General features: G+C 42.5%; 2 protein-coding genes and 1 long non-coding RNA gene across 6 annotated transcripts; 2 read left to right on the forward strand and 1 right to left on the reverse strand.

Annotated features, from left to right (window-relative positions):
- Positions 1–13,917: 13,917 nt before the first annotated feature.
- On the reverse strand, positions 13,918–17,469 carry LOC117592945. 3 transcript variants are annotated; one of them, XR_004574686.1, is made up of 5 exons: positions 17,246–17,469; positions 17,000–17,152; positions 15,715–15,790; positions 15,338–15,565; positions 13,918–15,132 (listed from the first exon to the last, which is right to left on the reverse strand). It is a non-coding gene; the product is annotated as an uncharacterized LOC117592945 (long non-coding RNA). The 3 variants fall into 3 exon arrangements; XR_004574685.1 differs by having other exon boundaries at positions 17,000–17,469; XR_004574687.1 differs by lacking the exon at positions 15,715–15,790 and having other exon boundaries at positions 17,000–17,469.
- A 6,227-nt stretch (positions 17,470–23,696) lies between these two features.
- tmf1 (TATA element modulatory factor 1) lies at positions 23,697–37,880 on the forward strand. Its single transcript, XM_010881805.3, has 15 exons — positions 23,697–24,440; positions 24,686–26,109; positions 30,136–30,239; positions 30,606–30,732; positions 31,046–31,294; positions 31,557–31,723; positions 32,596–32,845; positions 32,924–33,080; positions 33,679–33,871; positions 34,014–34,083; positions 34,744–34,836; positions 34,940–35,059; positions 36,392–36,544; positions 36,695–36,820; positions 37,078–37,880. Exons 1-15 carry the CDS (start codon positions 24,308–24,310, stop codon positions 37,216–37,218), a joined length of 3,507 nt encoding a protein of 1,168 aa, XP_010880107.2. The 5' UTR covers positions 23,697–24,307; the 3' UTR covers positions 37,219–37,880.
- A 779-nt stretch (positions 37,881–38,659) lies between these two features.
- On the forward strand, positions 38,660–49,291 carry eogt (EGF domain-specific O-linked N-acetylglucosamine (GlcNAc) transferase). Of its 2 annotated transcripts, none has more exons than XM_013138292.3 (16): positions 38,660–38,730; positions 39,845–40,102; positions 42,259–42,359; positions 42,510–42,618; positions 42,711–42,805; positions 43,049–43,153; positions 43,325–43,431; positions 43,533–43,636; positions 44,288–44,380; positions 45,091–45,162; positions 45,739–45,825; positions 46,735–46,803; positions 47,015–47,076; positions 47,945–48,064; positions 48,401–48,503; positions 48,670–49,291. In XM_013138292.3, exons 2-16 carry the CDS (start codon positions 39,908–39,910, stop codon positions 48,814–48,816), a joined length of 1,569 nt encoding a protein of 522 aa, XP_012993746.2. In that variant the 5' UTR covers positions 38,660–38,730; positions 39,845–39,907; the 3' UTR covers positions 48,817–49,291. The 2 variants fall into 2 exon arrangements, with proteins under 2 accessions (XP_012993746.2, XP_019911047.2); XM_020055488.2 differs by lacking the exon at positions 38,660–38,730 and adding an exon at positions 39,152–39,748.
- Positions 49,292–60,948: the final 11,657 nt, after the last annotated feature.

Here is a 60,948-nt window from a genome sequence, read left to right on the forward strand (position 1 = left end):
TGTGTCATGCAAATATTTAGGCTGTCTTTCTTAATTTATCATGCACATTATTTGGCAATCATTCCCAACTTAATAAGTACATGTTTAGGTAATCATTCACAATTTATTAGGCTATCATTCATATTTTTAGGCCAATATAAGGCCAACATTCCAATTGTTTTGGTCAATTTGTAGACCATCATTACAATGTTTTCAGTCAATTGTTTACAATTTTTTAGGTAAATTATTAGGCCATCATAGCCAAAAATATAAAATATATGGTAGTCATAAGATCGTTATATAGACAATATGGTTACAGGTAAAATAAACATGAGGGGTTACTTCAGTGTTAAAATTAACATGAGGGGTTACTTCAGTGTTAAAATTAACATGAGGGGTTACTTCAGTGTTAAAATTAACATGAGGGGTTACTTCAGTGTTAAAATAAACATGAGGGGTTACTTCAGTGTTAAAATTAACATGAGGGGTTACTTCAGTGTTAAAATAAACATGAGGGGTTACTTCAGTGTTAAAATTAGCATGAGGGGTTACTTCAGTGTTAAAATAAACATGAGGGGGTACTTCAGTGTTAAAATTAACATGAGGGGTTACTTCAGTGTTAAAATAAACATGAGGGGTTACTTCAGTGTTAAAATTAACATGAGGGGTTACTTCAGTGTTAAAATAAACATGAGGGGTTACTTCAGTGTTAAAATTAACATGAGGGGTTACTTCAGTGTTAAAATAAACATGAGGGGGTACTTCAGTGTTAAAATAAACATGAGGGGGTACTTCAGTGTTAAAATTAACATGAGGGGTTACTTCAGTGTTAAAATTAACATGAGGGGTTACTTCAGTGTTAAAATTAACATGAGGGGTTACTTCAGTGTTAAAATTAACATGAGGGGTTACTTCAGTGAGCAAAAGGTAGTTGTTGGTACACTAACAGAAAAGGAACCACTGCCAAGCAATTGGGAGAGTGGAAGACTGCAAGGGATTGTGGGTCAGCAACCCTCTCTGCTGCAAACCACCTTTAGACCTTTTTGGTTTTGGTTAATTATACAGACCTGTTTCATCAAAGTTCCCCCTTTCCCTGCATTGGTGTGGTCATGATACTGTTGTTATGACAATGTTATTAACAAATAAGTTCTATCCAAATCCAAATAAATCATTTAAATTGTCTGCATTTTTGCACTCAGCATAAGTCAATCTGTAGGTCTGTTGATAGGACTGATGTTCATATCTCTTCCAGGGCATGGCTTTCAGCATGGTAAGCTGGAGCAGTTTGAGAAACACAAGGAATGGTAAGACAGGAAATATACAGAGGAGGACAGGAAATAAGAAGCCCAAGCAGGGATGAATGGGGTTGAAATAGCCAGGGAGGAAATTTCCACTCCTCTGTCTGAATACTTTCTTGTAGTATATTCCTGTGCAGGGACTGAAAGGATGATCACATTTAAAAAGCCAATACAGTAATACAAATCAGCACAGACACACCAAACCAATTCTTGCTGTCTAGAGGCACATAGGGACAGAAATACTCAGACCGGCCAGTCTGGCACCAACAACCATGCCACGCTCAAAATTGCTTAAATCACCTTTCTTACCCATTCTGACATTCAGTTTGGTGTTCAGGAGATTGTCTTGACCAGGACCACACCCCTAAATGCAACTGCCATGTGATTGGTTGATTAGATAATTGCATTAATGAGAAATTGAACAGGTGTTCCTAATAATCCTTTAGGTGAGTGTATATTAGCAGCATTACAGGTTCCTAAAAATATCATTGTAATATGCTTGGTGACTGCCCTACTGTAGGAGGTCTGTAGCCAGCATTACCATAATTGAAAGAATAAATAAATGTCTTGGGCTAATAAATTCAGCCACAATCTCTTTTTGTAAACACTGGGATCAATGTAAATTCTATAGACCTGTCTCTTACTTCAGACCGAGCCCACACCTCCAAGGCCAGGCCTCTCCACCATCTTAGAAAAGCTCCAGGGGACAACAGCGGGAACAAAACATGCAAAGCAAGGTCAGTACAAGCCCTCCACCCCTCCCAGCAGGAAGCACTGAGCACTGTAGGGCCCTGCCCATTAGAAACAGGAAGTGCAAAGTGCAACCCGGTAACGACGTCTCACCCACCCATCAGACCAGGAAGACAACAGAATCCAGAAGATGGACGACTGAACTCCCTGGCTGGTTTTTAAAGGCTGATTAAATGAAATCAAGGAAACTTTGTGCAGCCGGGGAAGATAGAGAGCTGAAAACCCTTTCAATCCATTGATTTGTAGCCAAATGTTTTGAAAGTGTATCCGGTGTCTATACTAATGTAACATTTAATAATCAGTTTTAAGATTAAATCCATGTACCTTATCGTTCTTGTCTGGGTACTCACACATTTGCTGCTATCTTGCTTCTCATACTCTGTCAACCGACTGACATGAAGACAAACCAAAGCTCACAGACAAGAAACGCACAAAATGCATTGTAAAAACAGATAACAAATATTTACAGAGGCTTCTGAGACAATGACGAAACACTTTGGGCAATTTCAGCTTTAAAGTAAACACATCCATCACATTTTAAATCATTTAATAAGAGAATAACACTCAACAGGGGATGCTTCCCACTTTAATATAAAATTGTTGATGGGGGGAGTACATTTCCTTGGTAATTTATTCTGATACACTTGGCAAGACGTGGGGATTTATATTGTAGCGATGTGAGCTATACACACACATGCACACACAAGTTGGGCTAGACTGTTTTATACAGGGACAGTATAATAATGTTCTGAATAGTGCAGATAAATCACAGGAGCCTTAATCAACCCAGTGAGGCGGAGAGAGTAATCAATCACTCACAGCACAATAACTTTCTGGCTTGGGTCCCTCCATCCTCTCCTCTCACAAAAAGCTCTCCTCAGTGCCCTCCATGGAAGACCTTGGAGACACGTCATCATTACTACCAGCCCCACCACTGTGGGCCATAATCTCAATGTACAGTATGACAGAGAGACTCGTGTAAGAAGAGACTTCCCCTTCGAAAACATTGGCAGCACTTTGCGATAACGGTGCATGAATAAGCAATACAAAAATGCAACGGTTAACATGAACTAACAAAGACATAAATAATGATTTCCATTACTTTATTCATATTTTACAAATGAGCAGACAAGACGTTTGTAAGGTCATTTTGTTCTTGTTGATTCATGACACGAACTCATATGGTTGTTTGTGAACAAACAGTGTTCACGCTTGTTGGTTTATTTTGATTCAGGACATCAACTCATATATCTACGTGTCGTTGTTTGCATGAATAATAGAAATTATGAGACAATGATTACAGTGGGTTAACCATTATTATTAACGTAAGCTAATTTGTGAATTTATATGTACTAATTACAGGTTTAGCTCGGGTTACTGTATCATCAAGTAGGCCAAAACCATGATTGTCTGTGTATGCGACAGTTAAATCCTTGTACCTAACCTGCCTGTTTCCACAACCCCTGAAAAGACACCACCTCATCATCATCCTTCATCCTCCAACACGAGAAGATGCCCATGTGTCCAGTGGTAGTGTTACGTATTCTTCTTGTATACTGTTGGTTAATTGTTTCATTCTTGGAGGATTATGTGCTTTCATTAGTAATCAAAATAATTATAAATCCACAACATCAAATGATCAAACTCCTTGAAGACCCACCTAGCAACGAATGAGCTGTCAGTATGAAGTATCAATCACTGATACATCACCATTAGTCAATCATTTGTTTCCCTCTTGGTACATTGTTTGTTATCCTAACCTAGAAATGGGAAATAAACCACTGAAAAAATGTATTGCAAAATTCACCACTAATGATGCTGCCATGCTGCTTATAGTACTCAATTTGACCTTAAGCTTTGGGCTAGATTACATTTTTCCTATGTGTAGTAATATTTTTACCTGATGTGAATGATGCGATTCCATAAAACCTTGTGAAGTAATGATTATCTATGTGAAAAACATGTTTTATCAAATCATTTTATTGGGGTAGACAGCAATGTAACCAGGTTATTAGTTAGTTATTGGTGAGGTACAATCATTAATCAATTTACTTGGGTGGACGCAAAAATTTACAAATGGAGAGGTATCAGTTATTAATGCTTTACAGCTATCAATCAATCAATCAAAATTATTTATAAAGCCCTTTTTATAACAGCAGTTGTCACAAAGTGCTTTACAGAGACACCCGGCCTTACCAAGGGGTCAGTAGTTATTCATTGGTGAAGTAGAAGAATTCTCCAATTAGTGGGACACAAATAACTGCAAGGAATTAACTGTCACGTACAAAAACAATCACGGTCAATCATGATGAAACAGTAAAACCTGCTATACCAATAATCAGGTATAGCAACATCAAAATCCAAGTTGAGTTTCTGTCCAGTATCAAAATGAACAAAAAACTACAAATTGTTTGTTCTTGTATTTTTTTAAACAAATAATAAAGTAATGGTAATCATTATAAATGGTTTGTTTATAACTTTGTTTGTCATTATCACATGTAAACCATTGCATTCGTTAATACAAATGAATGTGCCCTTACCGGAATGTGTTACCAAAAAATCTAATGCTAAGATTTACTTTGACTCATTTAAAAACAAATCAACATGGATGGATGGAATGGATGGAGATGTTGTTAACATTTGATAGGTTACACTGCGGGTCCCCACAGACCACAGACTGACAACCAAGATGATTGAGCGCCTGGCTTGGATTCCTCTGGTCACTACAGTCTCTATCTGGTTTCTGCAACAACTGTCCTATGATAGATGACAGAAGGCTTGACTCATTTAAAGGCAAACCTGTGACATTCAGAATGTTCTTGAAGAAAATGAGTGATAGATGACATGGTCTTCTCACATACTCACATACATGAACTATCCTCAGGAGGAATCTCAAAGCAAACGGCAGGTGTGGGTACTGGAGGGATTCTTGTCAATGTACTATCCAGTAGACTACCATGTGTCATCTTACTATACTATAATACAACACCTTTATCTTATGAAGGCATCTGCAAATCTTTCCAATTTAGCGACAAATCCCAGAATTGTGCCTCAGTTTAACTGACCATCAGCACTTCACTGTTAAAATCCTGGATGTTAGTGCACTTTGGAACACCACCCACAGACGTTAGACAACTGCAACCGATAAGAAATGTCAAAGGTCAATTAAAAAATCCACCAATGACATCGCAATAACAAAAACATAGTCCGCACGGAACTTCTAATGTTTTCAAATGAGATCCTTTCACGGTGATTAAGCTCTTTTGATCGAATTCTGATTGGATTCCTCCATTGTCTCCCTTGTTGACATAATTGATCATAGTCAGAGAGAAAGAGAGAGCTTGTAACCAGTCAGCTTTGAAGGACATCGGTGGGTTAACATGATTATTAGTCATCAGATTTCATAGGCTGTCACATGGAACAAAAATCTAATTATAAAACTTGAATTCTCTCTTCATATACTACCCCAACAGCAATTCAGGGCACGAATGCACGTGCTCTGCATAAACAAGCAGATGCCGACTCACACACCAATGCATCCACATATGCTGATGTCTAAATAAAGGAACTCACTGGATTATATCTTCATCAAACTGCAGGTAGCTGATGATGTATTTGCATACATTAGGCAGATTTGGTGACCTCTGAAGAGAGTAATGGTTGCAGATTGGCTTTAATGTGGGTGAGTGGACAGATGGATTAATGACACGGATGTGCCTTCGGGCTTGTCCCTTAAAATGCACCGAGGCACATCTAAGGTTTATTAATCATCCTGTGATGAGTCGAACCTCCCAGTGTCATTAGTGTAATTTGGGTAGAGTTGTCCCCTCAGACTGGCCTACTAGTGAGAATCTGAGGAGTGGAGAGTGATATCCATACCCAGTGGAGGGATACAACACTTTAGCAGTAGGAGACATACCAGGCACAATATAGGCATCTCATTTGCTTACTTTACATAAACATTCACTTTGCTTTGTTTTGTCTCTAACCCTTTCACCAACATCCCAATTAATTAATACAGAAAAGCTGACATTTGTAGATTATTTCTTGACTAGTTGGAAGGGAAGAAATCAAAGAGGACAAGGACATACTACAGTTGAATGCAGAAAATATTTTGTGATAAACAACACATGCAATGCAATAAAATAAACAAAATATGTATGTGACTACAAAAAAATGATTGAAGAACCCACCCCAGCCAAAGCAGCAGATTATAACACAGAACAACACAAACCCAAGACAGTTATCTTGTAGTATAAAGGCATATTATAACACAGAACAACACAAACCCAAGACAGTCATCTTGTAGTATAAAGGCATATTATAACACAGAACAACACAAACCCAAGACAGTCATCTTGTAGTATAAAGGCAGACAAAATGCTGCCATCTTTCACTTACACTTGAAATCCACTTTCATGATTACTTGCCAAATGTTATATCCATGAAAAAAGTACACAAACATATTGCTTGCATAAGTAGTCAATGCTAATAATATTTTGTGCAGCCACCTTTTGCTGCAATAACCTCTAAGTCTTCTGCTAAGAATGTATGAGCTTTGCACAGCGCCAGTGATTCTGTCCCATTCTGCCTGGCAGATTTGGTCTCTGTTGTTCTGGTTGGTTGGGCGACCATGGGAATGATGGTTAGCCCTGGGTCACTCGAGGACATTCACCTTTTTGTTCTTAAGCCAGCCACTGAACTGTGCAGCTCTTTCATTTTTGGACACTATGATTTCTCACATGAGTCTACTTCTTGTTTGACTTTTGTCTTTTTCTTGTCATTGTCATGGGTGGTGGGATACAGCGTTCACTTCCTGATTATTGATCCAGTTGTGCTCACTGTGACATCAACATACTTGGATATCATTCACATTGTACCCTTCTCCCAATCTATGCATTTGTATTACTTTATTTCTAAATCTATAGAGTTGACTTTGGTCTGCATTTTCATTATGATTCAAACCCTGACCAATTTACTTTTTTTCTGGGTGACAGCAACTTTACAGGTGGAGGCCAATGTTAATGAGTCCTCATTAAGGTATTTTATCTCTGTGAACCGGAAGTCTCAAAGTACATGAGTTGACTATTTCATGCAATACGTCCGTATTTTTATAAGTATTTCTCGACTGAATAGTCAGTGTACTATTTGTATTCCAGTAGAATTAAAGAATTGGTGAAAGATTTTAATAGTTTATAATTCAATAGCACAACAGATTTCAGCCAACAGGATTTACATTTCTATGAAGCTTGCACATGAAAGTAACTGTTCAGGAAATGCAACTACAAAATTGTAATAGTATACCTAGTATTACACCTAAATGTTTCCTAAAAGAGAATTACATGACCATTTCTTTTCCGGGATTTCTTTTTTCTACAACAATGTATTAACTTTTAGTTTTTGAAGTTGTGAATATTTAGTTAAACACATAAAAACAAAAGAACAAAAGTGATGTAAATGCATGTCTCACCACCCCTGAATAATTGATTATGGCACATTACATCCAGGCTAATAGGGATGACTAAGATGAACTGCCATTCTCAAGGACCTTCTTACACTAACCGGTTTTATAGGAAATTGCACGTTTTAAAGAGACTTTCCTTTACCAGTCTAATTATCAAGTAATTACCAAGGAGTCACATTCACCCTTTTTGCCATTATTAAACCGCCATCGTCCAACACATGGAATCTAATAAAAACGACATAGGTCCTTTAACTTGCTTAACTGTGTATTTTCACATACCACAGATAATGGGTCTTCCAAGAATCTGGGACATTTCATAATATATATACTGCCCCCTACTGGTATTATCATGAACAAACACTTTAGAAGAACTGGAGTAGCAGGTTTAGAATAATTATATTAGCAGGATGTGAGAGTTAACGTAGTAGGCTATTAGAATTAGATTTCTTTTAGGGAAAAGGTTTGGGTGCCAGATCCAACTTGGATCCTTGTGCTGGATCCACCTAGGTGGAGGGAAACAGTGAATGTCAAATCAGCACTTCTTGCAAGTGTTGCTGTTGAAATTCCGAGGGTGATTTCCAGAGAGGATCAATAAATCTATTAACTTTGGGACACACGACTTCACGAGTGATGCCATTCATGTACCACTTTAAAATAATAAAAATAGTATTCATTTTTTATTTACTTTAGATATAAAACTCAGTGACTAGTAAATGTTTCATTTAGAAGGGATCATACAAGTAAAATTAGACAATGCAAGTGTCCTATTATTTGGAAGATGGAAAAGTCCTCTGTGTTGCAGTTAATGTCTAGTCTTCTAGGGTTTGTTTTTACCTTTGGAGTCAGCTATTGATGACAGTTAACATGAGGTCCAAACACAAGTCAATACAAGGATGATAAACAAAGGAATACAATGGTGAGCTCAGTATTTTCAAACAACTTGGAAGAATAAGAAAGATATCTAATGTGGATGACAAAAAATAAATAATAATAATAAACTATCCGAACGATCAGGAACCAACAGGTAGGCGTGGATGTGACAGCCATTACCACCAAGAGCAGCCATCATCGGTCGAATTACATAAACTACTCTTTACAGAAAAAACCCTAGTAATCCTCAAAAACAGAATGTGAAATAAATTTTCCAAACACCAGGTAAAATATTTTTAAATACCTAATTTGATATGAATGAAAACACCTCAAACTACAGCTATATTCATTGTATTACACTGAGCCAATGAACAAAAAGTGTCAGATACTTTTGGAGTTCCATGTACATTTGTATATCTGAATATCCTTTATCTTTGGATATCCGTAATAAATTAAACAGACATTTCAAGAAAATACAAGACTTAGATTAAATGTTTTACAGACATAAGAACTGGGACTTTTCAGTACACATTTTGGGACATCAAATTAGCTTTGTTTTGCTTGGTTTTATATTATCTCCATCACCAAGAATTCCACATAGTCGTTTGTGGACTCGACTCCATAATCACCAGGAGGTGGATGAATGGCATGCTGGTAATTAACACAAATTGTACTCTGAACTAAACGTAGATCAAGTAAAAAGCTTTTTAGTCCTATATCCTGCAGAGATCACTGTTTTTAAGAAACTGTTCATTAGATATAAAAACAGATCTCTCTGGTCTGCCACGTTCACCCTGTGACTTTTATTTCTTCTTGAGATGTCTCTGCTGGTTTATGAAGATGGGTTGCAGGACCCCAGCTCTGTCATTCCGCTGACCGATGGGGGGGGCAGAGGGATTCCAGGGCAACGCTCAGGATATCCTGCCAGGTATGACAGCCTGCATTGTCTGCCGAACCCTAACCCTAACCCTAACCCTAACCCTAGACCTCTATCCACCACAGGCGTGTTAACTTGGACTTTCGTTTTGTGTCCCGATGTACCTGGATGCAGGGCTGCATGATATGAGAAACTCATTCCATTGTAATTTTCTACAAATTATTGTGATTGCGAGCCTATATGTGATGAAGATAAAAACAATTTGGTGAACTGCTGGAGTCCTAGACGCTGAATGACTTATTGAAAAGCCAGGTGGCATGGAGTCATCTTGTTTGGAACAATCTGCTGACTGTATCTGACCTAATAAAACAGCATGAAAACCTGCAGTGAATGAAACAGTGAGGAGGAGGAACTGCAGTGCTTAACTGACTGTTGCAAGGCTTGGTATGTCCTAGAAACAGATGCCAGAATGAGGAAATTTTAAACAGACTTTACAGTTGGCTAGATATATTGCAAATTAGATTAGCTGCCCTACCTGGAAAGCTATTATTTCATTCTGATGTAACCCCTTCACCACTGGCTCAGATAGACAACAGATTACAACAGATTGTTCTAATGCACATTTTAATATAGTATTACACTGAATTCTAATGTATTGCTTCCTCTAAATATATTTTCTCAGATTAACATCCCCATGTGTACGATAGCCTCTATGCCATGGTTGCCAGAACCTTGTGTTGAATATGTCCACATGCTGCTGTGGCCTAAAGAGAAGCCCTTTGAAGGCATGTACCCAATCAGCTGGTTAACATGCTTTATTGTCCAACCTGGATAGTACTGGGCCCTCTTTTTCTCACAGATTCTTTGTTGAATCAAATATTTTGCGTATTTCTTTCAAAATTATTACAACGCACTGGTACGTGAACGTCCCAAAGGTGTAGATCTAGATTGTGCATTATGTTGTCCGACAGTGTGGGTCTGGATTGAGATGACGATGATCACATCCAGTGGGCGAACCAGAGGTCTCAGGAGCATCACAGGTGTCACACACAGACTGACCCAGGGTAAGGGCACACACAGACTGACCCAGGGTAAGGGGCACACACACAGACTGACCCAGGGTAAGGGCGCACACACAGACTGACCCAGGGTAAGGGGCGCACACACAGACTGACCCAGGGTAAGGGGCACACACACAGACTGACCCAGGGTAAGGGCGCACACACAGACTGACCCAGGGTAAGGGCACACACAGACTGACCCAGGGTAAGGGGCGCACACACAGACTGACCCAGGGTAAGGGCACACACACAGAACCTACACTGAATTCTGCTTCTATGGTCAGACCTCCGTAGGGACCTGACCTGCACCCAGAAAATGTGTAGAAACTATGAATAATATTTGCACATACTGCAGTATTTGTAAGATTTATGAGATACTACTGGAGTTTTGTTGCAGGTATAGCTCACTATTGCAAAATAACATGCATTTTTGATCATGTTTAAATGAATATCCTGAACCGCATTTCCTTATCATTACAGTGAAGGTTCTCTTTTGCTTCATCTGCAGGTGTGGTGAAGAGGATTATTCCGGCTGTAGCATCCACAAATGCAGGTATTGCTGGTTGGAGATTGCACATTAAAGGAAGGGGATGTTTTTTTCAGCAAGTTAAATGTGTAAAATGAGCGTTGCTGGATTGAACATTAGACAGCTTTGTGATAGGGAAACAAGGCTTTTCTATTTATAAATAAAAATGGCTTTAGCTAACCTAATTAATTCTCCCATACATGCTTTAGCTGCTTGTGCTGCAGTGGTCTTTAAGAGCATCAAGGTGATTTTTCAATTTCTGATTCCCACAAGACCTGCCCATAAGTACATGGAAATGCACATTACACAACCTTTACGTGACTTTGTGTTTTGTCTACAGTGCCTAAAATCTTCTTGACAACTACATGGTGTTCAATGACGTTGATGGTCTTGATGATGTTGATGAGTGAAAGGTAGGTTTTCTGTGTACAGCTTTCGGATAAAGAATTGTATGATGACCTGTAACTCGTGGTATACACTCACCTAAAGGATTATTAGGAACACCAGTTAAATTTCTCATTAATGCAATTATCTAATCAACCAATCACATGGCAGTTGCTTCAATGCATTTAGGGGTGTGGTCCTGGTCAAGACAATCTCCTGAACATCAAACTGAATGTCAGAATGGGAAAGAAAGGTGATTTAAGCAGTTTTGAGCGTGGCATGGTTGTTGGTGCCAGACAGGCCGGTCTGAGTATTTCACAATCTGCTCAGTTACTGGGATATTCACGCACAACCATTTCTAGGGTTTACAATGAATGGTGTGAAAGGGAAAAAACATCCAGTATGCGGCAATCCTGTGGGCAAACATGCATTGTTGATGCTAGAGGTCAGAGGAGAATGGGCCGACTGATTGAAGCGGATAGAAGAGCAACTTTGACTGAAATAACCACTCGTTACAACCGAGGTATGCAGCAAAGCATTTGTGAAGCCACAAAACGCACAACATTGAGGTGGATGGGCTACAACAGCAGAAGACCCCACCGGGTACCACTCATCTACACTACAAATGGTAGAGTCAGAATTTGGTGTAAACAGAATGAGAACATGGATCCATCATGCCTTGTTACCACTGTGCAGGCTGGTGGTGGTGGTGTAATGGTGTGGGGGATGTTTTCTTGGCACACTTTAGGCTCCTTAGTGTCAATTGGGCATCATTTAAATGCCACAGCCTACCTGAGCATTGTTTCTGACCATGTCCATCCCTTGACCACCATGTACCCATCCTCTGATGGCTACTTCCAGCAGGAAAATGCACCATGTCACAAAGCTCGAATAATTTCAAATTGGTTTCTTGAACATGTTCACTGTACTGAAATGGCCCCCAGAGTCACCAGATCTCAACCCAATAGAGCATCTTTGGGATGTGGTGGAACGGGAGCTTCGTGCCCTGGATGTGCATCCCACAAATCTCCATCAACTGCAAGATGCTATCCTATCAATATGGGCCAACATTTCTAAAGAATGCTTTTAGCACCTTGTTGAATCAATGCCACGTAGAATTAAGGCAGTTCTGAAGGCGAAAAGGGGTCAGACACAGTATTAGTATGGTGTTCCTAATAATCCTTTAGGTGAGTGTACTGCTGCCTGATACCTCTGTATGTGTTTAAAACATCAAGAGAAATGTTCAGCCTGCAAAGAGAGAGGAGAGAATTCACATTACATTTTACTGTGGATTTTTCCAGAAATTACCTAACATTGACTCCAGCAGGATCCAAACCAACAACCTCTGGCATTGGAAGCATACTGCTCTACAAACTGGGCTACACTGGGGATGCATTTTTTGTCAGCCACAGGGATTTTTCCAAAAATCTCTAAACATACATTTTACTGCGGTATTTTGAGCAACAACCTCTGGCATTAGAAGCATGCTCTACAAAGTGTGCTACAAAGTGAATCGTTTTCAAGCTTAAAATATATGGATAAGACATTAACCAATGAAACTGTGGACACTGGTTTTTGTCATCCTGCCTAAAAATCCATGTCCCCCTACGAATCGAGAGACATTGTTCCAAAAATGACTAAATTCTGGAGTAGATTTGTATTGAAACATCAAGGTTGAATATTTTTTGACCGTGGATGACCGAATCCGTTCCTTCCTGTCAATTGAGAAGGATATTTCTATAAATGTTTTAACTTTTACCCGTATTGTGTGACATTCTACAGTTTGATTTCATTCTGGAGTAGATTTTCATTTTACAAACAAGGTGGCCCAGTGACTGCCAGACAGCAGCAAAATCTGTCAAAAGATTTTTACCAAAATTACTTATGCAGTGTAATGTTTCTTCCCCTGTTATGTCCCCTAGACTCATCCCAATGTTTTTATTTCTCTGTCATTCCATATCAATGTGTTCCTCATTCCTGCTCGTCCCCAGTGATTGGTACCTTCCCCTTTCATCATTTTCCATTTGTCCCTGTGCCCCGAGGTCCAATTTAGGGATCACAAAAACACATGATTGTATTCTTTGTCATTTCCTTTGGCCAGGTCTAAAGCCCAACATAGTTCGGTACTGTTTCAATTGTCACGTGTGTCAACTAGGAGGGAATCCAAAACAGGTTATACCCCCTTCTCTGCGGTGTTCAATGCCAGTGCTGGGTGAACCGATTAAGAGGGTGATAGTGGTTTGTGTGGGTCCATTACCTAAGATTAAGTCTGGTAACCAGTTTCTGCTAACGATCATGTGCAGCACCACTCATTATCCAGAAGGTATCCCTCTAGGAAATATTACAGCCAAAGAAAAAAGCCTTGATTACGTATTTCTTCACGTTTTGCCTTCCTAGAGTGCTACAGACCGACTAGGGAACTCACTTACACTCAAAGTTGTCCCAACCGGTCAAACTGGTCCCAACCGGTCTCTGGTCCTTACCATCCAGAGAGTCAGGGCACCTTGGAACGGTGGCACCTTACTTTAAAAGGATGTTATGCATATACTTGTAACGCTCTATTAGTGCATATTAATAAGGTAACATGCATTGATTTCAGAGCTGAACAGAGAATGATGTGACACAATGGTTACAATCATCTGTCTTGGTTTTTTAATTCTAAATTACAAAAAAAGGGAAAACCCTCATTAAAGGTTGACCGCCCGCAGTCTTGAGTCCCAATGTTGTGTCCCAGGTAACGAGAACTGCTGTAGCCTGTCAGTCCTTTAGATACTTCCACCAACCAGTTCAAAGACAAGGTTAATTCACACTTTTCTTGATTACAGCAGATCAGAGGGAAGTTCAACAACGCATTCGGCGCAGCACTGCTTCTCGCACCTGCACACAAACAATCCACTGCCCAGCCCGTGTGTGACTGGTAAGACACCATTAAATAGGGAGGGCTAAAAGAAAACTCAATCAAGCATACCTGTACATGCCCAAGTTAATTATATCCCACTGCAAATTCACCCGTGTCAACCAATCACACACACAAAATCACTCATGTGAAAAGAACCCAACTAATACCAAACACTAAAAAGGCGTGTTCCAACCCTGTTACATACATCCCTGCTGAAAAGTCAGCGTCTCCAATGAACATACCAAGTCTCAGTCTCTAGAACTTTAGTCTCTATATCTGTTAGGGGGAACCCCTTTAGATGTCCTCGATGAGCTGTCCTTCCAATCCAACCACGGGCTCCTCAGACGCTACCTCCGGCTCCAGATAGCCCTGATCACTTTGTCCAGCTCCCCTTGTCCTGTCATCGCCGAATCGAGCTCGCCCAGCGTCCCCATCGCCCACATCACCTAGTCTTGACTCCACACCAGTCCATGTCCAAAACCCAACCCAAGGAATAGCTACCGGGGCCTTCTCCCTTTGGCTAAATTGGGGACGACTGAGGCTGGGTGGAGTCATTTTGACTACATGGGCCTACCCCGTCCCTAACAAGGGCACTAGGCGGAAATTAACAGGGCCTCAATAAATTGCGATGTAAAACTTTCCCTCCCTCCTTGCTCGGGTCTAAGTACATAAACTGGTATTCTTGGCCCAGTTTGTCTAACTACCACATGGGGGAGGGGTTCCCAACGATCAGCCAGCTTACCTCGGCCCTTTGCCCTCATGTCTCACCAGCACTCGCTCACCAAGAGCAAATCCTGAAGGGGAAACCCATGTCTTCCAAACATAAGGTAGTGAGGTGTATATCCAGTGGCACTGTGTACGGAGTTGTTGTATACCTGAATCTTTTCCTGTAGGTGGTCATGCCAGTGACATCTCTTCTCCTAGTGTCCCCAGCAAGCCTAAAAGAGTTCTGTTAAACCTTTCACACCCTCCATTTCCAGCCGGATGATATGGCGTAGTGTGACTTCTAGTTATTCCATAAATCCTGCATAAGTTGAGATTCAAAATTGGCCCCTTGGTCAGACAGTAGGTGCACCAAAGGGCTGTATTACCTTTTGCCACACAGTCTTGGCAGTTAATGCTGTCTGGTCCTTTGTAACAACTGCACAAGCATATTTAGTAAAATATGTATTTTCTGCTCCCCAGTGACCTGCTTGTCCATGATACAACTGCCAGATTTAATGTCTCACCTGCTGGGGCCACCACCTGCATCCTGGGTTCCACTTCCTTGGGATCTTGGCAGCTCCGGACCAGGACACCATCCTTCAGGGAGAGGGGGTCCCATTGCCGTAATACCTTCCGGACCTCTTCAGACTCCTTCACTCTTTCCAACCTATTACGTGGTTCTGCTCGCTGAAGGTTACCGAGCACCTTCTTTAGTGTTGGGTCATTGTTTTGGAGATTCTCCCACGTTCTCTCTGGTAGGAGTGGAATACCTTGTCTTAGGGGTTGTTATCAGTACAAACTACAAAAGTTGAATTTGCCAATAATTCTGCAAACTTGTCTGTAAACCCCCATTTAAGTGCCAGAAATTCTAATTTAAATGAACTATAACTGCTGCAATTACATTCGGAGGGATGTAGACTTCTACTTGCAAAGCTAATGACACGTTCATTGCCCTCTTGTAGCTTTATTACTAGCATCTGTATACACAACAAAAGGCAGGGTAAAATCAGCAAAAGCAAACATTGGAGAAGTGGTTAAAAAGAGATTCAAAGTGTTCAATGCTGCATCACATGTTTTATTCCAGCCAATCAGGATAGGCGAACATCTCTTTATCTTGCTTTCGGGACAGTCCAGTTAACAGGTCATACAGAGGCTTGGCAATCCTTGCAAAGCCTCTTACAAATCAACAGTAATATCCAGCTAATCCTAGAAATGCACACAGTTGTTTCACTGTTTTAAGGGTTGGCCAACCCTGCACACGCTTCACCTTATCCGGATCTGGTGCCACACCCTCAGCAGAAACTTGATGCCCCAGATATTGAACTTCCTTCTTCAAAAGGCAGCATTTAGTTGGCTTCAGTTTAAGGCCATGCTTGGTTAGTTTGCTGTGTTAGATGAGTTTTGAAATGTTGAGAAAATACAATATCATCATCTAAATATATCAATAGAGTTTCCAAATTTTGCTCGCCTAGACAGGTTTGCATTAATCGTTGAAAAGTAAAAGGCGCATTGCAGAGGCCAAACAGCATTCGATCAAATTCAAAAAGACCCATGGGAGTGGTGAATGCAGTCTTCTGTCTATCTGCCAGGTCCATCTGGACCTGCCAATAGCCACTAACAAGATCAAGTATGGAAAAATACATTGCTTTAGTTAACCATCTTTGTGAGTTAATGAGTTTACATTTCGGTAATCCACACAAAATCTCAAAGTTCAATCTTTCTTTCTAACCAAAACAATGGGTGCTGCCCAGGGGCTAGTACGTGGCTTAACAATGTTAGACCTCAGCATACCTTGAATCAACACTTACCTCTATACATTTTAGCTGGTATTTGTCTGTAACGCCCCCTGACTGGGGCTGCATCTCCAGTTGGGATCACATGTTATACCGTATCAGTCATCCCATAGTCATTGTGAACAGCAAACACAGCCTAAGGCTTTTGTACTAAGGCTTGTAGTTAAAATTTTTGTTCTGGGGAAATGTCTATACCTTCCAAGTCAAAAGGAACAAGGAACAAGTTGTTCTACATCTGTATGTTGAACTTGTACAACACTAACCTGTACAACCTGCATACTTAGCCTAGTGATGCTCACATCATCTTCCTGGATCAACCTGGTTTATGGCAAAATCTTTGGCAAGTTTTTGATGTCAGTGTAGATACACTGGTCCATTGCCAATATTCCTTACTCTGATGGGGAGTCATCCCTGCTGAACCGTAGACAATGCTCTGGCTGTAAGCGGTTCATTATCCATGAGGGGTTCCACCAGACACTGATAGTCCTTTCCATGCACACCAGTTCTGGTTCAGCCCCACACTAGGATTTCACTCTGCCCTGGAATCTTCAAAGGGTAACGATTAACAGCACAAACATACCCTACAAACCCATGTATCTGAAAAGGTTGCCTCTCTGGTGCATATTTTCATAACCTCACATCATGCCTTCAGTCATGGGTTGCGGGAGTAAGGAACCAGGCGCAGGCGGAGGTAGTCGTTGTTGGCCCTTTAAATCAAACAAACACCAAGCACAAACAAAACACAACGAAAGAAAAGGGCTGACTTAAGCAGCAAAACAAATACATGCAACAGTAGCATGAACTATAACGTATAACAGCACCACACACGACGAGAAACCAAACGCATCAACCAGTGACAAAAACCAAAATGAACCACACCAGGTGTGGTCACACAGAAAACATAAATAGGGTCCCCAATTGGAGGCAACGATATACACCTGCCTCCAACTGGGGAGACAAAAAAGGATCGGAGGTGGCTAGAAGTGCCACCTTCCGTCCTGTCCTGACTATGGCCCTAGCCCAGTGCAGAGATGGCTAGGGGCATAGCCAGGACGTGACACCTGCTGCTCAAAGTTCATCAAAGAACGAGGCCTTGTCAAACTTTCTTTAGTAATAATGTCCCAGCAATTTGCAGGATATCTTAGCAGAGGAGCTCTTGGAACTGGGGTCTGACTATTTTGTCCCTGGTTCCATATGGACTGCTGTTGAGGAGACACCTGTTGAAATTCTGCCCGAATCTCGCTTAATAAATACTGAGAGAGTTCTTTAGATTTTGTAGACATTTGACTGTTAATTTCTTGTTGTAATTCCCTTTTCACCTGCTCCAACTGGTTCTCGCTTGCCTTAGTCTCCTTGTAGCCAGACAATGTACTTGATCATCTGTTTCCATAAGCTTGTTCCCGCAGCATCACTTCTGTATGTATTTGGCTGAACGTGAGGTTCTCATTTAGTAGAATTTTGGTCTTGAACTCACCTTCCATAGCTGGGTCTGCCAGACCTTCAATGAGTTGGTCCCTAAGGAGCCCATCATCGTCTTGAATCCCTCTAGGATCTCTTCTTTTGAGCCTTGCAAAATCTTCTTGAAGTCTGAGTGTAAATCCTTCGATATCTTCATGGGGTTCTTGTCTAGCATTGAAAAACTGAGAGCGCAGGACTGAGGCAAAGGCTTTATCACCATAAAGAGCTTCTAACACCGTAAAGATAAGCTCAGCTGTATTTCGTTTTGCTAAAGGCAAAATTAAAATCTGTCTTCCATCTAAATGACTAATGGAAAATCGGCTCTAAATTCCTCTGGAATATTTTGTAGGTTAAAAGCAGTTTTCATATTTAAATCTCCAACAAATGTTGGCATCATCCTATAACTAATTGTCTCATTACTCAGACGTGCCTGTTCAGTCATCCTTTCGCTGCTCAACTCTGACTTAATTAATAAAATCCTGCCGACAACACCAGTTGTAACTCTCTCTATTAGTGCGTATTAATAAGATAACATGCATTGATTTCAGAGAAATGACGCGACACAATCATCTGTCCTGGTTTTTTATTCTAATTACAAAAAAGGGAAGCGCCTCATTAAAGGTTGACCGCCCGCAGTCTTGAGTCCCAATGTTGTGTCCCAGGTAACGAGAACTGCTGTAGCCTGTCAGTCCTTTAGATACTTCCACCAACCAGTTCAAAGACAAGGTTAATTCACACTTTTCTTGATTACCGCAGATCGGAGGGAAGTTCAACAACGCATTCGGCGCAGCACTGCTTCTCGCACCTGCACACAAACAATCCACTGCACAGCCCCTGTGTGACTGGTAAGACACCATTAAATAGGGAGGGCTAAAAGAAAACTCAATCAAGCATACCTGTACATGCCCAAGTTAATTATATCCCACTGTAAATTCACCCGTGTCAACCAATCACACACACAAAATCACTCATGTGAAAAGAACCCAACTAATACCAAACACTAAAAAGGCATGTTCCACCCTGTTACATACTTACATAAAGACTGAGAAAGATAGTGACAAAGGTTTGCCTTTTGTGCTGTTTGTTATACATGAGTCCATACAGTAATCTCTTGGGTTCAGTCAAGCAGTGCTCATCTTTGGTCACACACTTCAAGGTCCATTGGAAGGTCTGAAGGAGCAAATGATGTTCAACATGTTATGCCACCCAACAAGAAATGTGTAAGACCATGTGAGTCAAGTCTGTGAGCATTTGCATTAGGTGTACGCCCTTGCCAAGGAAGCCTCATACTTAAGTTATACTGTCTTGTGTCTCTACCTCACCAACACACCGAACAGGTTCATTTCAATCTATACAGTTTCTGTCAGCTACTGGCAAAATATCTGCCCTTCTATTAATCACTAGGGATTTTTCAAAAGATAGCTGAGTTGTCATTCAACAAAACTGGAGCAATTCAATAAACATGGCGACACCATTTCTATCAGTACAGGATATGTTTTCAAAAACAAGGGTGCACCGTTACAGTCAGTCTTTGGCGAAATCTGTGTCCCTTGCATGTCAAGATGGAATTTTCAAAAAATGACAAAAGGCAAACAGTCCCTCTTTGGAATCATACCCACAACCTCATCATTGCACCTGACCGGCTCAATCCACTGAGCTGTAAAGACATTGTGTGTTGTTATGTTTTTCTTGGTATTGAAGGTGAAACGCTATTGGTTTTGTTACCGTTGGTTAATATTAGTGTTTCAGCAGTTTACAATTGTATTTCCTAACAGGGCCTTGAACAAGCAAAGGGGCTGAGTTTTTCTTGGCATTCATCATTATTATTATTTTGTTTTGAGGGCAATGCTGATGTACAGTCTTTAGCCTTATAACACATATGTTTACACATTTTTCAAAGGCCAAAGTAAATCTACATTCTATAAAGGAAAACTGGCTCTGAGATCCTGAAAAATTATTTTTCTATGCTACTAGAGAAAATAAACAACTTTCAACATGTTTTTATCTCAGACCCCATTCCAACATTGGGTAAAGGAAATGAATCCTTCAGCAGACTCCTTGGGCTGAAAACGTGGCTGACATCAGGATGCCTCAACCACGGGATAAGGTTTATTGACAATTTCAATATTTTTTTGAGCTGTAAAGGCTTTAGACCTGATGGGGTTCAGCCATGGGATGCCAGCTGCTTGGTGCCAACCTACGTCACGCTCTTGGTATGCCATTCCCAAACAAGATAAGGATGAAGGACAGTACTCATAGGCAGTGTATCCATCCCCCCTCTCCTGACCATCTAACTAAAATCACCCAATGCTTCCAGAAGTTGTCCTTGTCCTTGCCGACTGTTTTGAGTACAAGCTAGTACCCAGTATCTCTGTTCCTGTGTTGATTAGAAATAGAAGGAAACGTGAGCATGCAACCCATAAAGTAAACTTGTCTAATCTGTTAACTGTAACACGTCAACCTACTAGTCCAGGAACCCCTATAATATCTATTAACCTGGCTTTACTTAATATCAGATCTCTCGCCAACAAATCATTCTTGGTAAATGACATTATAATATCCTACAAACTAGATTTTATGAAAACTGAAACGTGGCTAGCAGAAGATTGTAGTGCTACTATTCTTAACGAGACAGCACCTGAAAAATTTGGCTATATGAATACATGTCGAAATGGTAGGAAAGGAGGAGGAGTGGCTGCCCTATTCAAAGATACATTCCAGTGCAAAGAAAATACACTAGGTAATTTTATTTCTTTTGAACACCTCTTTTTTACATTGAAGGGTACCCCCAAAATGTTGTTTTTAACCATTTACAGACCTCCACGATATTCTGCAAATGTTATTGATGATTTTGCTGAACTACTCTCTGTTATATCAGTTGATTATAACTTGTTTATTACTACAGGGGATTTGAACATCCACTTAGATAGTAGTACAGACAACAATGCCAAATAACTTTTTGTACTACTTGACACTTTTGATCTCACTCAACATGTGAAAGGGCATACACACACTCCAGGCCACATTCTAGATCTGGTTATCTCTAAAGGTCTCAATGTTTTCTCTGTCATGGTTAAAGACTTGGCCCTGTCTGATCATTTTGGTGTCTTTTTTGAATCACCCTGAATGTTCCAGTAAACTCTGTTTCTGTTGAGAAAAGTTACATTAATGAGAGTACCAATGCTCAGTTTATGGAAGCCATAGCTATCTCTCCAACTGAGAGTGCTGAGTCAGTTGATGTACCCCTGGATAATCTTAATACCAAAATATTGAATGTCATGGATTGTGTTGCACCGGTAAAGGTAAGGAAAACTATGAGTAAACAGAAAACACCATGGAGAACCACCATGATGGTAAGCGCCCTGAAAAGAGAATGTAGGAAAGCGGAACATAAGTGGAGGAAAACTAAACTTCATATTCACTATGACATCACTATGAAATCAATGAACAAAGCCTTGGTAGCTTCAACAATGAGTTACGCAGGGCCAGACAGCAACATTTATCAGAATTGATCAACAAGAATATCAACAATACCTGCACTCTATTTGTCATGATCGACAAACTTACAAACACAAGCAGATAGCATCAGAACTCATGTCCACTGTGAAATGCAATTAATTTGCCTGTGTTTTAGTATTAGACAGACCATCAGAACTACACAGTCTAACAAGGACTCTGTACCATCACCACGACCACCAAGACATAATACAATTGATCAAAAATCCCTAGAAGAAGCTTCCACTTGCTGTCTTGACACACTGCCATCAGACTTTTCTTAAACAATTTTTAGCTCTGAACATACAATTTATAACAATGGACATACAGCAAATAGTTAAGAGCTCTCTCCAATCAGACATTTTCCCAACATCTCTAAAAACAGCTTCAATTTTATAGCCAAGATCAATGAAAAGGTTGTCTTCAAACAACTCAGCAATTTTGTGACCTCAAGCGGACTCTTAGACAAATTTCAGTCAGGTTTCCGACCTCACCACAGTCCTGAAACGGCCCTGATTAAAGTTTTAAATGATATACGGCTGAATACTGATTCTGATAAAATAACAGTTCTGGTTCTATTCTCAGTGCAGCATTTGACACTGTAGATCATATAACACTTATAGATAGGCTGGAAAATTGGGTAGGACTCTCCGGGACATTCCTTGATTGGTTCAGATCTTATCTAGATGCCATCTAGATAAAATCATGAATCATGAATCTGATAGGGCGGCTGGCATGCGGAGTTCCACAGGGATCAGTTCTCGGACCGCTTCTGTTCAATCTCTATGTGAACCTCTGGGCCAAATTCTACCGAACAACAACATTAACTACCACAGCTATGCCGACGATACACAAATATATATGGCTCTCGAACCATATGACAACAGCTCAATAGACTCTCTGTGTCACTGTATAGAGCACATAAATACCTGGATGAACCAACATTTTTTAAATTATTGTGTTTGGCAACAAAAATAAAAGCACAAGTATTAGTAAAGAGCTGGATTCTCGGGCCCTTGGTGTTTTGATAGACCTCACATTTAACAGTCATATCAAAGCGGTCACCAAAACAGCATTCTATCATCTAAAAAATATAGCCAGAATCAAAGGCTTGGTGTCACCAAAAAGAGCAGGCTCATACATGCTTTTATCGCTAGTAGGGTTGACTACTGTAATGCCCTCTTAACTGGACTCCTGAAAAAGACTGTAAAACAGCTGCAGCTCATTCAGAATGCTGCTGCTAGAATGTTAACCAGGACCAAGAGAACAGAGCATATCACTCAGGTTCTTAAATCTTTGCATTGGCTCCCAGTCAGTTACAGAATATGTTTCAAAGTGGTGCTTTTAGTTTATAAATCTCAGAATGATTTAGGACTTGAATACATTGCTGATATGTTTTAAGAATATAAACCGAGCAGGGCTCTTATATCCATGAACACAGGACAGCCAGTAGAGCCCAGAGTCCAAACTAAAGATGGAGAAGCTGCGTTCAGCACTTATGCTGTATACAACTGGAATAAACTACCAGAAGATCTTAGATGTGCCCCAAACATATATATTTTTAAATCCAGGTTAAAAACACTTCTCTTTTCACATGCTTATGACTGAGCACAAACTTAACCAGCCTTATAGCTTCCAATTTTTTTGTCCCATTTTTAATCTTTACATGTTTCTTTATTGTATTTTTTTTATTATTGTTATGTTTTCATTTGTTTTGATGTTTTCATTTGAGTATTTGTTTTTGTTTATTTAAAAATTCTAAAGCACACTGCATTGCTTCAATGTATGAATTGTGCTATATAAATAAACTTGCTTGTTTGCTTACTATCTGTAAATTCTTTTGTGGAGAAGGTACTAGCTACTCCAAGACAAACCGTGTTTTATATGTATTTTCTCAACCACTCACTTAAAGAGAGGTCAGCAGAACAAGAAACCACCAATTAGAGAAATATAGTGACGTCACATTTGGGCTGGTTGTAGTCGGTTGTTGCGATGGTAACCTCGACTCTTTACTGATTCAGATATTTTCGATATATTTTCAGTAAAAATAACGTCTCTTTCGAGTCACTTCGTTAATTTGTGAGGAAATTGAGTGAATTGCTAAAATATTAACGCATATCCGGTGATGTGCACACGTCGTTTATCCATTAGAAACATGTCATCCTAACTACTCGAGTCCGTAAAAAGAGTCGTTCATAAAGAATGAATCATTCGCGAATTGTGCATCACTAGCTCGTTGCTGCTACGTGGAAAGGAAGTAGGTAGCTTGTCTCTCTGGTCGCCAGAAATACCCAAACAAATCAACGATTCTAGGAAAATACGATTAATGAAAGCAGATAACATTTCAGCATTAACGTCCTGATTGCGGCAGTGCGTTTCCTCCAACCATATGGATGGACTATCTTGTTAATGTTGTCTTTCAATATACTTTTTATGTGATTCAAGGGGCGTATAGTCTGATTGTTGATGTCGTTAACGTTAGCTAGCTAGCTAGCTAGCTACCCAGCTGGCCAAGTTAGCCAATTCGCTGCTTGGGTCGCATTGCTATTGGAGTATTTTACTTAGAGTCGGCAAAGATTGTCAACAACATATTCGGCACTTGCGTGTAATGGGCATGTTATTTGAAGTTGATCAGTAAGATGGCTAACTCACTTGTTAGCAAACCTAATTCTGATGTCCATACTCCTTGCTAAAGAGCGTTCAATAACGACGTTAGCTGGCTAGCTTGCAAGTGACATCTATATCATCATGAGTTGGTTCAGCTCTACCCAGCTGTCAAGCTTTGCCAAACAAGCTTTGACAACAGCTCAGAAATCAATTGACCGAGTTCTTGACATTAAAGAAGACAAATGGGATGACACAGTGGTAATGCCTTATGACGGTAGGTCAAGTACTGTATGTTAACGTTAGCTAGTAGGTAGGTACAGTGATGTACCCAGCTACCTTGCTTATGTTATTGTTGATGTTAATAGCTAACATATCCCGACGGTTATTCACGGCATATAGGTCTAACTTTACGTGTTTGTTTATTGGCAGTAGTAGTTTTGGGATTAATATTACTGCTTGGTATTGATGTCTGACTTCTGGCCATTAATCAACAAATACTACAACCTGTTGTCTCGTTAGATCTATCAGTGAAGACCCCATTGAGCGGTGGATGGGGGATGACACAATGGGACTCTGCTCCAGAGGAATGCACCACAACTCCTCCTCCCTCTTCTGAGGCCATAACAACCCCTGTCACTCGCACAGTAGTGGATGAAACTGAGAACTTCTTCAGTGCGTTCCTTGCCCAAGGAGACCTCCAGGGTGTCATGGGCACTCAGGTGGTGTCTGTACCACCCACCAAGTCCCGCAGGCGGCCACAAGAGAAGGATGTGGAGGACAAGGACATTGATGTCAAGGACGATGCGGCCCTTCGCAAACCAGGTCCGAAAGGGGCAGATAGATTGGATGAACAGGAATCTGCTGAGAATGAGGCAGTCTTGACAGAGTCTTCAAGTCTGTGGTCTTCCTCAGAAGTTGTTCTTGTTCAGACACCAGACCTCCTAGGACTGCCTCAGGGGTCAGATACGGATGATTCTGACAGTCCACAAATTCATAAAAGCTGGACGGAATCCACTGTGGAGGGTATAACTGGTGTTCCTGAGGAGGAACCAAAGGATCAACAATTGAATCCCTCAGAAACCCAACTTGAAGACGACCCTGATGCCTCAGGCGATGACGCTGCGGACGCCTCAGCAGCTACCACCAACACTGAACCGGAGCCCTGCTTTGACCCAGCTCCTCCCGCGCCCCCTAAGGAAATCATGTTAGAGCCTGGAGACCCCAAAGCGGAGGGCAGGCAGAGTGACACACCCTCTCCTAAATCAGAGGACCGGCAGAGCAACACCCCCTCCCCACCCGTAAGTGCTTTCTCTTCAGGCACCTCCACCACAAGTGACATTGAGGTTTTGGACCATGAGAGTGTGCAGAGCGAGAGCTCGGCCAGTTCCAGGCAGGAGACGGCGGAGGCCAAGGCAGGCCTCCACCTGATGCAGGGCTCATTTCAGCTGCTCTCAGCCTCCGCCTGTGGGGACTTCTCCCGCTTGGAGGATTACCCCAAGCTGACCGAGAGCTGCGGTTCCTCCTCAGATGCCTTCGAACGCATCGACTCGTTCAGCGTGCAGTCCCTGGACAGCCGCAGCGTCAGTGAGGTCAACTCTGACGATGAAATCCCAGGGAGCCGGACGCTGGCGTCTGTCACGGCCGGGGCCGCGCCCTCACGACCTGTCATAGTGTCAAGCACCGCCCAGGAACAGGATGAAGCAGGGGAGAAGGGCCTGACGGAAGTTGCGAAAGATCAGTCTCAGGATGAGAACGAGATGGAGGAGAGTGGCCGCAGTGCCACGCCTGTTAACAGCGAGCACCCAGAGGACCTGGTAGAAGGGGAATCGGAGGCAGATCTTGCACTTTCTGGCCCCATCCCTGATCCAGAGGCCCAGCTGCCCCCACCAATCACGGAGGAGAAAAGAGGAGTGTCAACATGTCAGATTCTAGAGCTACAAAAGGTAACACCTGTCCATATCAAGACATTTGTGACGCGCAACGCCACTTTTATTTATTTTTAAATGTGTGCGTGTTATTTGAGTGTGCGTCGGTTTGTGTGCCTTGTAAATACCAACCTTTGGAGAGCAGAATCAAGACTGTGGGTCAATCCTGTTCATATGCCAAAGTAAATAGTCCCTGTGGAAAAGATGCGTTCACCAAACTAGGATGAATTCAACATTGTGCTCCATTATTTGAACCTTCCTGTACCATACTGGGGTTTACGGGAGTACTGGCAGTGCACACATTTTCCACCATTGCTGTCCAAACTTTTTTGTATTAAAATTGTATTTTTGCTGACAACATACTAGCGAATTCAAATAGTGGATGCAATCTAAATGCTAACAAACACTTGACCATTAACTAAAATAAAAGGTCAGAAAAGAACGTCTCAATCTATTCCAGTATCCCGAAAGGTTGGTTGCACTTAATCCAGGAGGGAATTGTTTGTCTGCTGTAATTAAGAAGCTTGAACTTGCAGACAAGCTATCTATAACTTCTAGGTTAGCATACAAAAAAACATAGCTGGAACCCTGAGCTGTTCAAAATGTGTTCCATATTAAAAAATTTTGTTACTAATGTTTGACATTTACATGTGAAACTGTAAGTAAAGCACATGGTGGTGACATTATGGTTTGTGACTGCCTCAGGGGCTGGCCAACCTGCCATCATAGAGTCAAGAATGAATTTCATATGGTACTAGAGAATTTTTGACAATGTGATGCAATCTGACAAAAAGCTGTACCTGAACCGAGCATGTCTTGAACAGTGGTGTTTTTATATGTAAAAACTTGCTGGGGCACAAACCATTTCAAAATATAGGATACATACCAGTAAAGCTACAAAACTCCCTCTTGCTACTGATGTATTTATTTCAACAAACAGCGTGGCTCCACAAAACACTTTTAACGACAGAGCAGCTTGCTTCTACCAGGTGTTGTAGTACACACACTGGAGAGAGAGAGAGAGAGAGACCTTCTTGTGTAATTGCTCTCCTTCTCATTCACACACATGTAAAATTACCACTGTCACATTTACAAACCTAAATTAGGAATGCAACCAAGCTCAGAACCAATGTGCCTACAGGGTCATACGCAAACAGCAATGAGCTCAACACCACTGAAGGCCACAACGAAGTGGAAAGACAACTTTTTAGGGATACAGACCCATTCTATGACAACAACCTTAATAGATAAGCATGGACACACTGACACCCATCACCATCTATATCAATCCATCCAGCACAAAAATATGACCAATGCCCCGACCAGCAACACAAAGGCAGGATGATAAAATATGCTTTCACTCATTCGCTCACTTGAAGAGAGGTGGCATGGCGGTTCTTCAATGACTTTAGGAATGAAGTCATGTAGCTGCTGAATCAGCTGGCTTTCGATGGACAAGATCTTAACAGAGACCAGGCCGTCTTACCAGTGTGAAGCTCAGCGTGGCGGTACAGAGTGGTCAGCTCAGACTTCAACTTTTCCTCGTTTCCTAGAGGCCATAGTTTCACCACACAGTCAAGCTCAGATGTATGGAATGAAAGGTCAAATTGTGGGAAGAGCGAGCTGTCAACCAGCTTAGCAGCGATCATGTGGTCACTTAGTGAAAACCTCTGCTCCACCTGGGAGATGACTGTGTCGCATGCCTCCTTCATCACCGGCACTGTGTTGGTTACTTGTCGGCCTGGCTCGTCTGTTCCATCGTGAACGGTGGCAGCTCATTCATCCGTTTGCTTCCGCACATTCTCCTTGAAATGAGTGAGCACACTGCTAATCCCAGATGCATTGATGCTCTGTTGTATAAAACTGTTGTATAAAACATCAACTTCTGGCATAAGGAAGAAAAAACATTCCAGGAGCTGCAGAAAGGCTCGGTCCCAGAGTTTTTTTGACAGGCCGTATGCCTCACTTATGGTGGCCTCATCCCATCCTGGTTGTGTGCGTATGTCCTCCATACACAGGAGCAGTGCAGCGTGGTTTTCCCAAACTGCATTGACAGTTCTAATTTAAAAATTCCATCGTACAGCGGTGGTCCTTGGAATGTGTCTCTGTGTTGCCTCACCAAATGCCACAACACGTTTTGGAGCGCCCGTGAAAAAGATGGCAAAAGCAGTTATATCTGCAGAAAACACCTTCAGGATGCTCATCCTTGCTGAATAAAGTTGCTGTAAGGTCAGGTTCAGCTGGTGAGCATAGCAGTGAACAAACTGGGCATGTGGGTATGTCTCTTTCATTAGCGTCTGTACCCCTCGGACGTTTCCACTCATTACAGCCGCACCATCATAAGTCTGAGCTTTTCTCCCAGCTTCAGTGGTTCCAGCACACCCTTGATGCTATTAGAGAGGCCGAGTCCTGTTTTATCTTTGATTTCCACAAACTTCAAAAACCTCTCTGTCACTGTATTGTCAGACAACATGTATCGCAACACAACCACCATTTGTGACCATCAGTTGTCTCATCTGCCTGTATGGCAATGTTTGCTATGCTGCTCAATGGAGCGCCTGTATGCACTGTCAACTTGGGCTGCGACATTTACCCTTCCAAGTAAGACCAATTTCACAGCATTGTCCAGATGACTCCCGCTGCTCTCATGTTTTGCAATCCTCTCAAAGATATTTCAAATCTTTGTAACCCGTCTTCGACCAAGTACCATTTCCACAAAATAGCAAACATGGAAAACAGAAGAGTGGCTTATTTTTATGCTAACCGTTAGCCCCCTTCAAAAACCACTCCACGTTAAACCTGTGGTTACTTTTACCAGCAGTTTGAGTGATGACAATATCCCATGGCTGATGGGCACCAAGTCGCTTTACTTCAAGATTCTCCTCCAAATTAAGGGTTTCAAACCGGTGCTCGAGTATGAAATCCATTTTCTCAAGTTATCTGGCGTTTGTGAAGCTAACAATCTAGCTAAGATTATCTGCCCTACTCACTCTTCTTGCCGTCTAATGTTGGCACCAGACAGACAGACAGCCAATCAGGTCTGAAATACGAAATTACGCTGTATTGGGGCTACTGACTGTCACCCCACTTGGCATCAAATTAATGTGATCTACATTGATCACACTAACATTCTGAGCATGCATATTAATATCAACAACATATTGCATATTCATTTCCGCATGTACAATGTACATTGCATTGTGAGAGAGGGGCTAGCCCCACATTCACGCTTAGCCTGTGGCCTTCTACTGCGACCTCGAATCGTCAGAACGCAGTCTGAAGCAGCAAGGCAGGGACCAATGAACATGAAATAAAATCCTAACACAAATGAAATGCAATTTAGAAAGATGCTATATTCATAGATAATAAATTATAGGAAGATAATAAATTATAGGAAGTAATCTTCGAGAAATAAAAAATTTGTTGCAGTTCTGTTGACAACAGGTGGGGCTGTGCCTCACCTGCCCCTAATGACCAGCTGCCCCTGGTCTTGAACAGGACAATCATCCAAAACACATTTGCAAACTACAACAGAATGGCTCAAAAAGAAACAATGGAGGTTTAAGCAATGGCTTAGTAAAAGCCCAGGTCTCTGTTTTATCAAACATGTAATATGAGACATATAGACAGTTACAAGAAACGACTACATGAGGTTTCAGCCAAAGGAGCCAACATCAGCTATTGAAGCTACGGATGTACTTTTTCCCACACTATGAAATTGCATTTCCATTTAGTTTTGGTTAATAAATGATTGCAAAGTATAGTCTCTAATGGCGTTGAGGTAATGATCTAATCCGTATGTACAAAGACACCTTTCCAGGGGGTGTATTTACTTTGTGACCTGGCTGTAGATCAAGGCAAACATTAGTAGTGCATTTCAATTGTTACTTAATCTTTAAGATCTTCACATGCTCTTTGTAAATATTTTGTTGAATTATGAAGGGTGCTTTTGAAAACGATACAGCCTCAAAATACACTGGTATATGGGTTACTGCCCATGCTTGCTTACACTTCCAGTGACATTCATGTGGACTTTTTTTCTAGGTAATTGATGAGCTGTCAAGCCGCCTTGAGAAGAGGGAGTTGCAGTTGCTGTCAGTCAGCAAAGATAAGGCCAGGCTGGAGGAAGAGTGTGACAACCTTAAAGAGTGAGTATCGAGATCCTGACCATATTTGGAACCCATGTATAAAATGGAACCTGTGTCTAATAAGGGCCCAAATAATCCTTGCTTGTTGGCCAATTCTTCCACTTTTTTGTTTGGTGTACAGCAATGTTAAGGTAGCGACCCCTAATGGGATCACAGGTGAACTGCAGTGGGGTCCCCAAAATACATAGTTATTTATTTATCTTAAGAACAGAAAATAGTTTGCAGGGGGAATGTGAAATTCTGCCACAAAAATATTGTGGCTCCACATATTCTGCAGAAAAAATGGGGTTCCGACTGAAAACTTCAATAGTGCTGGTTTATGGGTCTGACTGGCCATATCTAAGGCTGGTGGTCTCTGTGTTGCAGTGAGGTTATAGGTCTTAAGGAGGAGAGTACTAGTGTGCAGTCTTTGAAGGAGGAGTTCACCCAGCGCATCGCAGATGCAGAGAGGAAAGCTCAGCTAGCATGCAAAGAAAGGGACATCGCCAAGAAGGTAAAACAAGCCCAGCACTTCTGCTGGTTTTACTATCATTGCTTACTCTTAAGGATTAGTAGAAAGCAGCAGGGGAAAGCTTCCTGTGAGGCACTGACAATGTAGTTTACCTGATAAGTAACATGTTGCTTTCCATCAGATAAGTTCTGTTGATGGTCCAGTTGTTTCAGTGTCAGTGAAATATGTTTTTAGTGGCTTCCAAATTTTTTTATTTATTAAATAAAATATTATGTAAATTACATTTCACTCGTTTTTTTGTCACGACAGCTGATGTCGTCTTCTCCAGTGTTTTTACTTGCATGTTTCTCCATAGGAAATAAAGGGGATGAGGGAAGAGCTGTCCACCAGACTCAACTCCAACGAGACCATGGAGATCATCCGTGAGAAGGAGGAGCAGATCCGTGGGCTCCTGGATGAGGGCGATAAGCTGTCCAAGCAGCAGCTTCAACACTCCAACATAATCAAGAAGCTGCGGGCCAAAGAGAAGGAGAACGAGGCCAAAATCACTAAAAACAACCAGAAGCTTAAAGAGCAGGAGGAAGAGATCAAACATCTACACCAGGCCAGTGAAAATACATATGTATATATTTTGTTTTTGTTGAAAAATAACATTGCTTCAATGGTCAGGAGAAGTATGTCCGGATCTTGAATTCATGAATTCCTACGATGCTGAGAAGGCTAAGACCTCACTGAAACGGCTGAATAATGAATTGTTTAAAAAAATGACTATGTACCTGAAGGAGCAACTCACTTTAAGTGGACTGTCACCAAAATATGATTTAGGACGAACTTTCCCTTTAATGTCTCACCGTGTGCCTGTTTAGATTCTGGAAGGAAAGGAGCAAGTGGAAAAGCAGCACAGGGACAGCATTAAGAAGCTGTCCATTGTGGTGGAGCACCAGGAGAAGGACATAGTCAAACTCCAAAGTGATGCCGAGGAGCTCCAGGAAAACAACAGGAGCCTACAGGCTGCCCTTGACAACTCCTACAAGTAAGGTTGCCTGCTACACTGTTCTGTTAGCAGAACCTGTTTACTTCGAGCAATCTTCATTTTTATAAAATATTTAAGCATTTCCAACTGCATTTTATTTTCAAGGATAACCGTTCTTCTTCAATAAAGGTGTGTAATGTGTCATTACACAATCAATTTAAGCAAATAGTCAGAAATAACCTACATTTTTATCAGATGACGACAGAAGTGCAACGCTATTTTGCTAGTAATAAATAAAAATGTATAAATGACTGTGCAATGGAAGGACAAGCATTTTTTAAAAAGATGAATCATATCCAAAATGATACATCTTTACACAAACGTAAAGTGATACACACTTGTATGCTTGTAATAGTGGAAATAGCCAAATGTTTTGATATAGACATGCGTGTTATAGCCTGTATACGAACAAGATGGCTAAAGTCTCTAGTGGGGAGGCTTTAAAGCACATTGTCAATCCAATACAACTAGTATAGCTCAAGCATATCACAGCTGAGCGCTCTGTCTTCGTTAAATCGATCGGGTGATAAAGGCTTGTTTGGGAATGCTTGGATTGGTCTGAAGACGAGGGCAAACATTTTTCTTCCCAGAAGTGCATCTGAATCACATTATTTTTATGATGCTAAACAGAAGTTAAAATAGGCATTTTAGATCTTACGAATTGGACCAAAACCTATTTCTCTGACTGAAAGCCTAATTATACTGCGTTAACTTCACCCCTCATCTGTTATTCACGTAAGTGTAATAATAATTAACCACAACAATGACTGAATTTTATCATGTGGTGAGCAAGCTAGTCAAGCTATGAAACTAAATGTCAGAAAGGCATTGAAAACACCGTACTAAAGTGGGGTCTGCCTGTGTGATCTCAGAGAGCTAGCAGGGCTACACAAAGCCAAAGCCAGCCACGCCAGTGAAGCCCAGGAGGTTGCTCTGATCAGGGAAACCCAGGCTAAGGAGGAGCTGGCCCTGGCCCTGGTGAAGGCCCAAGAGGAGGCCCGTCTGCAGCAGGACGCTCTGGTCAACCAGGTTGCTGATCTGCGGCTGGCTCTGCAGAGGGTGGAACAGCAGCAAGCCAGGAAGGAGGACTACCTGAGGGAGGAGATCAGGGACCTGCAGCAGGTAAGAGCCTCGACTCGTGCTTTGGGCGTCAGGCGTCAGCGGTCACAGTGACCCTGTGCTTGCTCGTTGTCTCCATAGCGACTGCAGGGGGCGGAGACCCGGAACCAGGAGCTGAGTCAGAGCGTTACCTCGGCAACACGGCCACTGCTCAGGCAGATCGAGAACCTGCAGGCGTCGCTGGGAGGCCAGACGGCATCGTGGGAGAAACTAGAGAAGAGCATTTCAGATCGACTAGGTGGGGTGATTTCATCTGCCATTTCAGATTGTCCTGAATTCGGTTCTGTAGAAAATATATTATAGAAATCGCACTGTTTTGTTGATATACACTAAACAAAACTATCAGTCCATTATGTTACAATTTGTAAATGTCAAAATAAATTAATTTGGCTTTAATCTATGGATTTCATGTGAGCATTTTCCATAAAATCATCCAAACTGCAATCGAGTCAAAACCCTGGACAACAATCACGCTGATAAGCTTCCGTGAGACAGTCTTTTGTTCAGTATTTAATTGCTCTAATCTCTGAGAACTCAAGTGAATTGACACCATCTCAGTTCATCATATTCATTGTACAATATTCAGTAACTTTAGTATACAACATCCAGTTTTGACCAAAACTTTTTAAAATAATGGCCATATGACTAAATCCCAGTTTATGGTCAAATGAAAGCATTTCGGTAACATTGAAGCTTAAGTTGATGGATAGCTGAATTGAAGTCAAGTGACTACAAGAAGAGAACCTATATAAAAGTTGTGATACTCTTTTTTTAATATTTTTGTCTTTCTTTTTTTCCATTCAATTCTTGTAACTTTCTGTCTTTTGACTCAACAGTGGAGGCACAAGCCCAGCTAGCTGTTGCTGTGGAAAAAGAGCGAGCAGCCACTGAGGAGCTGCTGGCCATTAAGGCCCAGCTGGCCTCACTGGAATCCCAGAATTCCCTGCTTCGCCAGGAGAAAGGGCGTCTCCATGGACAGCTGGATGCAGAGAGGACCAGGCGGGAGAAACTGGAAGATGAAAGCTGCAGGTAATAGAGGACCTTAAACAGGGGCTCCAAAAAGAGAGAGACTGTTGCACAGTAGTCAGTTGCCTTCGGGTAGACTAATATTTCATGCAAACCTTTGAAGCCTTTCTATTAGTGGCCATTCTCTGTTACCCTTTTGGTGCAGGGAGCATGTGGAGCTGGAGAATCTGAGGGGAGAGCACACCCGAGCACTGGAGGAGGCCAAGAAGGAGAAGGTATAGTCGGACCCCTGCCCTCCTCAACCTGCCATTACTGGATTACAAACATTCTTTTAGTGTTTAGTTCATCAGATGAAATTATTTGAGACCACTTAGAAAAGGAATAAGATATGCTGAAGTCATTAATTGTAGCTGGATGCAATGGTAAGGTTTGTGGAGGATATGGTTATGGGATGGGTGTGTGAAATTATGGTCATGAAATGTAATCAAAGTGGATCATGTATTACAGGTGTATGGTGTCAGAGGTAGGGTTGGCTACTGTGTTAAAAGAACAGCATAGTATGTTAAGACCATGATATTGGATAGATTTAGAAAATGTAAAACTGTTAGTCAGTTGTGTGTGGCTTGGTGTAGCTATTTTGAGGTCAGTGTCTTAGAGCTTTAGACCTTTACCATGATAGTATACAGTGCTGGGATATGGATGGCTTTGTAGAAGTATTTCTGGCAGATAATTTGTTTGTTGTGAATCCAGATTAACTTAGTTTTGGCTACTGATTTATCTTGGTAATATGTTGACCTCTTGTATTGCTGTGAATGTCTCATCTGTTGGGCTGTTGTCCAGGGTAAGGCACACTGGAACAGGGATCTTACGTAGCTTAGTAAAGTAACAACTTTCTTCACATGTCAATAACCTCCTGTTTTGACTCCTCCCACCAGCTGCTCCTGACCAATCAGCTGGAGATGGAGAAAATGAAGGTAGAGCAAGAGAAGAAGAAATGCTACCTAGCACAGGAGGCCCTGAAGGAAAAGGTAGATCTGCTTAGCAATATTCTGGGCCTATCGTGTATCTGTTATTAAATCAGTCCAATGTGTAGAAGTAGACAGACATGAATCATGTCTCTTCTATCATTAGGAGCGGAGGGCACTGGTTCACTCTGTGGGTGAACCCCCAGCCTCTTCTACGCCCTCCCTGTCCCGTTCCAGCTCCATCAGCGGAGTAGACCACGTGGGCCTGCACACCTCCTTTTCCCAGGTACACCTAGTTAAACTGACAGTATTAGACCAGTATTAGGGATGGCGTCATACAATTTCAGTATTAATAGAAGGCAACACTTTTCCCACCGAATGAATTTATGACCGAATGGTCATTCCACATAGAAGTGAACATAACGATGTGTGTTTATAGTACCTCTTGGAAGGAGTGAATATTTAAGTGAATAATGACAATGTATTATGGATGTTACAGTACCATCCAAGTGTTTACAGTACAGTGCACGTCAAAGGTTTGCAGTACAGTGCACGTCAAAGGTTTGCTGTACAGTGCACGTCAAAGGTTTACAGTACAGTGCACGTCAAAGGTTTACAGTACAGTGCACGTCAAAGGTTTACAGTACAGTGCACGTCAAAGGTATACAGTACAGTGCACGTCAAAGGTATACAGGACAGTGCACGTCAAAGGTTTGGACACACGTACCCATTGAAGTGAACTTTTGACTGGAGCTGTATGAGAGTAAACCTCGGTCAATTTAGAGCCCTGAACCAGGACCATAGGAGTGTATAATTACAGGAATCCTGAGTAGTGAACATGTCCAGGCACCACTCCCTTACCTGTTGTTGCTGCATGTCTTCTAAGGGAATCTCAACTAGTTATCAACAACTATTTCAGTCTCAAGAACACATCCCCGAATTATCACTCACACTGAATGGGTGAACTTCTGAAGCTGAGCTCGAATGTTATCCATTACATTCACAGGCATTATGGATGTTAAGGGTTTTACACGGCTAGAAAGGATATTGACCACAAAAGGATGAACTAGGCTCATTATAAAATGTGAAACATTTATGATGGTCTGCTTTACTGAGAAGATTTCAAGGTGTTTTCCTTATCTAGGAGCCATTAAATATGACGCACTGAAATGCCTTATTTGTGACTTTGTCAACAATGCTCTAAATGCACCAATTCATGGCATCCCCTAAACATAGAAATATTGACAGCAAAGATGCTAATGTGGTTTCATTTGGAAATGATTCATTTGAATTTTGGATCATCAGGCTCACTTTTGCACCGCGTCGCCCACATGCAGCTCACTGAGGGATCCACACCGTCTTTTTCCACCACTCATACACACTCAGTCCACAATCTCACACACACTGTCTACACAAACACACTGACTCAGCCAAGCTGCTGTTCCGTGTTTATTGTTAACACTCATGTTCATGTCGTGTTTATGTGAGAGATTAAGAAAAACTGTGCTCTCTGTGTGTGTGTTTGAAGAACAAACCATTGAAACTCAAAGACCAGGGCCAAGTCAGATCTAGTTTGCCTATTTGGATGGTTTGATGTGGGATGTTCTGTCACCATCAGGAGGACCCTCTGGATCACTCACTGGGGACGATGACCTTGTCCATGAGTGGAACCAACCTCTACGAGGCGGCTCGGCTCAGCGGAGGCTCCAGTATCATAGAGAACCTGCAGTCCCAGCTCAAACTCCGAGACGGAGAGATAGCACAGCTACAGGTACCGGTTCTCCGCCTGCCTCACCACTTTCGCACTGCTAACCGGACTACAGGGGGAAGAGTGGGTCGGGTGTATAATGTCTGGATGGCTGCTCGTCCGAATCTCACCCCACCTTCCCTCTTTCCCTCCCTCCCTCCCTTCCTCCCTAAGCTGGAGATCTCTAGTCTGGAAAGGACTCGTTCTTCCCTGGCTGAGGAAATGGTCAGATTGACCAATCAGAATGAGGAGATGGAGGATAGTGTGAAGGAGATCCCCGCACTGAAAGTGCAACTTCAGGTAAGGAATAGATCAGTTCATACTAATCCAGTAGAATTACCGTCAGTATAGATCCCTCTTTGTGATTCATGTACTTAAAACCCAGCATGTTATGGGGCACTGACATCTCAACAGATGGTTTATTGTTAGTATAAGCATGCTTCACAGAAATGTTTTATCCAAACAGAAATAAATGACCAAAAAAGGACAATGGCCAGTTAAGGTTGCTAGTGTGTTCCTCTGGCGCGCTCCTCTGAGCCTGTGTTCTTGTGCTGCAGGAGCTGGAACAGAGACACAACACCATACTTCAGATGTATGGAGAGAAGGCAGAAGAAGCAGAGGAGCTGAGACTTGACCTGGAAGACGTCAAGAACATGTATAAAACACAGATTGATGAACTGCTCAAGAACCAGAAATAGACTCTCTCAAGAACCAGAAATAGAAATGTCCAGACACTACCGTCTCCCTGACACAATAAACCATTATTAGTTTAGGTGCATTTACCGTAGAGGATGGGAAGAGATCATGTTCCTCTTATTTTGGATTCTAGTTCTTTTTATTTTAGATGCTCCACTGTCTCTAAATTAAATGGGATTTAATAATTTGATTATTTTATTATTTTTATCATCTGAATATATCTATTTAATAGGAAAATTGTAAAAATAGGGGTAAGAAATCAAACATGTACAGATATGAAGGATAGTCACAATTAAGATTCTACTTTCATCGTTTCCAAGTGATTTGACGGTGATTCACAACCTGACATCTTACATATTGTTTTAGATATCCCTGTCCTGTGTGATAAACTGGCTTCCTACTTTGTGTTTGATAAGAAGACCCAGAATAAACTATCAAGTTCTATTGACAGTTTCTAGCCCTTAACCTCAGCATCCTAATTACCATCTGGGCTAAAAGTCGAGGCACCCCTGCACGTTCTTTCACTAACTTACACTGTCTTTAGAAATAAGTTGAAAATGATCAAAGTTTTTATTTGTCTGTTAATATTACAGAACCTTTGTTTTTGATTTAGAACCTAATATATCGTTTGGAATCAGAAAATAAACTGAAATGGCACAACATTTACGCTGTATCCTCACCATTTGTTAGCACAGCCTACAGCCAAAATAACTAATCAAGTGCTTTTTTTTTAAATCATGGATGATCTTCCTGCTCCTCTGGCACTTTGGCCTAGTCATCCTGTGCAAACCGCTTCAGGGTGCAATATGATTTAGATCTGGACTCATTGTTGTCTTTTTCTGAACAGTCCAGTGTTTTTTTATCTTGAACATTTTATTTATTTTGTAACTGTTTGGGGTCATTGTCTTGCTGGAAGACCCGTGACCTTTGACTGAGACCCAGCTATCTGACACTGGGTTTGATGTTCTTCTCCAAAATGCCAGATTTCTTTCTCCATGCTCATTGTGTTACACAGTGATACAAAAAATATTCATTTTCTCTATTTAAAACTTTTTAAATATTTTTGTCCAGGATTATGTTTCTGAATGCAGGAAGTCAGGTGTGAACACTACTTTAGGAAGACTCAAAGGCAAGTGAAGATTCAAAACAAATTCTTAAATTGTATGCTGCTGCAATGCATAAAGTAGATTTTTACTCAGAATAAAAAATCGACATAAGTTACAGAAGTGATGGTACTTGCAAACCCCTGTTAAAAACAACATTTAAACTAATGATTTACAAGATCCATAAATATCTGGACATTTAATGTGTGAAATGTACATATTGTTAATAAACACGTACTGAGATGCCGTTTTATCGTTTTTACAGTGAATGTACAGTATGCAAACTTGAATGTGTCCCTATCTGAACTGTCCTACAACTCCACCTTGTGACTAATAATATACTGCATGCCGGTGTAAGGTTTCCGGTGTTATGGCGATCTGGAGGTTCTATATTTTAGTTTGCGGAAGAAGGTAAGTGCGCCAAGTTGAATTTATTTTTTGTAATGTTTCATTTTTCAGTCTTCTAATTTATATGCATGTCATTCACAAGAGGTAGATTTTCTATCTACGTGGGTTCTGTCACATTCCATTTTCATACGGAATGTTTTTTGCTGCTGTCTTGCCATAGCGGTGCTATCAAATATTTTGCACACCGATGTCTGGATTACTGAAGCACAGTGATGATCTATTCAGCAATGTGAAATTTCTCAGGTTCCTTATGTTGTGCCCCTGTACTAACATTAGGGTAACTTAGTAAGTATTTCTTAGAAGCGTTATCTCAGGATCGTACCACGTAACCATAAATTACAGATAATGGTTTTGATTACCATGCACGTAACCGTAAATTACAGTTCATTATATAATTAAGATAAACTATTATTTAAAATCCAGTATACGGATGTGTTACTTCGCTTGTATTGTCCATAAAGGGGCTATATCTTTCAATATAACAGTTCTGTTCAAAAACGCAATGAATTGTTTTAACAATAGCCACAAGACGGCTTTTGCCTTAGGGAGCAACTTCTCAGAACACTGTGTTCTTGTATAAGGCTTCGAACCTACTACTTAAGCATCTTGCCTGTTTTGTTTCGAAGCCCTGGCTGACATTTTCTAACAGACGAAAAAACTATTGGACTCACTGTTCCACAAATAAAAGATCCTCATCATCCTGTCTATGTATAGAAGCCTTGCATTGTGCCTAGGGTCTGAAGTTAATCAGTTTATGGTGTCAGCGTATTCATTAACAAACACATCAGGGTTTTCTCAGTAAAAGCCTAGAGTAACAGTATGCAAAGATGTAGTGTTGATATGCTTCTAGTCTGCTGTTTCCTCTTGGCAATTTTCTCATGGATCACATGTCACACCAATCCTGCACTTGTTTTTGACGTTTATTTCCCCTATCCCAGACATCTTTGCTCAAACAATGGTAGGAAAAGGGTCACTAATATTTCCTGCAACAGGACCTCTCCTGTACCAGATCCGCCTCAAGGCAGGTTCCCACACTATGGTCTAAATACCCACATGCTTGTAAACTGCGGTAACCATCTCTTAACATAGATTAGTGTCTGTCTCTCTTCCTCCACAGAGTTTGGGCTGTGCTGTGAGGTGAGCCAAGGGGACTCTCCCATGTGTTTGTGTGGAACTGATTATGCTGCTGCTGGTAGCACTGGCCATGGTCTGTACTCCCACTGTGGTGTCAGCTGAGGAGGCTGTGAACACCAGCCGCAAACCACTGCTCAACTACAGCAGCCTTGCGCTGCCCCGGCACCACATCCCCTACTTCCTCCACAGTAACCAGAGAGTGGCCAGGCTCTGTCGAGAGGACCCGCTCTGCCCTTTTAAAGTAAGACCCGGCCTACCTCTGTTTTAATTATACAGTTGTGAGCTACTGTGTTACAATCACTGAGATATTGTTATTGTTGTCAAGAACTGTTGTCAAGAACCGTGTTTGTTATGTGATGTGATATTATTGTCATTATCTGGGCCTGAGATCACCATGTGGGGGATGTGATATCATATTATGTATGTTGTTGTCAGGGCCTGGGATCACCATGTGGGTTATCTGATGTGGTATTATTTATGTTGTTGTCCGGGCCTGGGATTGCCATGTGGGTTATGTGATGTGATATTATTTGTCATTGTCAGGGCCTGGGATCGCCATGTGGGTTATGTGATGTGATATTATTCATGTCATTATCAGGGAGTGGGATCACCATGTGGGTGATATGATGTTAATAATGTCATTATCAGGGCCTGGGATCACCAAGTTGGTTGTTCAATGTGATATTGTTTGTGTCATTATAAGGGCCTGGGATCACCATGTGGGTGATGTGATATTATAATTGTCACGATCAGGGCCTGTGATCACCAAGTTGGTTATGTGATATTATTAATGTTATTATCAGGGCCCGGGATTTACTTGTTGGTAATGTGATGTGATAGTATTTCTGTTGTTATGAGGGCCTGGGATCACCGTGTTGGTTATGTCCTGAGATTTTAATGTCAATATGAGGGCCCTATCAATCTGTTCATTAAACAATTCATTTAATAAATTCCCTTTTTCAACAGCAGCCAAAAGTGCTTCTACAGTTACGTAGTTTAAAGTACCAAAGAGTACAGTGGCTAGGGATACAAACCTAGAATTGCAGGAACCTAAGAAGAAACCTAGAGAGGATTCTGACTCAGTGGGGTGCCCAGTCTTTGTCTGGCTGTGCCAGATTATAATAATATGTGGCCTTTTAAAACCAGATTATTTATGAAGATGGGGCCGCAGGGTAGCCTAGTGGTTTAAGCTGCTGACCAGGAACCAAAAGTTTGACATATCAAATCCCAGAGCTGGCACGGTGAAATAGAAATTGAGTTGACCGTAATTTTTCACAGGTCTTTGTTGAAAATGAGAATGTCATGCTTACCTGATAAAATAAGGGAAAATACATAATAAAGGAAAATATTTGAAGGGTCAGGCGGCCATCAGGTAAAAAGACCTAATACTTTGGAGTAAATGTCAGTTTTCTAATAAACCATCCATAGATTTAAATTACATACAGTGTAATCTCATAGACATATCTGGACTGTTTCTCAGAAGGTCTGGTGGAGTACCTCCACCAACATGGCCTTCTGCAGCCAAAAAGAAAGTCTCGAAAAATACCTGCAGCCCTAAGCATTGGTTTAATTGGCCTACCGACCAGTCATCTCCTGCAACACATTACCTCACATTTTGTGCACCCAAACACCAACTGCTATCGTAACGTTGCCGTCGTAACGTTGCAATGGAACAGCTGTGTGAGGCAAAGGTGCAGCTGAGCGGTCGCGCTAGCACAAATCTGTCCTTACTTCATTAAAACTAGTTCATTATGATTATTCTTGTAGGTTATTAGCCGGCAGTATGAAGTGGCTGGCTCAGAATAGACTGGATACAGCAAATGTCCATTTACGTGATCAAATGTCTGAAATTCCTCTCCATTTGATGCCACACATTGCAGTATTTTGATACTCTACACTCCCATGGGAGGATACAGTCTCTCTCTAAAGACCAACTCTGAATGTTTGGTGTTCCCGGCTCATAAAGGCATTGTGTAATAGCCTGGGGATTAGGTTATAGAGTATGCAGAAATGTCCTGCTGAAACATTTTAAGAGATTGAGACAAAAAACAGTAACATAACAAGGTGGGCTGTGGAAAGCACAGGAGTGTGGGTTGGGAGTCTGGATGGGTTTAGGTCATTCTGACTCTTGAACTCAATGTCAAAGTTCGTCAAGGTAAATCTCTCAGCTAAGCTGCCATGGCCTTGTGGACAAAGTGCTGCTAAGGCTTAAGGCCTTAACGCCTGAAGACAGTGGAAAGTTTACGTTGTTGTACAGACCACATGTTATGGGTTAGCGGATCCCAGTATAGCAGACGTTGTGAGCATGGTCTCGTCTTTCAAGTTCCATCCAAGTGCCTAGTATACCTTTGGTTTTTGCTTACCCCGCCCCCTTTACCCTTTGATGTTTTACAACAGGATGCCATGCTGGATATGTCGCCCTGCTGGGGGTATGAGAAGAACTGTGCCCCAGAGAACCGCTTTGGCTATCCTGTCTGCACCAGGGTTGATTCTGGATGGTACATTCCTCCTGTCTCTCCATTCACTAACCCCAATCTATTTCCCTTCATTTATTACTATGTTGTGTCAAACTCCTGTCATGCTTGTGGAGGTTCATCATTTTATTTCTGCTACTGGGTTGGCCTCACAGAGCTCATTGTCCTCCCTAGGGCCAGTTCACTGGATGCAGCCCAGGAGCTTTTCTGGAAACAGGCAGACTTTGGTTATGTCAGGGAGCGCCTCAGTGAGATGAAGACTCTCTGCAAGGCCACCAATCCTGTAAGCCCTTTCTACCCTTGTAGCAGCTGCACAAAGGATTCAGGAATTAACAACAGATAACATTGGCTAAATGCTTGTGTTTCATCTTGTAGGGAGAGTCGTCTTTAAAATGCACCAGCCACACTCGCTTCTGCAGGGCGACCAACCTGTACCTTGACCTGAGAAACCCTCGCAGGGGTCATGAGAGGTCAGTGTGCCCTGAGGTACACCTCCCACCTAGAGCCTCAGCTAGGTTTTTCACGTTCCTGTGGGGACCATGTCAGGAAAAGGATCTGTATGGTTTTTATTTGGTCTGTTTCTTCAATTCACTTAAACCTTTACCTTACTCTGTATCTTCATGGACCTGAAAAAACAATATGACACTTGTGTCTGCCAAAGAAATGATGATCAAGTGAACGCTGTGTGGGTTTCACCTGTATTTCACCTGCAGGTATAAGGAGGACTTTCTCCAGACAGGGGAGATTGGTGGGCGCTGCAGTCTGGACAGCCGAGCACTGGCCGCAGAAGGAGAGCACAAGAGCCCCCTACAGTCTTGGTGAGGCAAAACAGCTGAGTATGACTCCCAGAACAAAATTCCTGCTCGGTAATCTGTGTTTCTCTGTGTAGCATAAATATCTGCAAAACGTTGAAAGCCCGTCTACCTTGTAGAACTGATATAATTAATACCGACATGATGGGTTCTGAAATTGTATTTTTCCGCCCTGAGGTTTGCTGAGCTACAGACCTACACGGAGTTAGACTTCAACCCCGCCCATGGAGACCACTGTGACATTGTTATGGAGAAGCCTACAGTTTTCATGAAGCTTGACGCAGGTGCTTTGTAGTGTAGGATGTCAGGGAACTGCTTATGGTGACAGTTACGGAAGTACCGGGCGGAGATGTGATGGCCACCCTGGCTTGTGTCTTTTTGGCAGGGGTGAACATGTACCATCACTTCTGTGACTTTGTCAACTTGTACATCTCCCAGCACATCAACAACTCCTTCAGCAGAGACATCCGCATCCTCATGTGGGACACTGTAAGTCATTTCTGCAGGCCATCTACAGTTTACTGATCTGAAAGGACTGTTAAGGTGCAGTAAACATAGTGATTTCTCCGCTGGGCACTCCAGTAGACTAATTAGAGAACCAACCATGTTGCTGTCGCCTCACAAGCTGTTGTTTTGTCCAGAGCTGTTGTTGAAAAAAAAGTCTGGTTGTTTACCAGAGAGATGTGTGTTGCGCTGTGTGTTTGACTGCTTGGGTCGTGGAGGGAGTTAGGAGGATTGGTGAAAAACAGAAGGATTTATGGGAAACCTTATCTGCCCCCCCCGAACATTACAGCCAGGGGGAAATGGAATAGCTTCCCATCTGACATAACAAAAGTTGTTCAGTTTATCAGGTCGCTAGGCTAATAAGTGCAGTTGTACAAACTATTGTTTATTAATGCTCTCCATGAAAACATCTGTAATAAGTTTGATGAAGGAACAGATTTTTAAGTAATGTTTTTTTACTGATTTTTATAGGACTAAGTTCACATTCTTACTTTCAGCAACAACCTGGGAGCAATTGGCGTTAAGTGCTTGTTCAGGGACAGAAGCACATATTTTCCAACCTTTTGGTTACTAGTCAGATGCTTTAACCACCAGGGTACCTGAAAACCTTTCTGATGCATTTGTCTTCTTTTTCAGAGTGCTTATGGATATGGTGATCTGTTCAGTGAGACATGGAAGGCTTTCTCTGACTACGATATCATCCCTCTGAAAACATTTGACAGTAATAGGGTAAGAATCTAAACTTGTGTGTGTATATATATTTATTAGGTACACCTTGTTTAGGCAAATATCCTTGAGAGTGAACATGTGGCTATGAAGTCCATAAAGCATGCAGACTATTCAAGAGGCTTAGCTTTCGTTCAGCCAAACATTAGAATGGGGAAGATGTGGGGAATAATCGACTTTGACTCTGGCATGATTGTTGGTGCCAGATGTGGTGGTTCCAGTTTCGCAGAAACAGCTGACCTCCTGTGATTTTCACACTCTACAGTCTTGAGTTCACAGAGAATGGTGCAATAAGCAAAAACCATCTAGTGAGCGGCAGTTCTGTGGGTGAAAACACATTGTTAATGAGAGAGGTCAGAAGACAATTGCCCGACTCATTCAAGCTGACAGAAAGGCAATTTATTTTCTCTGCCCTATTTTCAATAAATTGTCAGAAATGTCTAGAAAAGTTTTTTTGCTTTGTCATTATGGGGTGTTGTGCATAGATTAGAATATATTTAATCAATTATATTTACATCTACACAAAATAACATTGAGAAAGTGAAGGTGTCTGGATCCTTTGCGAAGGCACATGGGTGTAGACAGTACATTATACAGTCAGATAAAAAAGGTGAAAAGCTGCGCGAGAGAAAGGAAGTGAAACTGTTGTCTGTGTATGTCCATGTGCACATGGTCATACATTGTTGGATAATGGATGTATTCCCTTGAAACAGGTGTGCTTCAAAGATGTGGTGTTTTCCCTGTTACCCAGGATGAGGTATGGATTGTTCTATAATACACCTCTGGTACGTATTCAGCCTGTCAAAATCTCTGGTCAATACAGAAATAGGAGTGTCACCCGTCAGTAAATCTGAATGTTCCTACCTTTCTGATCACGCTTCGTATTTTGCCACAGATGCTTGATGTCCTTGTTTGTCCTCACCTCCTCATGCCGTTTTCTTGTGCCCTCAGCTAACCATTTTGATCGAAACATGCAATTTGGGTCAAATATGTGCGTTATGTTATTTAAATGATAATTTCGAGGATATTTATGTAAAGATGGTATCATGTAAATACATAGCTATGGGGGGCCTTGAGGTGTGAAATATAGATAGGTTTGCCTCGTCCGATGCTTGATTTCTCCTGCTGCTTATATCATGTTTATATTCATGTGCTTATTTATGACCACTGTGCTGTGGCCTGTGCGAGTGAATCATAGACCTGCCCTATGAATGGATTTAAATGATTTGTCTGTCTCTGAGTAAATGGAAGATGTTTCCATCTGGCAGATTTCTGTTAAATCAAATGTTCAGTCTGTGTGTATGTGTGTGTGGGAGGGACAGATGAAACTGATCCATTGTTTTTATGTGTGTAAATGGCAGATATCTAACTGCCACAGTGAAGGGATGTTCAGGGCGTTCTCGGAGCATGTCCTGTATCGACTCGGTATTTCACAGAATGGTCCCAAGGTAAGGAATAAAGACCACAGACACGCTTTTTTCTTAGTATTCTGTAACTCAGATGCAGGCTTTCCTGGCCTCAGTGCATTTAACAGTATCTTTATGACCGCTGGAGAGGGTTGGGTGGATGCAACTCATTGTGTATTCACAGATGACGCTAGGAATATGCTAACTGGCTTCCTGTGAGATGGCGGTGCTTGCGATAGTGTCTCCCAGCTGAATGAGAGTTGTGACCAGCCCTGACCCCCACTCGGCTCCTCTTTTCAGCCCTCTGATTAATTGCTCCGGGAGACGCCACACTGCGGCTCTCCACCATTGTGCTCCTTCACCATCATATCAGCTCTCCTCATGCATACACTGTGATTTCTCATGTCATCCATCTGATATGTTATCTCGTTTGGGTAAAGGCATTTATTTTTGCATTTCGCGTTGGTGTATCCCCTCCGGGATTGTCCTGGTGATGGTTTGTGGCTAATCACTTCCCAGCGTCTCAGTTTTTAGCATCGGGAGTTGTCTTCCTATTTTCAACTCCGATGGAACAACGTCAGCGAGGCTGGAAGTGATTTGTCGCACTTGCAGCATCTACAGGGTGATGTTATAGAAGATATTTGCTCTTTCACTTGCACTGTCAAACCTCTGTGCTGTAGCCGTATCGTCGACACGTTATTTTTAGGAAATAAAATCCTCTAGAAAATGTCCCACTTCCTCCCTGCCTCTTCGGGGGATCCCCGCTGCTCATTGGTTGCGGGAGTTTACGTGATGTTCAGATGAAACACCTGAAAAAGCATAGTATGTCAAATGATACAATTACGTTTGCAATGCCTCCTACTGTATCATGTCAAATATACTGTACACGTTGGGTTCACATGCATCAAATGGTCGTGTCGTCACTCCTGATCGGTGTGCTCCTGGTTTCAGGTGGGGACAGTCCGTGTCACGTTGTTAGCACGCAGCACAGACTACCGTAAGATATTAAACCAGCAGGAGGTGAGTCCAAGCTGATGCTCCTCCGTTCCCTTCCTCAGTCCCTTCCTCCTTTACTCGATTGATTTACCGCCTCCTCCAACTCTAACTGGCCATTTAAAATCGTATTTGCTATAAACGGTCAGAGTAAAATGCCTGTGATTTATGCGGCCGGTTGTCTGCATTTGTTGGAGCTCTCATTGATCAGAGAAACGTGTCTACTGTGTTCATACAGCTCGTGAACGCCCTGAAGACTGTGCCTTCACTAGAGGTCAGAGTGGTAGATTACAAATACAGGTGAGTGACCAGTTTGTGTTGTTTGGATGCTGCTCCAGGGGAGTCACTTGATGCCATGTGGGACTGATGGACATGATACAGCAGCCCACAGGGGACAGTTAACTAGGATATTTAATGATGTAGTGGTATAATATCTCAGAGTGAAGGCTGTTAACTAGTATGTTTAATGATATAATGGTGATAATATCACAGAATGAAGACGGTTAACTAGTATATTTAATGATATAATAGTGATAATACTACAGAGTGAAGATAGTTAAGTAGTATGTTTAATGATATAATGGTGATAATATCACAGAGTGAAGACAGTTAACTAATATGTTTAATGATATAATGGTGATAATATCACAGAGTGAAGACAGTTAACTAATATGTTTAATGATATAATTGTGAACATTTCTCAGAGTGAAGACAGTTAACTAGTATGTTTAATTATATATTGTGATAATATCTCAGAGTGAAGACAGTTAACTAGTATGTTTAATGATATAATGGTGATAATATCACAGAGTGAAGACAGTTAACTAGTATGTTTAATTATATATTGGTATAATATCACAGAGTGAAGGCAGTTAACTAGTATATTTAATGATATAATGGTATAATATCACAGTGAAGGCAGTTAACTAGGATGTTTTATGATATAATGGTATAATATCACAGAGTGAAGACAGTTAATTAGTATGTTTAATGGTTTAATATCACAGAGTGAAGACAGTTAACTAGTATGAAATAATGGTATAATATCTCAGAGTGAAGACAATTAATTAGTATGTTTAATGATATAATCATTAGATTTTAGTCCTGCAGGTGCCAAGTGACAAGTCTGTCTGTCTTCCTGTCTGTCTGTCTTCCTGTCTGTCTGCAGAGACATTCCATTCCTGGAGCAACTCAGTATTACCCACAACTCTGACATCTTCATCGGGATTCACGGGGCGGGACTTACCCACCTGCTCTTCCTCCCTGACTGGGCTGTTGTATTTGAGCTGTGAGTGGCGCGGTTCCGTTGGCCTCCCCAGGTTTATGTCTCTGGGTTTTAGCCGGTGTCTGCGTGTCACTTTGTCCCACTGGATCCCTGTCTCTGTCTGGCGGTACGGCCCAACACAGCGCCTCCTGTCCTGTCTGTGCCGGATATAGTCCTCAGTATCTATCTGTGTGACAGGTCTGGCAGCGGGCTGCGCTCTGTTAGCCCTTAGCCGCGAGGCGTGACAGTGAAATACGGCCTAATTAAACAGGCATTTATCAGGCAGGGCTGGGGGGGCCGAACGCAAAAGAGAGAGGAGGGAGTGCGGGGTGACAAAGTGTCCGCGTCTGTTCTCCACAGATATAACTGTCAGGATGAGAGCTGCTATCGAGATCTGGCTCGGCTCCGGGGGATCCGATATGTGACTTGGCAGAAAAGGGACAAAGTGTTCCCAGAGGATAAGGTAACTCACCACCCCGGATATCCAGAACACACCTCACTAATCCAGTAGATGCAGGGCGCTCTGTCATGTTGGGGTTTTTTTTTACAGTCACTGGCATATCAGAGAACCAATGTGGAAATTTTCATGTAGGCTGTCTGAATCTCCCCCCCCCCCCCCCCCCCCCAAGGGTCACCATCCCTCCCTGGGGGAGCATCCGAAGTTCACAAACTACTCCTTTGACGTGGAGGAGTTCATGCGCCTGGTGCTGAATGCGGCAGACCACGTCCTGAAACACCCCAAATGGCAACCCCGGCCTGGCCGTGATGAACTGTAAGCCTGCAGCAATGGCAGACCCCAAGACCGTCTGGTGGAGTCCAACACGAGACTAAAACAGATGTCTTAAGCATTTTATAACCACGCGTGACTGATATCGTTGTTAAGTGTAGGTTTGCAGCTATTTATTTTCTTTTTAACACAGCCCAGCGTGCATCTCAATAGCAATAATAATGAGAAGTCTGTTCAATGTATATTCCATGCTGCCACCGTTGCCAGAAATATTATTTATTTACTTCCCAAAACACGATGCATATTTTCTGATCCATGTGATGTTGAGGAAGGGAAGGAACGTTCAACGTGTTGCTCATGAAACATTTCAGAAAGGGAAAACATAAACTATCGAAATACTGAAGATGGGTGTTTTATTTATTATTAAAAGTGAGTCAGATCTTTTGGTCTATGTTTTGACTTGAAATGTGTTTTATTGTTCAAAGCTGTATGGTAACATTTGAAATAAAACATGCTTAAACCTCTATAAAGCCTCATGAAAACGTTTTAAAAAATAAAATATAATTCAATAGTGCTGACATCTCTTTTTTTATGGCAATTTAAGCTCATTTTTGTATTAATCATATCATTTTAATTAATCTTTGGATAACCATGAACAGAATCTCTCTGAACTTTTACAAAATAATTGCTGATCGCAGACAGTTATTTGCTGTGGGTTTCATTATTTTTAGTTAGCTGGGGACTGTGAAGGAATAGTTCCTCACAAAAGGCCACTGGTTCAGATCTTTCTGTCATCGCCATAAATCTGACTGACCTCAAAACCGCCATGGCTGCACAATCGATGGGACATATTCTCCACGAGATGGCAGTAGAATACCGCAAATGGATCCGATGAGTTCATTGCAGGATCCCAGAGATGATAGAACTGCATTGATTGATGTAAAACTGCTTTCCTTGTATATTCTGCGTCGAGTTTTATTCAGTTGATCATATTAGGATATGTCAGGCTACAGTGTCTATATTGTAAAGAGTTAGTAGTTACACGTGTACCCCATACAAAACACTGCCAAAAGAAATCACTATCTGCTCTTGGCGGACGTTGTGGCTGAACTTTCCCAGTATTGACACACACCAGTAGAGATGGCCATTATTTTTGGGTCCGCTCAGGTTACAGCCAGTGACCTCTTAACGAAAAGAAGAATCTCTGTGGAGGAGAGATAAAGATGAGAAACCAAGATGTCGGCTGTCATTAACCTTCATGTCAGCAGGATGAAATCGATGACAAGAGCAGTGTTCTTGCTCCCTTCGCCCACTATGGATAGCCATGTAAGTCAAGTTTGACCGTTTTGGAAAGAAATAAGAGCTTTACTCTTGTTACTCTGTTAATTATTTAAGAAGATAAAAGAGAGATTCCCCCAGGGAATCGATTGGTCCATTGGCCTTGCCCAGTGTGTGTGTGCGTGCGTGCTTATGTGTAATTAATAAAGATGCATGTTTTTTGTTGATATATCGTGCAGTAGAATCCCTTTAACCATTCATCGTCTATGAGCCTTAGCCATTAGTAACAGCGACGTTTGGGTCTTTTCTTTAGGTGTCCCATGCGGTACTTCCTAAACACGGCTGCTGGGGTAGCCTTATTTCTTCGGGTTGAAGTAATGGTTTGTGTCTCCATTGGACCGCCTATGGGTGACACATTTGCTTGAAATATGCGAGGGGAGGGACTGCCTATTGCTTAATCATGCTGTGTGCACGTAATTACGGCACATTCCAGCCCGAGATTCGGACTAGATTAAGGATAAGCATTAAACTGCAGTTCACCGATTGGGCCTTTGGGGATTGTACTCTCACAGGGATATACACTCACGGGCCGCTTTATTAGCTACACCTATCGATTCAGTTTGACACGCTGCGCGTTGAAAGTTGCCCTTCTGCTCACCACTGTTGTAAATAGTGGCTGAGTATTTCTAGCCTTTCTGTCAGCTTGAACGAATCTAGCTATTCTCTTCTGAACTCTCATTAACAAAGTGAACTACAGAACTGCTAGTCACTGGATGTTTTCTGTTTATCGGATCTTTTAACTCGAGAGACTGCAGTGCGTGAAAATCAGCTGTTTCTGAAATCTTGTGGCTTAGGACATGCGTCTTCACAATTATAATGTTTGATCTAACAACAGCTAGCCCCAAGGCCATATCTTTCTATGGTAGTTGAGCTTATCATGGTTCGAGTTGGCTATTTCCGTTAACGAGCGGTGAACCTAATAAAGCGGCCGCTAGGTGTATGCCCAATACCACCCTAGTTCTCATTTCAATTCAAACTTAGAGCTTATTAAATCAATCTTTTGTGTGCTTTGTTTTGTTAATAGTTGAGTTGCCGACTAGTTTGTACAGCGTACTTCTTTATTTAATGCTTTTTTTTCTACCCAGGCCATACATTTGCTTTTTGTTTCATCATATATCTCCTCTCACGTCCATTTCCCCCGGTATTTATGCACAATATCCAGTAGCCTATATCTCGACCTAATCCAATTTATGCCATAACACTATGTCTCACCACTGAACAGAGATAAATCAATCAGTGCGCTCATCTTACTTCACCACTTCTACATGCGTCCCACAAAGCAGGAAAACATTATTTTTCAGGAGATAAATGTAGAAAATATTGATTGTGGGAAGAAATATTCCTCAAGTTATGACCTGATATGTTCACAATGTTTTTATCCCGGAGACAACGATTATGGGGTGAAATAGTCCCAGAAGGGATCCTATAACCTGGGACTCCGGAACCCGAGACGTCTTGCCCTTTAGGCTATGCTACTCTAATCTTACCCATTCAGCAGTATTTCCTCCATCAAGTTTGGTGCCAAATAGGATTTATGAAGTTATTATAAATACTAAAAAGGTCTCTTTATGATATCCTTGGCTTGGTCTGTAAAAATTGCTACTCTGGCTGAAAATATCCGTTTTTGTCGACGCGCCATTCACCAAGAAACGTAGATGGGACAAATTGAATTTCACACCATTTAACCTTATACCTTAATGCCCAGCAAAGTGTTTTCTTCTCTTAATTTGGTTTGGTCCAACACAACCCGGCCGTTTGCAGAAGATAGATGAGATAAGTGCTTTTGATGAAACAATATAAACGGAATGGCAAGCAGTTTGGAACAAACCCATTAGCCGTTTTCACGTTTTTGCTAAAAGGCCCAACATCCACATGGTTGAACGAGGGTTTACATTCCGCATCGCAGAGCATTAACTCTGTGTTGGAATTTCAAACATTTATTTGTCAAAATCTCTTGACACCTACTGGAGCTCCGACCTCAGGTGGTTCTACTCATACAACAGTTTCAGTTGAATCAAACAGAATTTAATTCAGAATTTATTCTGACAGCTGAGCCAACGCAGACACTGAGGCATTGATGCTTTCAAGTGGGAGCTCTCCGTGGTGTTGAAGTCCAATCGAACTTCAGTTGTCCTTAATTGGGCTACTTCCTGTCCTCTGTTAATGATCGAAGTGAAGCCAGAACTATTTTGGTACTCAAGAGGGAAAACTACAACATTAGTTGACAAATCAACCATTCTAAACGGTTTGGTGTTTAGCCTTTGCGCTTCCCATGCTATTTCCAAGTTACCTATACCTCCTTATAAGCCGCTCGAAAAGTGTATTTCATACTGGTTCATAAATGTAAATAGCCTCATAACGATCAATATAATATGTCCCAATAAGTCTTAAGCCTAATAAGACCAGGTGATATGTTAAGACAGGTAGACTACACATTCAACTGCAAATACACCTCTCATTCTAGCTGCTGGCTACGATGTCATAAAACGTCTGGCACAACGCGAAGCAGTGTCTGGTAAATCTTTTATTAGATAAATGTCTGGGCATGGGAAGTGTAAGGTCGATGTTGAAAAGTAATCGCCAGAAGAGATGTACTGGCTGAATTGCATCTGAGCACGCAAAAAAATATTGTAGGCTATATTTTATGTATTGCCCCTTGCTTCTTGCAACATAGGCCTGTAATTCACCCCTTCGATCAATGTAGTGCAAGTTGTGTATGCTACTAAACATATAGTGAGCAGAAATAGGTCCTCCATATACGTGTGAAAAACGGGAACGGACGCGAGCCTCGGTGGGTCGTTGGCGGATATCGACTTGGCCAAAACCTTTAATGGCTACACATACATTACTTATAAACTAATTGCAAAGCCTCAGAATATTATAGAGATCCAATAATTAATAGTATATCTCGGAGCATATCTGTTAAACGGGGGAGATTAAATTATTTTTAACATCACCTTGGGGTTTTCATTTACACCTACAGTCTTACAGATGGGCAATGAATCAAGTATTGATATTTATGCACCGTTTGTAATATGATCGAAGTGTGGAAGCAAGCCGACCTATTATGTGATGCTAAGTGTAATCGATTCAATCGGTCCACAGTTGAGCACCTGCCAATCTGTCTAAAACTGTTAGAGGTTCTTAGCCTAAAAGAGGACTCACCCGTACACAAACACACGCACGCACACACACACACACACACACACACACACACACACACACACATCAGGAACGCAATGTCGACCTAAACCAATGACTATGGGACCGCATTCATCTCATCATCTTTTGGTTTTCTTGGACTTACCGATGCCGTCATTTCAGCACACCTCTTACTTGACTACTTGTAAACTATGACATCACTTAACGTAGGCTAATACTTGAGAGATGGCAAATGGGGCGGGCGCAGTGCACGTGTTCAGAATGGGGAAGACAGTCTCACAATTCTTATGTCAAATCGATCCCCGCTCGAGAGTAGCGCGCGAGGGGAGCGCAACTATCATTCTACCATCACCGTCACTCTCGCGCATCCAGGTGCTAGCGGACCATCTAACGAGCATTTGCGGGAGGCTGTTACCAATAACACAATGAACTTGTGTGGAATGTTTAGAAAACATTAGTTTGTATTCACTTCTTTGGATTTATTGACTTTTTGTCACTTTTGTTCCGTTATGAATGAGTAACCTCTCCATCTCTGTCACTGTCTTTTTTTGTTCCCCGGGGACGCAATAAGATTACTAGCGATTGGATCCAGTCGATTACCAAACTCACAGTTCACCCGACTCCACCGCGGTGTTATCCGAGTTAGGCAGTAGACCACCCCACAGCCTGCCTGCGTGTGGCCGACTCTGCAAAATGGACTGGCGGCTAGATGGATTGCCTTGTAGTCGGAAGCTGGATTCAGTGGAATGAAGAAAAAGTAACACACAGCAAGCGTGCTATCCGGGATACTTAACATTTTGATTATGCCATCGTTTTTTATAGATTTAGGTAAGATTGTATTTTTTTTCTTGTAAATCATTTGCATTGATTTGTATAGCCTAGATCACCTGCTTCCTAGATTCATGTCTGTTCCATGGGTTAGCGGGCACAGCGACTTGCTAATGACGAGGGACCAGGGTCAGGAGAAGACTCGTTTCAGAAGGGGCAGACAAAAAAATGTCATGCAGCCCGGAGGAAATGTTGTGAAGGGGAAAATAACTTTGATATTCTGGGTCTTCACAGTGTGAACAAATGACCGCGCGGTAAGAGGAGGGGAAGAATGCATTTTGGCAATCAAAGTCACTTAGAATGTTAGTTTATTTCATTGCAATGAACTGCAATAAGCCCAAACAGTATTACATGAAAATAAGAGAACTAATGAAAAAAAATCTAATTCACTGTCCTGTGAATGTGTTCGCGGTAAGGTCAGGGAGTGTGTGACAGCGAAGATTGAGGGGAGATTGATGCGGTGTTCACTGCGGGGTTAAATAAGCGATCCGTCGGGTCTCTCTGCTGCTTAGTACCTATTGAGTGGTCCGCAAGCCTGATCCGCTGATCTTGCTCTTTTTCACGGGGTTTATAATCGCTTCGCATAGATCCTGATCGGGTGGGAATAGAGGGAGCGTAGATACGCGAGGTGAGAGGATTTTATGTGCATAAACATACATCCTTGAAAAGATTACACATATTGAAATCATATTCACGTTCTCCCTCTACCTCTCTCTCTCTAACTCTCTCGAAAAAAAACACTCTAAAAAGGAAAATTACTTGTTCTTGTAAATAGGAGCGTTAATGACAGCCAACCCCTATTATGTTGTAATTGTTAGTCATCCTTGTCCCTAACCCCCACCTCCTCCACCCCCTCCACTCATTCTATGCTCTGCAATTTGTACAGTAGAGATGCTGTAATTATTTCCCCATTCTTTCTTTGTGCGATAGTGGCGCTCTTCAGAGACCGTGTCATTAGAGCAGAGCAGAGAGGGAGATGGAGACGTCCCCAGGGAGAGGGACGCTTTGTGGACATAATGCTCATTGACAGTCACATTAAAAGAGGTGCAATACTCTTAATCTCAACGAGATTACTCCAGCAAACCTCGCCCCCCCCCTGCACACACACACACACACACACAACCGCCGTCGACACCTGCATACACGCCACACACGTGTACCGCGCGCGCACGCACACGTATGCCACGCACAAACCACTTGCACACCATCCATGTGTACCGGCCTGTCATCGTTTTCCTGGAGAGAGAGCGATATCATGAGGATTTCTACCAGCATATCTCTGAGCTGTCTGCAGGCTTCTGCTCTGTTTTCAGTCCCCTTCCCTACACCTCCCCACATCCAGACTCCCCCCCCCCCCTTCTCAGGACCCCTACCAGACAGGGATAAGACCTATCATGTGAGGCCCTTAAATTACATGGCAAACACCCTCCCCCCATCCCTTCCAGGCAGAGGATTTATCTGGCTGACTGATTGAGAACGAAGAGGAGTGTATTGTTTGCATTTGTGATTGTGCATGAGCACAAGGCTGGGCAGACAGGAAGGGAGACAGGCAGGGATACATGGAGGCGGTGAGACAGGCCAGCACCTTCTGGCTGATATGCTAGATTAATAACACAAGGATCAAGGCAGTAGTGCCACAGATCTGAGACCAGCACTGCACTGGCATTAGCAGATTCACTATGTGTCTCTGTGATTGATGCAGTGTGATCCAGGGAGAAGGAGGGATTCTGCTGCAGAAGGGCCTCTCATCTGTAAGTGTGATTGGTCCTGATGGCCATTCATTGCCTCCCCTTCTGCCTGAACTGTTCTGTACTGGGTCAACTCCAGAGATGATCAGGACCGTACTGTACCAGGTCGACTCCAGAGATGATCAGGACCGTACTGTACCAGGTCAACTCCAGAGATGATCAGGACTGTACTGTACCAGGTCGACTCCAGAGATGATCAGGACCGTACTGTACCAGGTCGACTCCAGAGATGATCAGGACCGTACTGTACCAGGTCGACTCCAGACATGATCAGGACCAATCTGTACCAGGTCGACTCCAGAGATGATCAGGACCGTACTGTACCAGGTCGACTCCAGAGATGATCAGGACCGTACTGTACAGGGTCGACTCCAGAGATGATCAGGACCATACTGTACCAGGTCGACTCCAGAGATGATGAGGACCGTACTGTACCAGGTCGACTCCAGAGATGATCAGGACCGTACTGTACAAGGTCGACTCCAGAGATGATCAGGACCGTACTGTACCAGGTCGACTCCAGAGATGATCAGGACCGTACTGTATCAGGTCAGCTCGAGACGTTCAGGACTGTACTGTACCAGGTCAACTCCAGAGATGATCAGGGCCATACTGTACAGGATCGACTCCAGAGATAGATTAGAGTCAAGCACATTCTAATGCAGAAAAAGCCTGGACAGAAACCACCATACGACCTTCCTTAGAGGCCAGGCTGAGATGCCGCTGCCAGAGAGCAGTGTGACCTTTGACATGGCCCGGAGGAAGATAGGGCAGGGCACATTAACATTACAGAAACAGCGTGTCAGTGCCATGAGCAGCAGGAGCCAGAGGACATGACCTGTGTCAGGAAGAGGGGCCATGAAAAGGGTAAAAGGGTACAGCAGTCAGTGGAAGCCTTGTTCACTCTGCAACCAGAGAGCGTGTAATGGGATGTCCAACAGTGGGACATCTGAGTTAGCCCTCGCTTTGGTCAATCAAAGGGAGCCTCTCCAAAGAGTGATTAGTTAAGGATACGATTGAAGAAAGGCTGAGTCCCCTGTGATCTGCCCCCCCCCCCCAAACTGTCTCTTACCCGCTATCCCCTTTAATCTCCCTTACTCCCCCTCCCTCTCTCCCGTTCTCTTTCTGTGTGTGTGAGTGTGTGTAGACTCTGCACCCCTGGAGGCTGCAGTAATACAGTGAGGGAGATGAAAATGTGTGGTGTGTAACAGCCTGGAAAAGTAGTGTGTGAATGAGGAAGGCAAGCCCTGGAGGACAGAGGCAGAACCGAGGGAGGAGAACGATTTTGCACTGTGGTCTCCAATGTACTGGAGCCTGTTGTCTCCAGCTGGGCAGAATCACTCAGGCCAGTCTAGGAGTTTTGATTCCATTTAACCGGGCTGGCTGTCTTTGATTAGTCAACGTGAAACCTCTGTGCTTAGGGAACAGACATTAGAAAGGAAAAGCACAAAGTTCGACATTTTTGTGCTGGTGATTCCTTTTGTAAAGTGGGAGTTTTTTTTTTAGGTTGAAAGATAACCTCCTAAATATTTTGGCACCCCATGATCTCCCCACTTCCATTGGAACGCTTTCCACCAACCCCGCATTCGTTCATACTTTCTTTTGTTACGAGGAAAGCCCATGAACGCTTTCCCTATCAGGCGTTTTACACATACGTTGTTTGTTACATTGAAGCATTTCTGTGGACACAAAATAACCAAATGCGTCATCTCGTCCATCGATGACATGCGTCGCGACAACCACAGAACCCCTGAAAGCAGGGTAATGATTGTAATTGAACATACACAGCTCATTAACATGGTGCAGTGTATTTCACCCAGGATGCAGTCTGTTCCTGTCGGTGCTAACGACACGCTGCGATGACAGCTGGCAGATGTGCAGGTAAGCGCGAGCGACGCTGTGCGCGCTGGTGATTATTAAAGGCTCCCCAGTGTAGGCCTAGCTTGGGTACATCAGCGTGGAAGCCTGCAGTCCAACTCCGCCGGTAGAGCCCAAGCCAGTCGGTCACAGTGGCAGTCGGGAACAGCACTGCATGCTTGTCGGAGGATTTAGCCCAGTGGGACTCGAAACACTCAACGGGAAACATGGAGGCTGGTTCATTCTGCCGGTTGGTGAGTACCTGAGAGAAAAGGTGAAGGCTGTTGTCTTTTTCGAGTGCGTCGGTGAGGGAGGTCGTTACTTTATTTGTGTGGTGCGCGTGTGCCTCTTTTTCGCCTTGCCAGCTGTTTTGGAGGCGTAAACGGGTGTTTTGGAGTATCGAGGCAACGTGTTTCAGGTGATGGATTTGTAATGAGAGCTCCAGGCTGCCACTGGTCAGGAGACAGTCTTGGAGGACAACAGACGACGACTTTATTCAGTGTGTGTGCGTGCGGGTTATCAGTCGGACTGTTTGAGTGTCAGGGTTAGAGGCCTCTTGTCTGGAAGAGGAACGGAGCGATATGGTGTCATGCTCTGGAGACCCACAGACAAATTAATTCACTTATTGACACCACTGACACGTCTCAGTGACTTTGTAAAATGAACAATTGATCAGGCTTTCACTTTCTCTCCAACATCTCTCTTCAACCTCTCTCTCTGTTTCTCCCTCCCCCCTTTCTCCCTCCTTGGCCTGCCCATTTGCACGTGCGGCACGTTTGATCATTTAATATAATTACGTGCTGGCCATCGCCATCCCGGTCATTAGCGATAGAGGGGTCTGAAATAATCAGAGTGGTGTGTGTGTGTGTTAGGACTTGGGGCCAAGGACTCAGCCCCCTCTCCTCTCCATGAGACGGGGCCCATTGATTGGTCTGGTCCATGGGCATACAGCACGTAGTCAGCTGGGTGGAGGAGTCAATGAGCCCACTGCATTCCTCCCCGCTAAAGACCCAGGATTAGCTCAACTTCAGAGGGGTTGTTGTGCTGCGCATAGAAAATCAAACCTAGCTCCACATCAAGGTTGTTTATTTTCCATTAATCATAATTTGGACACAAAGCACGATGAATTGCCGCAGTTCTCGGGCGATTTGCCTGTCTAGGCTCCTTTTGGCTTAGTTTGCTGTGAAGTTGCTCGATAAACTGTAGCAGGCTGGTTTCTCTCCTCTCTCTCTCTCTCTTTCTCTCTGTCTCTCTCTCTGAGGTGTTGGAACAGTGATCAGAGATTCAGTGAGTCATTGTTGAACATTTTCTCTGTGTCTTTCATCACCTTCTCTGTAATTACCACTGCTCTCTATTGTGGTTTACCGCCTCTCAGAACTTCTAGACCTTTTGATCCTTCACCTCCACAGGGTGAGAACAAATGGAAGAGATGAGACGAGAGACAGAGAGAGAGGAAAAAATAGACCGTAGGAAAGAGAATGAGCTAAAGACAGGAAGATAAGAGGACAGAGAGACTGGTATGAAGAAAGAAGGAAGGAAGGGTGCCATTGAAGAACAGACAGATTAGTCAGAGAGAGTCAGATAGCGGCACGGGGAGACATAAATATTGTTCTTTAACCACAGTGTTAAATCACACTGCTTACCAGAACAGTACAATCACTGCCTTTGGCATAAAAGAAGCAGTGAAGGCAAACATAAAGATAGCAGATTTCCGTTTTCACACTCGCCCCGGCTGTCGACGGCGGATGGCGGCATAACGACTGTTTGTCAGGTGGTGTATCCGCTGTCTCTTTCCATCCGTCTCCCTGTGCTAAGGGACCTGACTTTTAATGGTCTTTTATTGCTTTATTAGAGAGCGGCGGATTTATGGCGTGGGCCGTGACTCTGTCTGTTGGAGCGCTGTAGGAGCTGTTCTGATCTACGTCTGGGTTTAAAACGACACCCTCGTAAAGAACGCCGCGGCAGACCCATGCCCGGTTGGTCTGGCCTGAGCCGGGACCGTGGGCAGGTTGGCTCAGTAAGCTAATGTTTATTAGCCTGTTAGTGTGTGTCTGTTATTCCATAAAGCAGAGAGCAGGAGGGATCCATCTCTCCCCGTCCCCCTTCCCCCAGCTAGCTGCTTTCTGATTAGGGTTGTTGGCCTCTGAAATGGACTGTCATGCTCGACCAGGGAAAGACACTTGAAGGATGTTGTATACATCCTCTCTCTATGCATGTTTAGCGAGTGCGTGCGTGTGTGTGTGTGTCTCTTTGTTTGTGTGTTGGCATGGGGTCCAGACGCCCCAGAGCGGCCAGTAACCTGCTTGGACACATGAAACACGCTAAGGGACTCTGGTCACGTCTGCTTTTCATCTTTGGTGCAGAAAAAGGAGGAGGCTGGGGGGAGAAAAGAGCAAACCCAGAGAATAAAAAAGGCAAAGACAGACACGTGGGCAGGTCACCGGATCCAGGGGACCGAGACTCTGCTCTGTGCAACAGGCTTCGGCTTGGATTTAAGTGCAGGCCGATCAATTGTGCTGTAATGGTACCTCATGGCCATGCCATCTCGGAGGCCTGCAGTCAATACCTGGAGAGTGGCTCAGCAGGTACCACCCCCCCCATCCAGCCTCTCTCCCCCTGTTCGGAGACACTTCCGCACTGCCAGGGTGGGATCCGAAATTAATAGCTTGTGGGTGTGAGGGATTGTCTCCCAGCGGTGCCCTTTGACCCGTCTGGCAGCCCACACAGCACAGACCAACCAATCTGACCAAGGGGAGTTTTCTTTTCCATTTAAATGAGCCAAGTAGAGGACCCAGAGGCATATTAAGAGTGACTTAAGAACCCATCGAGCTAAGGCATTAGCATTGGGAGCTACAGTAGTCATCGGTTCTCAACCAGGGTTTGTCATTATGCATTCAGTGCTTTTCGGCTGCGTTAACTCTGTGTTACTTACGTGCCAGGGCATTTGGCCAGCTCAGCACGGTTTCACTGCTCGGGAAAGTCTATCAGTTCTGAATACACACGCAGTAAATGTGTGACTGCATTTGTTTTGTCATTGATTTAGTCAATATTCTGCCTATGTCTGTTTCAGTGCTCAGAGGCTTCCACTCTACATTCCGCATGGAGTAACTGATAAAACAGACAGACAAAGCAGGCCTGAAAATGATGAAATGTTTTCAGATATGGGCATTACTTCACCTTATTTATTTTAGTGTTTTATATTACCTCAACAGGTTAAGTGAATTTTGTCTCAAACGCACACACTGTAC

The sequence above is a fragment of the Esox lucius genome, chromosome 17 (genome assembly GCF_011004845.1).
Source record: "Esox lucius isolate fEsoLuc1 chromosome 17, fEsoLuc1.pri, whole genome shotgun sequence".
NCBI classification, from domain to species: domain Eukaryota; kingdom Metazoa; phylum Chordata; class Actinopteri; order Esociformes; family Esocidae; genus Esox; species Esox lucius.

Excerpts from the sequence above, each read along its gene's own strand:
- tmf1 (XM_010881805.3), top strand. The coding sequence starts at position 24,308 with ATGAGTTGGTTCAGCTCTACCCAGCTGTCAAGCTTTGCCAAACAAGCT. Across the intron at positions 31,295-31,556 it reads AGATCAAACATCTACACCAG|ATTCTGGAAGGAAAGGAGCA; the intron begins GCCAGTGAAAAT and ends GTGCCTGTTTAG. Across the intron at positions 36,545-36,694 it reads GAGAGATAGCACAGCTACAG|CTGGAGATCTCTAGTCTGGA; the intron begins GTACCGGTTCTC and ends TTCCTCCCTAAG.
- eogt (XM_013138292.3), top strand. The coding sequence starts at position 39,908 with ATGCTGCTGCTGGTAGCACTGGCCATGGTCTGTACTCCCACTGTGGTG. Across the intron at positions 43,154-43,324 it reads AAGAGCCCCCTACAGTCTTG|GTTTGCTGAGCTACAGACCT; the intron begins GTGAGGCAAAAC and ends TTCCGCCCTGAG. Across the intron at positions 43,432-43,532 it reads TTTCATGAAGCTTGACGCAG|GGGTGAACATGTACCATCAC; the intron begins GTGCTTTGTAGT and ends TCTTTTTGGCAG.